The sequence below is a fragment of the Camellia sinensis genome, chromosome 1, assembly GCF_055761805.1.
Source record: "Camellia sinensis isolate YWXY chromosome 1, ASM5576180v1, whole genome shotgun sequence".
Taxonomy (NCBI): domain Eukaryota; kingdom Viridiplantae; phylum Streptophyta; class Magnoliopsida; order Ericales; family Theaceae; genus Camellia; species Camellia sinensis.
The window spans coordinates 164,338,633-164,410,721 of NC_138961.1; the positions used below are offsets into that span (position 1 = coordinate 164,338,633).

Sequence of the window (72,089 nt, forward strand, 5' to 3'; positions counted from 1 at the left end):
TGGCCACGAAAACCGAAATTGACTACGCCATTATGATTAGCATAATTTTTAGAGCCAACGGTGAAATTTAAATGAAAATTGATTCGGATCAAATTAAATAGATTAAATTGATGAGTTAGTGCTCAATTAATTAATGCTAATGGAATGTGATTAAGGGAGCTTATATAAAGGGGGCACTATACACTCACATTCATTTGTTTGAGCTCAAAATTAGATTTTACACTTTAGTGAGAGAGAGAGGCCCGCTCTAGAGAGAGAAGGGGGGAGAATTGTGTATTTTGGCTCAAGGTTTGTGAGATTGGAAAGCTAGGCTCAAGAATTAACTTCAATTGTGAGGATTGAAGCTCCTAGGTGAGTAATCAACTCTTAATTTATGAATTGAGTATGTGATTTTGTGAATTCAAGTGGTATGGTAGCTCATGGAAAAGATTGAGATGAATATGAAGCTAGAATGCACATGCATGCATGAAATTACTATGAATCACCATGAATTGCCATGAAATTGCATAAACTAGCATGAATAATGTTGAACATGGAGAATTGGGCACCAATCTTCACATGCATGCATAATTTTCATGAGTTTCATAATAATAAGTGTTATTTGTAAGATGTGAAATAGAAATGAAGTCAAAAATTGACATGCATGTTTGATTATTGAAGATATGGAGCTTATATGAGGTTTGAATGCTTGAGCCTTGATTATACAAAGAAATGTTGGTTAATTTTGAAGATTGGACCATGATTTTGAATGATTGGCCTCATGTTGCTTACATCCATATGTTATATAATGTATTTGCATGTTTTGGACCAAAATCATGAGTTTTGGACCTTTGAAGGTCGAGTTTGAGCTTCAAGAACAGTTCTGGAAAACCCAGAATTTAGCATGTCCGCTCGAACGGGGAAAGCGCCGCTCGAACGTGAAATGCAAGCTCCTAGCAGTTTTGCAGTCAGTGATGTTCGCTCGAGTGGGGGAATTCACGCTTGAGCGTAAAAATGAGGTAACTAGTACTCTTGCAGACCATGAGGGTCTGCTCGAGTATCGGAACCCCAGCTCGAGTGGGGACCCCTGTTTCAGAAATTTTGTGAAGGTGTTCTGTGTTTCATTTTCCGTTCTCTTTCATTTCTAAGCACTCTTAGGCATGCATTGAGCATCACAAATGAGTTAAAAGGATAAGAAAGAAGCCTAAGAGGGATGTATGAATTAAGAACGGATTGAATTGTTTGTGACCCATTGTGTTCATGAGATGTGTAGGGTCGAGCTCGAGGGCAAATCCGCCGGCAGAACACTGTGAGTAATATCTTAGTAAAGATATTTTGAAGTACGTTATTTGTCTAACTACTTATTCCCATATGATTCTGATAAGTTTGTTAATTTGAATTGTGGACAAATGTTTGTTATGCCATATGGTTGGGCCAAAGGCTGTTGGGTACAATTGATTGGGCCGAAGGCCGTTTGACATGCATGAATAAATGGGCTGAAGGCCATTTGATATAAAAGATCGGGCTGATGGCCGTATGACATGAATGAAAGATTGGGCCGAAGGCCGTTTGACATGAATGAATAAATGGGCCGAAGGCCGTTTGACATGAATGAAAGATTGGGCCAAAGGCTGGTTGACATGAAAGATTGGGCTAAAGGCCATTTGACATTAAAGATTGGGCCAAAGGCCGTTTGACACGAATGAATGGGCCAAATGCCGTTTGACACGAATGATTGGGCCAAAGGCCGTCGGACAGGAATGATTGGGCCAAAGGCCGTCGGGTATGAATGAATTGGGCCCGAGGCTGTTTGATGTGTTTGGAACTGCAGTCACTTGACCTATATATATATATATTAGATAGAAATATGAATTGGGCCCAAGGCTGTCTGATGTGTGTTGTTCTAAATACCGTTCGTGAATTTTCTTTATTTGATATTATTCACTGGGCTTTCGCTCACGCTCATTCATGTGTCTTTAGGTGAGCCAAGGGAGGTCCAAACCCAACCTCAGTGAAGTTTGTGTGAAACGGTCAAGGTTTTGAAGAGTTAGCCCATACGTCTCACGCACGAGACTTGTTTTTGCCTTTTTGCCATCCTGTTACATTTTGTCATGTCGGCGAGAACTTTGGATTACGGTTGTGTATAGTTTTGATTGGCTGACCATGACTTGAATGATCCTGTTGTGTAAAACTTATACGTTAACTTTCCTTGATGTGAGTTATTAATGTATGTTTGTAAAATGTTATGACGTGCCGTGTAAGCACAGCTCTATGCACAAAAGTTTGGAATTGCTTCCCTTTGGCCCCATTAACTTTGTTAAAATATATCTGATTTGGTTTAAGGCCGTAGGTAATCTTGTGATTACTGGCCGGTTATGTCCTTAACCCATGGGGGTGGGTTCGGGTCATGAAAATAATGCAATGCCAGGAATATATATCAATTCATCAAAAATATCCTTTTATATCAAAAAACAAGACAGTGGATATAAAACATTAGGAATCTCTAGATACGTGTTTGCTAATAGGCTATATAAGCACCACCGAAGTCATTTTATTGGTACTAATCGGAAGGATCGATATTTAACCATGTGGGTTTCAAAACTTTCACCAAGGACATACAGGCCAACATAATAATCACAACCACACCTATAACCATATTCACTAAGGTATACACTTTTTTTTTTTTTTCCAATAATAATACATTTTTAATATTTAAGTATGAAATAATGCTCAATGCAAGATGCATGAGTAATTACTTTCAATTCACATAATCCTCATGCAATTTCTACAACAATCAAATCTATCCTCTACCGATAGCCCAAAACATATATTTATACTCAATAGATAATTTTCTAATAACATATATAATCTCATCATTTTCAAAATGGGAGCGATATTACATATCCAACTCCACTCTCAACATCAACAGATACATTCCTCTTATCTTTTTAAAACCAAGCATTTTTTTTTTCATAAATCAAATATCAATGATTTTCAACAAAACCTCCATTAATATCAAAAACACATTTAAGTAAGGAAATTCCAACATTTCAACACAACCAAACATTTTATCCACTTCCACAACATTTCTCGAGAATTTATTTGAAAAACCCCTCTTTTATATTTCAAAATCAAACCCTAAGTTTAATCCAAAATCCCCAAATCACTAAACCTGCAAATAACTAGGCTAAGAATCATACTAAAGGTTGAAGAAATCCATACCTCAAAATTAGAAGAGGAAGAGAGCAAGGGTAAAACTTTTCAATTAGAATGAAACTTATGACGAGCTCTACTTTTTTCCCAAAGAGCTACAGTCGAGAAATCAACGGGTGAATGTGTATTTGAGGTTTTAAAGCAAGAACTAGAGAGACAGAGTGAAGAAATTAGGGTTACAGATGTTTTAGAGAGAGAGTGATGAAAAAGTGACTAAAATTTGGCTTTTCTCGACTGATATACACACAGATCGCTCAAGTGCATAGTGGCCCCTTCTAGAAGTTTTGCAGACCTATAGAAGACTGCTTGAGCGCAAGAAAGACTGCTCGACCGAAAATAACCTACTCTTAGAAGTTTAGCAGACCTGTAAAAATATTGGGAGATCTCAAATACCGCTCGAGCGACCAAAACACTACTTGAGCGAATAAGAAGAAAATTGGACAGTGACTCTTTTGAAAAACTATCTCCCAATTTGTTTCAAACACAACCAACACTCAACCCAACTGCCAATAATTATGAAAAAGGCCTATACAACAATTAAAGACACAAAATTCCAGATCTAAGAGCATGAAATAGGTCGGGTCTAAACTGGAACCGTTATAATAGCAATGCTACGCACAGAGGAGAAAACACATAAATTGTTCCACTGGACGTCCGGACAGCCCTCTAGTGGAACAATTTTTGTTTTTCTTCCTCCGTGCATAGCATTGCTGTTGCTGAAATGGTCTGAAGATGAACAAAAACTAGAAGGAGGACGGGAAACAGGTGCTTTTCTTCTTCATTGGCACAAATGGTAGCTACCAAAGCTTACGTCAAATTTGACACAAGTTTTGGCATTTGTCAAATTTGGCGACTGCCATTGCAAACCATTGGAGCACACTTTTCTTCTGTAGCTGCCAAATTATGGCAATAGAAGCTCCAATGACTTGCCATTGGAGATGCTCTAATATTGAAACAAAATATACCAAATTTGGAGAGTTGTCTTTTGAAACCCATACTGAATCGGGCTCGAGTGCTTGTAAATCATGGTTGTTGGTGTACTAAAATTCTCAAACTGTTAAGATGATTCTAAATTATCAAAATATAACATAATAACATTTTTGAATTATCTATTGGGCCTGAAGAGTCTGTCATACAGATCTCGAGTTAGTTCAAAATTGGTACACGTAAATTGAGATAACTGACCGTACAAAAAAAAAAAAAAATCAATGGAGATCTAAACTCAAGCAATAGAAATACTCTCAGAGGATTTATTATAATTATTTAAAATTAACTATGCCTTTATTAAATTATTCTTGTTATTATTTTTTTATCAAAAGGATAGACAATTTTATGAAAATGATAAAATGATTAACAAAATACTAGTTTGCTACCCTTATACTTTTAAATTATTTTAAATTTTCTTGATATAATATATAATATTTTAAAATTTTTTGAGGTATGATTGCCTTCCTCCACATCCCTTAAATCTATCCTTGATGTAGACACACTAGGCTTTTCTATTGCATGCCTTGCGAGTAGATGTGCGACCTCATTCGCATTTAGCCGCACAAAACGAAAATCATATCCCACAAATCTTTGTCGAATATATGCCTAATGTTTTCTTTAGCTGTGATGCTATGTCTTGATTCCCTTACACTATATTTGGTTGAGAGATTTGGGAAGAAATTTAAAAAACTAAAAATAAAAAAAGATAGGTAAAATGTGAATAAAATATACTTACATTTCACTTATTTTCACACATTTTTTCCCTCTCATTTTTTCCAAATCTCTGTCAAAATCTCTCAACCAAACACAGACTTAATATAATCTTATTAGTATGTACTTTCTTAATTTACATTAATAAAAAAATACTAATAAAAATAAATAAATAAATGAATTGAGCCCAACAACCACCGCTAGCATTGGCTTGAAAAATGATAAAATGGGCCCTGGAATATTTTATAAACAATTATATTAGTTTACAAAAACAAATCTCACTTGAATTTGATAGGTCTGACAAAATTTGAAAATTTAAAGCTAATAGATGGTTGATGTGATAAATTATTTAAAATTAATGGATAATTATTTTTACAAAAAAAAAAAAAAAAACTAATAGATGCTGAATTATTTGAAATAATTGAGGGTTATTATTATTATTTTTTTTCCCAAATACATGAATTATGTGTAGAATATGGTTAATTATACCAGTTATAGTTGTTTCGATCAACTATGCCACACGAAAGATTGAATGAGTTACAATTTTATCCATTGAAAATGATTTAGTTAATAAGTTGAATTATGCAAACTTGATTAACAATTTTGCAGTTAAAAATGTGATAATGGTGATATTTGTAATGCCCTGAAATTATAACCTCTAATATATATATATATATATATGTAATAAATATTAATCTGATTTCAAAATATGACAAACCATTAATTAACATATTTTAAACTTCAAAAGTAATCTCTTTCCCATTGAACTATTTAAAAGTTTACATCCCTATTCACTTACATCCACAAAATAATAGCAATAGTTCAATGCCATAATGGCGTACATCTTTTCAAGGATTCTCCTTGAATACACAGAAGTAGGACTTTATCCCAAACACAAAATAGCGTGGAGCTTCAACATTTAGCAATCAAAGAGCCTTTGTGCTCCCATAAAAAAATATCACTTTGGAGGAATTACTGCTTCATTTCCTGAAATGTTAGTTTTGGGGTGAGCTATTACCTAGTAGAAAATACCGTCAACAAGATATATAATTAATCGAGATACATATGATCATGCCATGCAATGAATGAGAGAAATTCAATTCCTTTCATTTTTCCTTTTTTCTTTTCAAATCATGATGCCAACACGTGTAACCAAGTCATGGGGTGTGAATACGCTATGACATCACAAGCACGAGTCACAAACCACGCATAAATATTGTAGACATCCCATTTTGACAAGACTTGAGACTTTGGCGCTTTCTTTTGAACACTCGATGATGAAAATTGAAATGTGCTATTTTATGAATTTCTCAGCAGAAAAATCAGATTTAAGTTTTAATTCCAACCTTACACCTATTTTGGCCAGATTATTTCAGACCAATTCAAAAAATATCTGAATTTTTTATTTTTCAAAAAATTTAGCAGTTTTGAAAAAATCAGCTCTCACACCACATGGCTAGCCAGCCATGTGTTTTGGTGTTTGAGAATCCTATAAATACCATATCATTTTGTTGTTTAAGGAGAGGAAAAAAAAAAAAAGTGGAGGACAAAATTATGAGAAAGAAAATTTTGTTTCAAAACGAGGGAGAAAAATTTGGTTAAGAGAATTTACATTTCAAAAATCTTGAATGAGAGAAATTGATTTTGAAAAACATTAAGTTATTTTGAGAGCAAGAGAACCTTCCAACCATCCAAAATTCTATTAAAGCTAGAACTTGACATATATCATTGAAATTTCAAAGCTTACAATATAACCGTGAGGGTGTAAAAGAAGAAAGTTTGTTAATAAGAAAATTCATCTTTTCCTCCAAATGTGAGTTTTCGCACATTCCTCGTTTATTTATTTATTTATTTTTATTTCTCTTGTTTTTAAATATATAATATAACATGGTAGAAATGGTTAGCTGATTTATCTAATATAGTTTTTTTATTTTCTTGTATTTCTTTTTTACTTTCTTAAATATGTAGTTTTATTTTATTTTAATAATAATGTAAATAATATAATAATATATTAATTACATTATGTTGTATATTATTATACTATAATAATATATGTTTTTCGTGCGGTGGTGGGTGAAACCACTATGCACACTTCTATTAAATACATGTATATTATTATTATTATTATTATTATTATTATATTTGTCTATGTTATATTATTATTATTACTGTATTTGGTGTAACGCCCCCCAAAAAATACAATAAAGATAACTCATATGTGGGATAAATATGAGAAACAACATACTTTCATATATTAGAGTTCACGGTTTAATAACTAGTTAAATGCCATGTAGGCTTACATCTTTCCAAGTTATTGCTTGGTTACACAAATTGAGTCTCGCTCATTACAACTTAATCCCTTGGCTTTACAAATAACAAACATACACACATAAGGCATAATTAAGAGGCTCTTGCTTCCCGAAAGTCCATCCACGCTATTGCCTTGGAGGAAATATTTCACCTGCACCTAAAAATGATATTCCCGTATAGGATGAGCCAACAGCCTAGTAGAGATAATCTAACTAAATGTATGAGGTTTAGCAAAGGTATAAATACTACGTGCATAAACAATATCGATACTAAAACATCCACAAGCCCTGTATATTCATATGCCATTAAGACCTAACCTCATTCCATTTTCCTTCAATTCATTTTAAGTTCATATATGCTACCCAATTCATGAGTTAAATTCATTATCTTTCGACAACCAAAATGAGACTACTACTCAATCGTTTTCCAATTATGAAAAATACATATAAACACTTCAAACTTGCCATTTTATGGATATTTCGTCCGAAGGAATCGACACCCATTTATATATGAAATTTCGGGCCTGTCACCCAGGACACTCTGGCCGACTTGCTTTAAAATGGAGTCCATCCCCTTTCTCCTCCCAAACAAATATATATATGCAATATATTTATAAACATAATCACATATGGAGTTGTAGACGTCCCCGAACGTCCCAGGAGGGAAATCCCCCCACGTTTTGTTCATTTGGGCTCACTATAGTTCATGACTCAATGTCACGGTCCTGTATCTAATCTCGCAGAGTGCAATGCAAGACCGATGAATCATCAAAGAGTCCAAATCCGGTAAATCGTTTTTTAAAACAGATTTTTTGAAAGAAGTGCCAAACATGGACTGCTTTGCCAGATACCGAGTCGCCACCTAAATATTTTATTTTGGAGAATTTAGGAAACCCTGACTCGTTTGCCTAAGGCCACATGTCCGTCATCACCAAAGTTGCCTCGGCTTGGGAACTTGGGTACGATTGGGGAAGGTCACTTCGTGAGCACCCCCGCTCGCCCGATCAAAGATCGGCCTCTACTAACCATGATATCGAGTTTTGAAAACATTATGTGTTCTTAACCCGATTATTAGCCTATATTTACTATGTGATGCGCACAGCATACAAATATAGACTGGATCGCCTGAATTGGAACAAAACATTTCATGTTTGTTTTTGAAAGCGGTTTGCTACTCACAAGTAGGCTAAAAATGTAGATTTTGCCACCCTCGGGTGGGCTTAGAAAAGATGATGATTTGCACTCTCAAGTGGGCTTAAAACTCATAGTCAATGCATTATTCCAGTTCAGATAATCCAACCTTCACCCACAGACATTCAGGCAGTTATATCACATAAGCACGTAGCCTCATGGTAAGCATGCTATCATGGCAGTCACTCACACACATGCAAGGATGCTAAAGCATAAACACTTACCAAGTACTCCAAGCCAAAACAGAAGCTATGTTAGAAATCCATGCATGATCCTAACTATACAGAAATGCCTAATGCAACACATGTAAAAACTACAATAGGATTGGCTATTCTAAGAATGACATATGAGATGCTACAGGTAACACGTATTCAACTTGGAATTGAAATACGATGCAGTTAGTGTGATGCGCCGAGCCCGGTGCATGCATGACAGACGAATGGATGCAAACATGTGTGCATAAGTATGCTAATTGAAACATATCCTAATCTAACCATCATAAGCCGGTAAATAAAAGGGAGAAAGACGTGGGGTTGGAAGACATGCATCACACACACGCACACTTATTACAAAATTGCCCTCGCTCGGAGGGTCCGAATAAATAATTAAAGTCCGAACAAATAATCAAATATTACGAAACCCTAATTAATTAACAAATTAACTAGGAAAACAAATAAATTAGCATACAAATTCATGGACTGCCTCAGCTCTGTTCCGAATGATGAAAGATGCATGCTCGAGTTGCATTGCGCAGAAATCCATTGCGATGCCCCGATTCGCCTCTGTTTGCAATTAATCCCGGAATACTGTGCAAGGCTTTAGAAAGTTGCTGATTTCTGATTTGCTGCAATAGAGAGCAAGAAAGGGGCATGGCAAAGTATTTTCACATATGTATGCACACCTCGATCCTCGTGCCACCAATCACGCATCTCGATGCACGATGGCCAAGGAGTCGAATTGCACGACTCGATGTGAAATGAATGCACATATAAACACAACAAGGCCTAGACTCTATCATGGTTAATCCGGAGTGTCGGCGACCGGGATTTGAGACACGTTCCGTCACTTGGAGTACGAAACGTCCCTCGTTTTCTGTGCTCGGGCTAACTCCTACCCCAAACACAATGCAAATGAGATGGCATACACAATGCGACTAACATGTAACCTAGCATACGCAATGCTATGGACTAAAATGGCATACACGATGCACGTGATGTAACATGGCATACACAATGCTCTAACATGCAACCTAGCATACACAATGCTATTGATTAAAATGGCATACACGATGTATGATGGACTTACACCAACATGAGTGGACCTCAGCCACATTCACATCAGTGGCCATATGATGAAAATGAGACAACTGAAATACATGCAAACATGCACGAATGCAGAGGACCGATCCTAAGGCAAAACATGCAACTCTAACTAAGCATGGCAGATGATGAAACATGGCATAAAATGACACATGATACAGCTCTAAAATGACACAAAAGATGGTCCTGAAACATGTAAATATGGCACACAATGTAAGCTAGGGGGCTCGGGTACTGAAACTAGTGAAATGTGTTACTCTAGAGGTAACCAAAGCAATGCACCAATGGAAAAACCAACCCCAAACAGACCCTAGGCAGGTTTGAAACAGTGGGGAAATGGCCTAAAATGATGGCTCGGAATGCAAAGAAATGGAGCTCATTCAATGGCCCGAAAACAAGGCATTCATGGACAACTCTCAAGTACACTTAAGGATTATAAAACATGGCAATATGGCATTGATACAAGCTCTGAAATATGATGTATAATAGACCCAAAACATGAACACACCTCAGTATATGCATGTAATGAGCCTCAAAACTCAAAGTTAAGCATGGGTATTGAACTACAAGCATGCAAAACAAACATCATTCGACCACAAGACCCAAAAACAGAGCTAGGGCAGTCCAAAATATGCACAAAATCAGTTTAAGGCAAGGCCAAAAAGAGCTAAAATCAAGGGTCAACAATGCATGCGAAATAAGCTAGTGAACCATGATTTACACTACAAGTATGTGAAGCACATGAGGGCTCACCGAACCAGTAAAAAATAGAAGTATGCCATGCCAAAATATGCCCAAATAACCACTGAAACTCAGTCAATGCATGCAAGAATGAAGTGTTCCTTTGGAAGGCCATGAGGTGGATTACTCTACACATACAAAATGGACATACAAAGTGGCAAAACTACCTCTGGAAAGAGGTTATGACAGCCCTGAAACTCACTGAAAAGGGCCTGAAATAGGTCAATGAAGCATGCAATGAAAGGTCCCTTTGAAAGGCCTTGAGGAGGATTGCTCTACACATGCATGAGGGACACAAAATATGGCCAAAAGGGCTCTGGACAGAGTCAAGGAAGACCTTAAAACTCACCAAATAGGGGCTAAAATATGACTTCACAACATGCAAGTAGGAGCCCCTTTGGAAGGCCAACAAAGCTAGTAAAGAGAACAAGGGGTGAGAGGGTCACCTCTCTCTGATTTTAGGGCTAAAAAACACATCTAAAAGGCCAAACCAAGGCCAACACAAATGCTCTAATGCATAGCCCTAATCATGAGGAAATGAAGCCTGCAAAGGGGAAGGTGACCCCAAACAGAAAAGTGACCTTAATCAAACTTAAAGAGGAGCTCAAAAGAAATTTTTTTTCAGTTTATGTCGAAACCCAAAAATGCTCGCAAGTAGGGCTAAGATATGAATCAAAATAATGAAAAAAAAAGGGAAAATAGAGGCTTACCCTTGTAGAGCCGACCCTCAGCAACTTCTGGACCAAGGTAATGAGCCTTTAACCTTTGCAAATCAGTTCCAAGGTGCTTGGATGGATGGTAGAGGTGTTGTGCTAGGAGGTGTAGTGTAATGGGTGCAAGAATAATGGGGTTTGGAGCTTGAAGAAGAGGGCTATGGAGGGAGAAGTTTATAAGCTTCAGCCAAATTTTTCTAACCCTTGCAAATGGTGAGGAAAGCTTCTCTTATAGAAGACAAAGGGGCAAGGCGTCTCTAAGAAGCTTCAATAAAGGGTCAAAGCTTCTAAAAGAAGCTTAACCAAAAGGGTCAAGCTTCTCCTAGAAGCTAAGCAAATGGACCAAAGCTTCCTTAAGAAGACAACCAAGAGGGTGAAATCTCGGAGAGTAGGTCAAATGCTACACAACTGGCACAGCTATATGCAACTTAGGAAGGCCAAAAAGCAGAAGGTAGGCCGACCAGTTCAAGTGGTCAGCCGACCACTTGCCCTGGTCAGCCGACCAGGGTTCAAAAAGGTCAAAGTGAAATGCTGGTCGGCCATACCAGAAAGGTGGCCTCCCAGATGAGTACAACACAACTGTATGGTAGGAGACCAGAAATTGTTGCCTAGGAGAGAGGAAAACTAGCTTTCTAGCAAGGTTCAAAAGGGTTAGGAAGAAAACTTGGTCGGCCTACCCATATTGATGGCCTCCCAGATGAATACAACACATTGGTGGTATGGGAGACCAGAAATTATGGCCCAAAAGTGAGGAAAACCAGATTTCTATCAAGAAAAACGGCTGGAGGAGAGAGAAAATTGTCTCCAAAAGAATTGTTGGTCTCCCACTATAGTACCACCTTTCAAACAAAGAAAATAGGGTTCATACCAAAAATGAACCCTAACCGATGCAAAACGAGGGTTCGGGGGCCAAAACACGCGGCCTGGGGCCCCGAAAACAGTCTATTAGGCACCGGAGGGGGCGCGCGACCACGAAGGTGACCTCTCAAGCCACAATGTCCCTCAAAAGAGAGGAAACAAGGTGTGTGCCAAAAACCGGAGCAAACGGAGGTAGTTAAGCGGTCCCGAACCGAGGCACACGGTTGACGGCTCTGAAAACCAGAAACTTGTCTCCAAACGGGAAAAATGGCCTACGACCACAAAACGTAGCCTACGGCCACTGAGAGATGGTCTACGAGACCTCTCCCTCCCTTCGGGAAGAGAAAACAGAGAAAACAAGACCTGGTTCGCAAACTGAGGGAAAGCACAAAAGAGCCCCGAAGTCCGGAGGCAAGGCTCGCAGCCGAGACTCTGAAACCTCAGAACGAGCACAATATGCATCATCACCGAGTGCTCAATCGGTGACGTCTGAGTCTTAAGGTTGGTCAAAAATAGGGTGTCTACAGGAGTACATCCCCTTTCTCCTCCCAATAAACATACATATACAACGTATTTATAACATAGTCATATTTAATGATACCAATAATGGATTAGCATTAAATCGTCTAATCCTCATGCAATTTCTACAACAATCATAGCTATCTTCCACCGATAGCCCAGTACAATTATTTCTAAAGAGATGTTCAATCTCAAAATAAATATTTTATTCAAAACTTACATAGGTGAGATAATACATATCCAATATCACTAATTATAACCACAACCTTCCAATTTCACATTTTCAATGTTAATCCCAATTATCTACACAAAATAATAATTTAATCAAAATTAGGGCAAAATCTCCCTCTTTACAAATATCAACCCAAACACCAAAACCAAAATCAACTATTTTGGCACAACACAACCTTGTATCCAAACCTCAAACCCACTTATGCCAATTTCATCAAAAACCCTTCTTTTCATTTCACACCCAAATCCTAGATTTGTCCAAACCACAACTAAATCTCATCATATACACACAATAGCAAATAACTAAGCTAAAAATCATATTAGAGTGTAGAAGTTCCCTACCTCAAGTTTAAAGAAGAAAAGAGTTGAAACCCCCAAAATCAATGACGATGAAACTCGATCTCCACCGCACACAATGAAGCCCTCGAGAAGTTACACAACTTTGACGAAGGAACTATGGCCAAAATCCCAATGGATTTGGAGAAATCAAAGAGAGAAGATGGTTTCTAGAGAGAGAGAGGCTCTAGATTTGGATCTTGGAGACTTTTAGAGAGAGAGAGGATTGCAAAAAGTGATTTGAAATGTCACTTTCGCGAGCTGATAAAGCGCAGTCCGCTCGAGCATAGAAAGCCCCGCTCGAGCATGAAACCCTGTGCTCGAGTGTGAAATACGCTCTCCCAGTATTTTTGCAGACACAGTCCCCTCTCTAGCGCCAGAATGCCCGCTCGAGCGTAGATCAAAATTTTAGAAGCTCGCTCGAGCGCAAGAATGCCCGCTCGAGCAGAAGAGCCAAATTATGGGCAACAAAAGCTTGGTAAAACAAGCAACCAACTTGTTCCCAACTAGAAATGGCAACAGGGCGGGGCGGGGCCAGGGATCACCCTCCCCGTCCCCGATCCCCGAAGGCACAAAAGTCCCTGTTCCCATCGCCGATCCCCGACGGGGAACCCATTACCCTCCCTGCCCCCGCTTCTGCCCCCGCCCCTGCTTCTGCTCCCTAACAGGGATCGGGGATCCCCGACCCTGAAAAATCTCTGTACAAAAGCAGCATCCACAACAAACAACCCCAACCCCAACAGATTAACAATCACAACATTACAACAACAAAAAAAAATGGACAGATCTAATACACACTCACACATACACACACAGACACACACATACATGTATACATATACAACAAATAAACCAAAAACAAAAATGGATACTGATACACACTCACACACACACACACACACACACACACATACATGTATACATATACGCAGATCTGTGTGGATCGCACACGGATCCATGTCGATCGACTCAGATTTACGCCGAAACATGGCTGAAACTGCGGTGTTACGGTGAGAGAGAAGCGAGAGAGGAGGTGCTACTGTGACGGAGGACGGCGAAGTGGCGATTTTGGAGAATGCTGACCTTGGCGAAGGTAGAGACGCACTGGATCTGGTCTGGATCCACATGGGTTTGAGAGAGTTGACAGAGAGAGAAGAACAAGAGAGTGAGAGAGAGATGAGAGTCAGTTGAGAGTTGAGAGAGTGAGTTGAGATGAGAGTCAGAGAGAGATGTATATGAGAGAGAGAGATATATATGAGTCAGTAATACAACTAAACAAATATATAAATATAATACAACTAAAGTAATACAACTAAACAAATATATAACTATAATACATATAAACATATAAGTAGTATATGCGCGGGGATCCTTCGGGGAAATGTCAGGCCAGGGCCAGGGCCGAGAAATTTATCCCTGTCCCTAGCCCAAAAATTAACGGGGATGTATTTTTTAATACCAGCCCGGCCCTATGGGGAATAATTTTTGGGGAAAAACCTACTTATCGAGACGGGGCGGTCTGAGTCCCCGTCGGGCCGGGTTCATATTGCCATCCCTATTCCTAACACACAACTACAACCCATAACCAACATTAAGGGGAAGACAAGGGAAGCAAGACATGAACCACCATCCAAACCATACAAACCCGAGTCCGGAACACCACAAGAGACGGGTCAAAACCAGGATCGCTATAGTTGGTTTGTTAATAATTTCCAAACCCCACATCTTTTATTCAGTATTGTAAATATCGGTGTTATAATAATTTCTCACCTCCGCTTTTTTCTATCCATTTCATTTACTTGCCATATTTGTCAAAAACATCATGCTTTTATTTTTCATCATATCCATGCTTTGCATTCATGGTTCATGTATCTTGATTCGGCTAAGTCTGCATCTGTGAGTTTAATCAGTTTCTATGTGAGTTTATGCGCTACCCCACGTCTTGAGATGATTTTCATGTCATGTATTAGTAGTTGAATTTTTAGTTGCATTTTTGTGTATGTATTGCATTGGAATCTTGTATATAAGATCATGCATGCTTTACTAATTTTATTCTGTAGTTGTTCGCGAGACATTAGTAAATATGTAAATTTTTATGTTTTAGCATCCTGCTTGTATATATTTTCCTTACTATGTTTAGCATCCTACCATGTGGCTACTTGTTTACTTGATATAACTATATGAATGTCGATGGATGGAAGTTGTGTCACTTAATTTGGAATGATGTTTATTTTCATGTTTGTAAACTCAATTTCTTTGAGTTGTACATCTTCAAAACTCTTTCAAATACATCAAATCAGATTGTTCCAAAATAAATGACATAGTCTATACTTGTTTGCTTCACACAGTAAATTTTAGGATTTATGAAATAATCGGAATATGGACATATATAGTTAATAAAACTCATATTATGGTTTAATAGTGGCAGACATTTGATCGGGTGAGCGGGGATGCTCAATTAATGACCTTCCTCTCTCATACCTAAGGTTCCGAACCAAGCATTTTTTGTTACGATGAACAATGGTCTTGGCATGAGTCATGGGTTTGCTAATTTTTCCAAAATATTAGGTAGCGACTTTAAGATCTGGTGATGCAGTCTATTTCTGTCAATGGTTTTGCAATAAAATGGATTTTCTATGAAAATTTCCAAAGTTGGAATCTCATCTATGTTTCACATTGCACTCGTGAGACTAGCTCAAAGAAATCGAGAGTCCGAACTGTTTAGTGCGCACGGGTATCCCCGGGCGATGCTAAAAATATATATAATTTTATATAGAATATAATCCAACATTTGTGGACTCTAGCAAAGGTGGGTTGTTGGACACCCAGAACCCTTCATTCCATATTTGCTTGCTCCTAAAACGATAGATCTGTGGACACCAAAAAACCTTGTTTTTCTACATTTGCCAACTCTAAAAGGGCAGACTCGTGGACACCCCAAAACTTTTTCCCACATTCGTCCAACGATATGCTCAAGATTGGGCAATTGGGCACAATGACTCTCTGCGCAGGTAGCAATACAACATATAACCCATTACTCAAAATTTGACTTAACTATCTGGACTCACATGCTATTTATCCTTTTTTTATCCTTTTCCAAATCTCCACAAAATTGAAAAATTACATGAGAGAAAATTATAATGTACATGATGCATAAGTTTTCTAAATTTGAATTTCCCAAAGGTTTATTCAATATACAACAAAACATAACATGAGAAATAATGCTTTCAATTCCACCATTTCCACAATCTCACATTTTTCCATTAATACATACATATGTCAAAGACAGTTCTAAAATCTCATACCCAACATTATTATTAAGATTATTCATCAAATTTTATGGTTCAAGAGTCAATTTGGTCAAAACCCCTCATCAAATCAATTTTGAAAAACTAGGGTTTTGGAAAAAAAAATTGGGGCTTTCCCCTCCTTTGCACATACAGAGTCAATATTCATCACTACCAATAATATTCAACAAGGATATTCATTAACTTTTCCAAAACATGGAGTATAACCCCTTTTTATTCCTCAAATCCACTTATGTAACAAAATCTTCTCATATATCTATATAACTAAGAAAATACTACATATGTATCCCAAATCGTAGATATATCAAGTTAAAAGTACCCCTACCTCAAGATTGAAGATAAGGGATGAATACCCAACTCTAAACTCCAAGAAGTCGCGAAACAATCGGTAGAAATTTAGAACCAAGCTTGTTCTCCAACCTCTTAGGAAGATTTATGGTGGATCTAGGGTAAAATCAAGAGAAATCAAGTGTTTTTGGGCTAGAGTTTTGGATATAGGTGTTAGAGAGGGAAAGGATGTGAAAAAGTGAAATAAAAATGGATTTAGATTGACTTTTAAATCTGTTTATTGTCCTAAACAGACCGCTCGAGCGAACTTTCCATTGCTCGAGTGGTAAGTGCAAGATCTCAAAAGTTTTGCAGATCTATAGTGGAAGACCACTTGACTGCTTGAGCGGTCTCACCTTATAACCAGTTTTGCAGGCGAGATGCTGGGAGTCCCGAATCACTGCTCATATAACCACTTTACCGCTCGAGCGGTCTCCTTGAACAAAGTGTTACAATATTCAAGTGATATTTTGTTATTGTTTGCTCACTTCTTATTTAGTATTTGAGCTCATATTATTTTGATCATTTTTATTATTATAAACTCTATTACATATTTCACTACAACAAATTGCACTTTTGGCGACTACTTTTGGCGACAACGTCAAATTTTCGTAGCCAAAAGTATATTTTTGGCGACACAATGATCAATTTCGTTGGGAAAAGTAGACCTTTACCAACGCAATTTACTATCGTCGCTAAAAAAGCATAACATTGACTAGGTGCCAAAAATATTGGTTGGTTGGCGCCAAAATTTCATAAATTTTAGCTACGAGCTTATTTTTAGCAACACAATAAGCGTCGCTATTAATGTGCTTACTTTTGGCAATGACAAGTTGGCGTGGGCAAAGAGTTAAACATTTAGCGACGATAATACTATTCGTCGGTAAAAGTTTTGGTAGTGAAATGAGGTGATTTAGTTATTTGTATTTTTATTGTAACTTTTCAAAAAAAATTGAATATTCTAATTATTGAATTGTAAAATTAAAGTGATCATCGAATTAGATCACAAAATGAACCCATCAAGCTCAAACACACTCTTAAGTTCAAATGGCTAATTTGAGATAATCTAAACTTTTTCAAAGAATGTGGTTAAATTATCAATTTCAATATGTTTAGTTTAATTTTCAGAAACTTATTTTAGAATTTTTTTTTTCTAAAAAACTAAAAAACAAATTGGTGAAAAAATAAAAAAAATCCTTATTATTTTTGTATAATGTTATCTTTTAGGAGGTCATAAATAATTTAAAAAATTTTAAAAATATATTTTTGATTTTTATTGTTTAAATTAGTTTAATTTTTTTTATTTATTTATAACATTCATTCCAATTTTAATAGCCTTTTAAAAATGCTGTAAAAGATCAGCTAAGTTTTCAAATGTCATTTTATTATTGTTATAATTGAAAAGATAAAGCTACAGAAAAGTTTAAAACCAAAATCCCTAAAATTTTGGCGCGAACATTCCCCGCTGGTTTGGGTTCCTTATTCTCCTCTGATAGTGGAGGGGTTCCCTTATTCCCCGCTGGTGTGGGTTTCCTTATTCACTACTAGAAATATAGCTTTTTGCGTCTTCTTTGTTTGCAACGGATTGTTTAACCGTTGCAAAAATTCATTTTTACATCAAAATCTAATTTTATTTAAACTCAAAATGTGTTTCACCGTTATTTCCCAAATTTGTCTCCATTTCGCGCTCTCTTCGACTGAAGAAGAGACCTTCAACGGTATGTCTCTCTCTCTCCTCAAAATCTCACTCTCCACTCTCTCTTGCTCAACTCTCTTTCGATTCTCCACTCTCAATTTTATTGTTCATTTGAAGATTTCGATCAATTGTTGATGAAGATATGAAGATTTTGATTGATTTTTGATGAAGATTTTGATCTATTCATAATCGGTAAGCCTAATTTCTCTGAATGAATCCAACTCTCTCTCTCTCTCTCTCTCCCCTCTGTTGTGCCTCTTCTCCGTCACGGACGCTTCTCTTTCTCTTTCTTGCCAGAGCCGACTACGGAGACCTCCAATTTTTCAATTCTAGGGTTTAATAGAGTATTTATTTTCAAATTCTTGAGATTTCTATCATTCTCATCTCTCTCTGTTGCTTGGGTTTAACCATTGATTGAATTCTGGGGTTTTCAATTGATGATTTCAAATTGCTCGTGAGAAAAGGGCGAATCAAGTAGTATTATTAGTAATAGCAGACGCAAATGCTAATGAAGCTCACTTACTCACTCACTCTCTCTCTCTCTTTCTCTCTCTCTCTCTCTCTCTCTCTATATATATATATATATATGCCATTTAGTTCGCTTCTGATGAAGCTCTGGTGCATTGCATTTTGAATTTTGTTTTGAGTTGTATGAAGTTCAATGTGACTCATGTAACTTTGTTTCCTGAATTGATTCAAACATTCTAAAGTGCTATATTTTCTGTTAAAGAGGCTTCGTGATTGATAGTTTGATTTGAATTTCTGATGCGTTGAGTTTGTTTTTGTATTACTGTTTGTTATCTGCTTCATTAGTCGTAGTTGATTTCTATATTGCTCTGTTTAATTCTGATTTCAAGCTCAGTATTGCTGTGCATTGCTTCTCTACGCTCTCTACCAACAGGTTTGATTTCATGCTCTGTTTTTATTTTCTCCTGATTATTTGAGATGTGCACCACAAATTCAGGAAAATTGAAGAGTTTTGGCTAGTACAAGAAGTACCTCACCCACTTTTGGATGGGATCTACAATTCGCCAAACTATCTAAAAATTTTGCTAAGAAAATAATAATTGATTTCAATTATAGATTAGAAAAGAATTTCTGTTAGTTACTGAGAAACTGTCAATTTTTACCTTTGCACCTTTGAAAGTTCTAGAGTTATTTTAGACATTGTATGAGCAATAAACATTTGAATAGGACTCTATATATCAGAAGCTGAAACATATGATAAAATGTCTACTTATGCATCTGTTTTATGTAGTTATAGAATGAAATCAATATCCGTTTGCATGCAAGAGAGGTTCATATGCATCATTTTGGCCATTTCCTATTCAGCTTTTGGGGGCAATTGGTTAACATGGTATTACTACTTCAGTTCTAAAAGGTCCATAGTTTGTCTCCTTGTATGTTTTTGTGCGTCATTATATATGTTACTCTGCACTTTAGTTCGCATGTTAGGATGGCTTTTTACATGTAAGAGGAGATTACATTAGTGAAAGAGTGTGAGAGAACTTAATACGTATTGTTGGGCCCTTCACATATCAAGTTCTTTCATATATCAAATGCATATACACAAAAATAGATACATGCATGTGTGTACTTGTGGAATATATGGTTAGTAGAGACTAGAGGGATCATATACGGTTATGCAGGATAATCAACCCATACAACCAATGTTGCCGATTCATCTTCGAACTTGGAAGGCTTCCTTAGTTGTATAAACTGCAGTCTTCTCTCAGTTTGTTACCATCGTGAACTATTGAGTTCTGACTCTTCCATGTACCCTGTTAAGTGTTTGTTATTCAGGGGTTTATATAGTAACTTCTTAAACTGAGTTATAAACAGATCTGTGTCATTTTGTTTTGCAGGTGGCAGAACGGATTCTGTGTCGCCACCTATTTAATGAATCAAAGAGAGCATATGTGGTGCCACAGTGTGTTGAGGAGCTTCTGAAGTGTTTTCGGCTAGGGAACCCAGGTGAGAGTTTGGGCATATTGAACTTAGATCTTCTAACTACTAAATGCATAATTTTGTGCTCTTATTATAATCATTATATTTCTAGTAGCAGAAACAATGTGTTATGTGAGTTGGATGTGTCAGATTTTCCTCATTTCCTTATAATTCTCTTTTACCTCTCCAAATGTTTTCCCAAATCCAAGATCCAAACACAGCCCATCTTATTTATTAACATGGCCATTTTTTTGATCTTTTATTCATTTACTTAACCATCTTATTTTACACGTCTTCACATCTCTAAAGTTAAATGTTTGTCGGGTCATTTTTGCATGTTCTTCTATGCAGACTTATGCTTGATTAGTGTTTGAAAAGAGAAGTTTTCTTGTGGCAAAAAAAAAAAAAAAAGAAGAAGAAAATGGCCATGGAAAAGCAATGAAAAATAAGTTTTTGAAATGTACTTATATTCAATAAGATTTTGTATATCTATTCTCTAGATATATTACTGGTGTGGAACACTTTACAAAGCATCAAGTGGCTTGGGTTTCATACCTAAAGTACTTGCTTTTTCATTTCCAGAACTCCATTAAAAAAATTAGGAGCCACTTGATTTTTTATTTTTGTTACCAAAAATAGTAAAGAATTGTATATCATATCAGATACTTTGTAAAATTAATTTATTGACAAATTGTGCCAAAAATATATTCTTGTCACTGACTTAAGTTATCTAATTAAAAAAGGAATATATTGAGGAAGGGCCTAAGGAGGTAAATGTTCCAATCCAGATGATATAAAATATCAGGAGGGAAGTGGGTTTTCAAGGGTGGGCTGTTCCTTAGTGAAAATAAGATTTTAATGTAACACGGTCTTCATAAATTGTGACCTTGGTTGTGAAGTTGGCAATGGACATCTATGGCATATTCCTCTTCTCAATGTCAAATAACTTATTTTTACTTGTTTGTGTTTTTCCTTTCTCACAGGAATGGTAATTTGCCTCTCTCATTTATCCAGAAGTACCTCGTGAAGAAACGTGATCTTACAAGTGAAGCTGAGGTGAGTCTATTCAGCGTTCTTTTCCACAATAAATAGGCTAGTAGTTTTGTTAAGAAATTAAGATGCACATTTTCTTTTCTTTTTTTTTCTTTCTTCTTTCTTTCATTTTGTAATATATTTACTTCATTTCATATATCTCAAACTACCAGGTTCAAAATTCACATATCTCAAACATTGAAGCTGATCTATTAGCTAAACGAGGAATCTCTCTCTCTCTCTCTCTCTCTCTCTCTCTCTCTCTCTCTCTCTCTCTCTCCATGGGGAAGGAGCTAGTATCATGGCAATCCATGTTTTTCACATTTTCCCCTTTTGCTATATTTTGCAGGTAATCTTTATTTACTTCGTTTTATCCAGATTTATGCACAATCGTTGTCATTTATTATCAAGAATAATTAACAGGGTGCAAATATCACAGTATTGGGTGGTTCTTCTAAAGCTTTTTATCGGTTAGGCTTCAACTCATAACTTTTTTCTGGTTTGTCTAAGGAAAAAATTAAGGGAAAGTAATAAGGATGAGACATGTAAACAGTTGTTTATTTGTAAGGACTATAAAGGCCATTCCTCTTGGGTTATGTTATGGATCACATTGAAGTCGTGGTCCTTCACTGCATTGTGCTTGGACCTTTGGTAAATGTTTCTCATTCTGTTTCTCCCTTTCATATTTGATTTGATTTGATTTTGACAAATTCAGTTTACCTCTAGTGATTAAATGATCTATTTTTATTTTTTATTTTTTTGGATCTGCCAATAAGAGAACTAAGCAAAGAGGAAAAGAGAAAGGAACAGAGAATAAAAAAGACCCAAACAGAACAAAGCAAGACTAACACTAAAAAACAAAGGGGACAACACCATGGCTTCAAAATTGATTCAAACAAAAAGCTACGAAGTTGAGTATCGAATTGAAGCCTCTCTAAGAGAAGCTTTTTAGCTAATTGAACTAAGAATTCCATTCCTTTTGAATACTTTAATATTAATTGGGCAATTGTTTATGGAATTTTATGTGAACCCCCATTTGGTTGAAGTTCATATTAATCACTTACGTGGCAAAATAACAGATGATGGTTATAGTTTTTTCATGAATACCCTTATCATGGTGGTTAACGATTTGTACCTAAAACTCTTTGGTTTTGTGAACGGTGCAATCGATTTGGGTTAAACACTTGCTTCAGGGTTGTCATTCACAAAAGTAAGTGTTTCCAAAGAATTGCAGCCGACGCACACGGTGCATTTCTTGAATACACCAAAAGAATCCAGTGTGGAAACTCAAACACCACTACAGGGAGAACCAAGGATATCCACATGCATGAGCAATGATGGATTGGTCACCTAGGTAATATGCTCCTATTTCAGATGAACCAATCAAATGCTTTCACACTATTTCACCAGTATGCTTCACAACTTTGTGTTGTTCTTGAAGGATTACATTGATGCGAAGCTGCCTCACTTTGAAATGCCCCCAGGAATGTGAAATAATGAAGCTGGCCTAGAGGTTGCAGATGTACCAAGCTCATTTGAGATGCATGAATCAGATTCATCTGATACCGAAAACCCTCCAAGCAGTGAAGATGAAGAAAGCACACCCAATTTAGAGCATGTATTGAATTATTTGAATTCATTTGACATGGGTAATGGATTACATTCTAGGACGGTCCTTGCGACGAAAAAGCGTGAAAATGCATCTCATAAACAGCATAGGAAGCCTCAGAGGAAAAAATACCGGTCATGGAGGGTCGGGGGTGAGGATGGTGATGGAATGCCAGTAGTAAGAGTATTTCAGAAGCCAGCGAATACGGGTCCTCTTAAAGTTGGATGGGTCCTCTTAAAGTTGGATAGGTCCTCTTGTAGCTCATTGTGGGTGCCACTTTTTACTTGCTGATCACCAGTATGGTTTCCTCTTACCTATAGTTTTTAAGTTTATGTTTCTTAGTGAATGCAATCATTTTACTTGTTTTCTTCTTGTTGCCAAATTATTGAATGATGTGAACTTTATAATGATTAGGAGTTTTTAATTGTAATATCATCATATTGTTGTCTGACTATAGAGAATCTGAAACCTCTGTACATATCGTAGAGATAATGCATATGCCTTCCATATCAGAAATCATTGAAATGGACGTTATCTGAATATTAGTAGAGAATCTGAAATTAGTTTACCTTGTGTAAATTATTGCCATTGTTGCAAGTGAATGATTTGTAACTTGGACAACATTTTTTTCACTGGAGTGTAGAATGCATTGGATCTACTGCTACTGATTGTTTTAGTATAGTTGGAAATCGAAGGTTTTTATTTTATTTTATTTTTTACCAGTTGATGGTAAAAGCTTTATGTTTTGGCCAGTACTTGCGCTTGCATATCTATTAACTCTCTCTCTCTCTCTCACACACACACACACACACAAACAAAGACTGCTACCAGATCAATAAAAAAGCTAATGGACTTTGTTTTAAACTTGTCATTGATCAATACAGACTGCTACTAGATCCTCCTTTTTGCTGGTGGCTGATGGCTGTTGCTTGTTGGTTTGCTCCAGCTGTTGGTCTGCTACTGCCGCTGGTTTGCTGCTGCTGCCGCCCTCGTGGCTGATGCTTGCTGGGCTGCTACTGTTGCAATGTTGCTGTGAGGCGGTTGCTATTAGATGTTGGTCTGCTGGATAAGTCTGTCGGTGATTTTCATGCAATTTTGCCTGTCTTTGTTAGTTTCATGTTTTCATTTTGTTATCTGTTGTTTCTAATGTGGGTTCACAATTTGGATGTATTTGGGTATTTTAGTGACTTTACCCTTTTAGGTTTTATACATTGCTTCTAAAAGTAGTATCAGTAGTGTTTTTTTTGCTTGCACATCAACTTTAGGTGATTTCATATCAATGTTATTAGTTTGTAATAGTGATGCCTAAGGGATGCCTCTTGTAAATCTGTAAATCTTATAAAAATATATAAATTATTTTCAATTATTTTTGTTAGTAAATGTGTCGCCAAAAGTTTATTTTTGCCCACTCATATTGTGTTGCTAGAATTGTATTTTTTGCCAATGCCAATTTGTCATTGCCAAAAGTAAACCTTTATCGACAAACAAATCGTTGGCAAATGGCAATATTTACGGACGTAAATGTGTTGCCAAAAGTTTACTTTTGCCCACTCATATTGTGTTGTTAAAAGTGTATTTTTTGCCAATGCTAATTTGTCATTGCGGAAAGTGAAGTTTTATCGACAAACAAATCGTAGGCAAATGACAACATTTACTGACGTAAATGTGTTGCCAAAAGTTTACTTTTGCCGATGCATATTTTGTTGCTAAAAGTATATTTTTTGCCCATGCAAATTTGTGTCGCGAAAAGTGCCACACAATCATCATATTTGAATGACTTTTATCGACGCAAGGTAAATTGCCGACGATGGATGAAGACTTTTATCGACTACTATGTTTGTCGCTATAGGCATTATTTTTACCAACGCAATGATAATTTCGTCGGCAAAAACTTTTGCCGACTCACTTTTGCCTACGGGTTGCCAATGTAGCTTTGTGTGTTGGCAAAACTCTTTGCCGACGAATTTTCCCTTTTAGCAACATATTTTGTTGCGTTGCAAAAGATGCAATTTCTTGTAGTGTTTAAGTAGATTTTAGTAGTTATGTATAAAAGCAACATTTTTGTAAAAATGGTATAGTCTAGGAAAAAAAGAAGTTAGATACATAATAGTTTCATCACATATATATATATATATATATATATATTGTATGAAAGGCCCCATATCAAAAGCCCGCTTTGGGCTCGAAAATGTAACAACCAGCCTTCACTACAAGAAAAAGGGCATACAGCGACGTTTTTTTTATGACGTTTTTCCAAAGCGTCGTCAAATCTGTCCAGATTTTTCAAATTCTAAAAGACCATTTTGTGCGCCAGTTATTTCTTTTAAATAGTGGCTCAACTCAAGGCTATGGCATTCTTTTATCCTAATTGAACAGAGGCGTGATTTTTGGTAGAGAGAGAAATCGAGGCGTTGGATCTTCGATCTCCATCAATTCTTCGACTGTTTGATCCGAAAAATCTTGTTCCACTCTTGATTTGAGGGTATATCTTCCTGATTGTTCGAATCCTATGATCTAAATCGATCTAGGGCTCAAGGTTAGGGTTTTCTGGAGCGTATATCTTCCAGATTGTTTGAATCCCTATGATCTAAATCGATCTAGGGCTCAAGGTTAGGGTTTTCTGATATAGATTTGCTGCATTCACACAAGATCTATAAAATTTCATGGCTAAAACTAACGATTTGGAATTATTTTCTCTTGATTTAGTTGATTTCCAGGTTTTTTTGCTTTTGTTTTGTGTTTTCTCCTTTTGTTTTTGTTCCTTTATTCTTTCTAGCCCTTGTGTGGTAAACTCTTATCTTTCATCAGATTGAGCAGCAGCAATGGTGAATCGATTTATCTAGGGCTTCGAGTACGGTGTTAGTGTATTTGATCATGTACGGGACAAGCGGCGCTGGATGTAGATCGTTGGAAACAGTGAGTAGAAGCTCAACGATGAAGAGATGCAGATCTACTCTCTCTTCGATTAGATCTGTTCTCTCTCTCTCTCTCCGACCTGCTAACATGGTAATATCAGATCTGCTTTGTCTCTCTCTAGTCCATTATTTTGCCTTTTTGTGGAATCTCATTTTGGCATTTCTTGCCTGGAAGAGAGTGTTCATCACACTTCTCCAACATCAATAATCTATTTTTATATGTTGAAAATGTCTTCCAATTCTTGATCTATCCTGTCTCTCTTCTTGCTAAAAGGGTAGGATGAGAGGTCTCTTTGGTCAAAATGCCTGCATAGTGCACAAAATCTAGACCAAGTTGTGGTGCTAGAGTCCCATATTCTTTTATGAAGATATATGTTTCCATTTATGTACTTGACTATGTATACAATAAGGAATAGAACTGTGACACATCCAGTAATAAGGAAAAACCTGCAAATATAAATGCAAAGAAGGTGATTTATATCATGAATGAGCAATATTACTACGGGTGATAAGCTATACGAACAAAAAAATACATTTTTTTGGGTACAGTATGACATGTTTGAACTGAGCAATTCGTTTTAAATTAAAACATCCATAAGAAGGAACTTAATTTCAAAAATTTCATCATCATAACAGTCTATATACACTTTTTGCATAAATTTTATGTAAGAATAGACTTTCCCTATTTATGTAAGAATAGAATTTCCCTATTATTGCTATCTTTTTGCATAAATTTCATGAAAAAGTTTACAGTTCTGTTGTCCTGCAAGGGATGAGTAAGAAAGAACAGAAGAAGAAACATGTGATTAATACCCATGTAACATATTAAAATAGAAGAGACGGAAAAGAAGTACTAAACATAGAGGTTAAAAGGAAGGGGGAAGGGGAATCAACCTTGCTTGATGTAATAGACAATAGACATAACACTTCTTTTGGCTTTGCTTGTTTCAGCTAAGTGTATCCTTGTTGAGGAGTGTCTTTGTGAGCCTAAGCCTTTTCAGTGTATTCCTAGTGGCTTGGGCTGTAAATTTTAGGTAGAAACCTAACACAACTTATGTGGCTGCCCTTAGACTCTAACTGGTTCTGACTTCTCATACTTAACAGCTCTAGTTTTTCCTACACTAGCAACGGCCCATAGGAGACTAATTACACTATATATATATTTGTTTGGCACCATACTTGTCCTTGCTATTGATATTTTTGGTCAGGCACATTTTTGCTATAATGTCTGTTTTCTCCCCAATGCAGTATGCAGGGACATCCTGGGATGAACTAAAACACGTAAGACAGGCTGTCGGATTCTTGGTATGTCCTCTTGGTTCTTTATCATGGTGCAATTCAGATGGTATGCCTTAGATACTTTTAATTTGCTCACTATTAATGGTTTCACTATTCTGGAACTAGTGGATACTGTTTGAGCCAAATTAATGTCTTTTTCTTAGTTTTCTCCTTTGAAATTAAGTTTTACTTTTCTAAACTTCTTAGATTGGTTAACCTCTTATTTTCTCTTTATTTAACAATAATCACATATATAAATTTTATAAGTATCCCTCAACAATGGTACCAAATATATATGATTCAAGGATACTGCAGAATTGTAGCTTTATAGAGTATGCACGCTTTACTGTGATGACAATTATAACACTCCAAGTGTATCCCCAGATGTGAGCTGAAAGAAATGACAATATAATCTTCTTCTTTAGAGCTTAAATTAAACTTCTTGTCTTGTAATTTGTTTTTTATGCTTGTTACCGTGCTGAGCTTTTTCTAAGAATTCTAATAGAAATTTTTCATATTTTTACAATTATACACTTGACCCATGTGGTCCTATTTACATAACAGTTGGAGATGGCGGAAACATAGAAACAACTGATGTTGATCATGTAGATGACAAATGTCCACACAGAATACTTACCAGAAATTGTAGTGGCATGTAGTGCTGGCAACTCAGGTCCAACTCCTTCAACTGTCACTAATGTGGCTCCATGGATCATCATTGTTGCTGCAAGTAGCATTGATAGAGTTTTTCCTTCACCCCTTGTGCTAGGAAATCAAATGAAAATTCAGGTAAAACTCTAATTTTACACACAATATATATATATATATATATATGACATTAGATCCTCTGTTCCTAGATCATTACATTGCCTTATCTCAAAGCACTTTCAACCATTATATCTATATGTGAAAATCTCAAGATTATGTAATCCTCAAGGCATAATCAAACGATTGGGATTGCATTGGGAAAGGAAAATGAGATTTGGGAATCCTCTAAGAGAAAAGATCCTTGACTGTATATTGGGCCATACATATATACAGACACACACATACATATGGCACTATTATTTTTTACCTAGGCCAAGCCTTCATTTACTAAATGACAAATTAAACCAATACCCTTGAAAAAACGTGTTTTGTTGCTTTAGTCTGCAATCTTAAATATATGATTGGATCTTCTAGACAGTGTCTACTTGGTACCTTTCATGCAAGCAATTGGAAGGAAACAATATTGTTTTGTTTTCTAAAAGAATAGAGTTTCCCCAAAACTCGCAGGGAGGATATAATTTGCAGAGTTTCAGTAAATACCAAGAAAAAGAAAATATTAAAATCTAATTATTGATGATTATCTGACATCCTTCACCAAAATGATATTATTTTGTTGCCAAATTTGTGAAGCTTTTCTTCTTGTTTAAGAAAACACTGAGAATTATAGTACAAATTACAGAGTTTGTTAAAAAAGCTAGGAATAATAATTTATTGCCAAATTTTTGAAAATGTTGAAGAAAAAAACTTTAGAAATAATCTTTCTTTATTGGAGTGACCATTCTCATTTTTGTGTTCACTTTCTTTGTTTTGGGGGTATACATACTAATGGCTTGATATCAAATATTTGATTGAATTTTTCAGAAATTGCCTCCCCGGTACCCTTTCACCAAAGCTTGTAAAAGGAAAGATTGTTGTCTGTTTGGGATTCAATGTCCAGAGTGCTATGGAGGTGAAAAGAGTAGGAGGTGTAGGTATCGTCCTAGTAAACATCTACGGGAGTGACAGTGGTATGCCCCTTGGAGCTCAATTACTTACAGGAACAACAGTAAGACTGAATGACATAGCTACAATTGTCAATTACACAAGGACTAATGTGAATCCAACGGCAACATTAATCCCAGGAACTATTATTTTGGGTAGTAAACCAGCACCATTCATGGCTCCCTTTACCTCATTGGGTCCAAATGGCCTTGAACCTAATATTATTAAGGTACCTAAGCTGTTATATTTGATTATTAATTTAATGTCACAAAGTCAAGCCTAACCTCCATAATTTGCCTCTTCTACCTGTGGGCGCTATGTATTTTTTGAGTCTAAGGCCCATTTCCCATACAAACATTGGACTAACTTGCTTAGATAACAAAGAGTCGTCACTTAATTTTTAAAGAGGAATTAAGAAACCTTTAAAGATAAAAACTAAGTTAAGAGTCTTTGCTTAGACAACAAAGACTCTTTTCACGCCCTCTGTCTCTCTGTTTTATAATTGTTTGACAATTTACATTTCTACACTTCCATATGATGTTTTTGTTGTTTACTCTTGTAAGTGGCAAACCTTGGTTAATGTTATGAACTCTTATGGACGCATCTTCATTTTATACCGATTACTGACAGGTGCGATTCTCGCTCATGAGTTAATGCGTGGGTGGTTACGCCTTAAAGGTACTACATGAGTTCCTTCTGTTACTTTTCCTTTTTTCTTTGATTGAGGGTCATAGAAGACATGTTGATGCATGACAAGAACATTAGAGCAACTTCATTGATGTAGTATTTAGGTGTAGCAGTACTAAAGAAGCACAACACAACGTAAAACACTCCGACAATGTAGAATATGGTCTGCTAAAATAGCACATATTTTATACTACACCAGTGGAGCAATTTACAAAGAGACGTCTCACCTACCACCTTGCCCTCTCTACAGATTTGAAGAATTAATATTGTGACTGCTAAAGAAAATCTTTTAACTGAATGCCATCAATAGCTCATATTGAATGCTAGTGACAGTGATTGACTGATTTTATTTTATCTTTCCTTCTCGACACTTGTTTGAATGAAATAAACCATTCTATGATTTTACTTCATAGGTTGATATTCATTCTTGGTAAAAACTATCAATTATGTACCCGCAGACTGAATGTTCCTTTCTTCTTGTTTGTTTGAGGTTCATTTAAAATTTAGGTCTATAGTGCTCTATTCTGACCAGTGATTTGTAAATTGATTAGTAGGATCGACATTTGAGAAAATGATATTTTTTCTTCTGTCTCTCCAAAAGTCATATTCTAGGTAATTGTTGCTTCTGGAGCTGTGAAGCATGAGGACCTTGTTGAGCAAGTGAAGAAGTTGTTTACCAAATTGTCATCAGATCCAACCACAACTTCTGAATTAGTTGCCAAAGGGCCAGCAATTTTTTCAGGATTTTTTGTGTTAAAATCCTTTGATTTTTTATTTCTCTTATTTTTTCTTTTTTTCCTTGGATCTGACAGTGGGTGTTTTGGTTCACTTCTTATTTTTTGTATTAAATGGGGGAGTGGTGAGAGAGAGAGGAGGGTAATGTTATTTTGTGGCTTTGTATATAAGGTTGTAATTTTTTGATTGAGAATTGTGAATTCAATTTTTGGATATGTTATTTTGTGGGAAAATTAATGCTGTATTTGTTATTTTGGGGGAAAAGTAATGCTATATTAAATTGAATGAGAAAGTGAATTAATGCTATATTTGTTATTTGAATGGGAGTGTTATTATTTCATATTAGTGTTATTTAGTTTTATTATTAATGTTCTTTTAGTTCAATCACATAAAATTAGCACAATTTCAAAACCAAAAAAAAAAAGAAAAAAGAAAGAAAGATAAGACGGCGTTTTTAAAATGCCACTATAACGGTTGGAATTTTTAAAATTAAAAAATCCTATGAAGGCGTTTTAAAAACGTCGCTAAAATCATGGCGACGTGACAGTATTGTTAGGGCAGGACATTTGGCGGCGTTTTTAAAAACGCCGCCTATACTAATACAACGACGTTTTCCAAACGCCATAAACTTATAGCGACGGCCGCGTCGTCGGCGTTTGGTAGTAAACGTCACAAAAAAAATTAGCGACGTTTTTGGTACTTATAGCGGCGTTTTTTAAACGCCGCTAAAAGCTTAATTTCCAGCAGTGCTTACCAATGGCTCTATAACTCTATACCTAAATAGAAATCCTTTCGGTTTGTACCATATGCATCTTATTATGTATTTTTACGATAAATATTAAGTAATTTTTATCATTTGAGAAACACACAATATATGTATCTCACTTCTAGTATAAAATACGCGAGGGGCATGCAAAAGGCATTGTTGTCTCACTGAATATGTTGTTTTTGCGGCCTTAAAAAGTCTGAACTAATTTTCCCCAAAGTTTGAAACTTTAATTCCTCATCGAACTGCCCATGTTAATAAACCTAGGGAGCAATTATAAAAGGAAAATAAAATATTAAAATATAAAACTAATTTTACCTTATTTCGGTTTTTTTTTTTTTTCGTTAAAAGTTGGTTATTAGTTGTTAGGTTAGTACTTCAGGCGAGCGACTAGATTTTTGGCTTGACAATAATCATAAATAAGGGGAATTCTTTGGGTACACACCCTATGCATCTTATTATTCTTTTGTTTAGTACATGTTACATATTTTTGTGACAAATATTACGTACTTTTAGTATATTTATGATAATTTGTGATTCAGAAATAAAATTACACATTTTTATTTTAAAGTTATACATTTTGTGGTTAAAAATTACTCAATAAATAAAAGTAGCATTAGTACAAAAAGCGTAACATAAAATATGTAACTTCATCTTTGAATTACAAATTATCCTAATCCTACCAAAAGAATAGATAATGTTTGTCATAGAAATACGTAACATGTACTGAAAAGATATGCACTACGGTGCATATATATGGTACACACGGTTGTGTATAGAAGAAATTTACTAAATGGGGAAACAAAAATTAGTAACCAAAAACAATAGAAGTGTCTAAAAACATATCAATAAAGTTCGTATTTATCCCTACCTAAAATAAAATAAAATAAAATAAAATAAAATAAGTTCATATAGAAGAAATTTACTAAATGGGAAAAAAAATAAGTAACCAAAAAAAAATAGAAAGTGTCTAAAAACATATCAATAAAGTTCGTATTTATCCCTATCTAAAAAATTAAAAAGAAAGGTTCATATAGAAGAAGTTTACTAAATGGGGAAACAAAAATAAATAACCAAAAATAATAGAAAGTGTCTAAAAATATATCAATAAAGTTCATATATCTAAAAAAAAAAAAAAAAAAAAAGTTCATTTTTATCAATTTAAAAAGACGTAGCTACATCATGATGAGACGGTCTTGTCTACCATATCTGCAAGGGAGCTAATTAATGTCAGATATGTGTAGGTTTAAAATTTGTTCAATTTCCCCACCCACTGACTTATTTATGATTTATGATAGTCACATACACATTTGTGTCCAAGGTGGCTTGCTTGGGTTAGTTCTACTTTTGGGAGGTGACCAAACTATTGCTTATCCCAACCACTTCTCATCAAACTCATGACATTGGTCTTTCCATATGACATATCAGTTTGATTTTCTTTCAATTTGTTTGTTCTCTATAAATATTCATCAATGCATGTTGTTCTCTTCAAACTGATCACAAAGAACTCCAAGCACAACTTCACTCAACTCCTACCTTTGCCCTAAAATTTTACTCCGGTCCGGTCCCAAATGGCTGCTTTTCATACTAGTTTTGTTCCATCTCTGATTTTGTTGCTATCATTTTCAAGCATCCAGATGAGCTGGGCAGCTCGCAATCTACTGCAAACAATGCCTACAATTCCGTCTCTGCCAACAATCCCAACCTTGCCAATGCCCACAATGCCAACAATCCCAACCTTGCCAACAATGCCCACATTGCCAACCATGCCCACTGTTCCTCAGCTGACTCTCCCACCTCTGCCGGCAACTTCACTGCCCACCATCCCAAGTACGATTCCTTCAATTCCAACCATCCCAACAACAATGCCTACTGTTCCTGTCTTCTCACCTCCTCCATCAAACTAGATCCCCCAAAGTACTGCCATTTTATTCACCTTTCTACTACGTATAGTATAGTATAGAATAAAGGTGCTATTATGTTATTTGGCAGTTTGAGAGGGTCTTCCTCATGTGTGTGTGTGTTGTCTTTATTTTTGGGGATTTGTGATATCATTTTGCTATGAGCATTCTGTATTCTTGTTTGTCATGAAATTTGGTGAGTTCTTTTTGCCTTGTTTTATTGATTTTATCTCTTTAGCGTTCTTCAGCATTGATTTCAAGATTTTCATTGTCTTGAATTAATACTATCCATTTCCATTAAAGAAATTACACCAAGAGAAAAAAGGGGAAAAAGTTTATGCCTAAAAACTATCTTCCAAGTAAAAAACAATTACGGTGAATGGAGGAGGTTCAGTTGTGAATGAACACACAAAATTCATTGATTACGAGCATAACCTGATTTTGCACCATACTTTACAGCCATCAAAGGAGAAAATTATGCAATGCTATTAGGCATTGTTCCACATAAATCATCATTTGTAATTCTTATTTTATTTCTTAAAATTCCAGCACAAAATTTACAAAGTCTTATTATATGAACCAATAGCATTCACATTAAGATACCACATAACGATACTCCAAAATTACTAAACTCCATCGAAATAGCAACCATTGAAGCAGACATTATAGAATTTTGCCAACAATTAACCTCTGGCTGAAGCAGGACACATTCATCATAGAATTTTGCAGACAATTAACATCTTATAAATGCATGCAAGTGTTGAATTAGAATTGCCTGGATTGTTGATGTGGAAAAGTTTTTATGTCTCCATATTTACCTATGTGTGGTATTATTCTATATCAGTTATCAATTGTTATTACTATTAGAGTTGCTGGATAAAATACCAACACAAAAATAATAAGCTTTATTATATAAATCGATCACATTAAATAAGAGTAAATTATATCGTTGGTCAAAGTTTAACTTTAGTTCACGTAGTTTCAATATCATCAAGTTAAACCTGACATTTCCAATGTTGTTTTAATGTAGTCCCTCTGGTAGTTACCATTATCAATATTTTACTAGAAAATGACACTTGTGACTCACGTGAGAATTTAAAAATTTTCATACAAAAAATAAATTAACAAATTACATCAATGGTTCTTATAACTTTTCCAAATTTTACTTGGGTCTTTCTAGTTTCGCATATGTTTTTCAGTACAAAAATGCTAACGTCAATTAATGAAATATGATCACATTGAAATGCAATTAAACATGTAGAGTTTAAATTGATGAAATTCAAACTAAGGGACGAAAGAAAAATTTCAATAAAACTATAGGGATCTACAAACTCTCCCCAATTGATCTCCACATTTTTTAACACAACTCGGTCACAGGATAACCATACAGTCCATACCACATCAAAAAACAAAGACTCCCACAAATCCTTTTTAAGTGCTTTGAACTTAAATAGCTACACCACCAAGCTTAAAGTCTCACCAAATTTGCAGGACTTACTCCACCAACAAATGACAGTGCACCTGATTTTCCAAACTCTGTCAGTGTCACATAACAGAAGTAGATTATCTGAAGACTCCAATACACTATTACAGAAAGCACAACAGGTCACTGCATCCGGAGAAACAACACCTCTTCTGAGTAATACCTCTCTAGTTAAAGCACACAACGAAGGGATTTCAGTGAGTTTTATTGATTTGATGTGTAATGTTGAAGGGGTTTTGATGCAGCGCGAAACGTGAAATAGTAACAATCTTAAAATTCGTTGATTCAAACAAGAATACCGAAAGTAAGATTCCTCTCTAGACTCGTTGATTCGCAAAGAATACCGATAATAAAGGCTCAACAATAGTTAATTCAAAAGAATACCCAAAGTTGGACAAAAGAGTATAAAACTCAAAATATATTAATTATCAAAACTAAAGAGCCCTAAGGCTTACACCCATTATTTATAAGCAAAATATAGACCTGACTTAACTAGGAAACAACACCTAACTTAACTAGGAAACAAACAGATTTGGAAAGATAAGGAAAGTACCAAAAATATATGGAAATATAAGGCAATTACCAAAACTGAAAATATGGCAATAAAAGAAGGAAACTACTATTTTATCATGGGCTGCATGCTACATCATCCTCCCTTGGATGGAGAGAATTTGCCATCGAATTCACAGCCTTGTCGTTGGAGTTGTCACCTTGATAAGGAATGAGGTATCTAACGTTGAACACATCGGAAGTACGAATGTGACTAGGCAACTTCAAACGGTAGGCATTGGAATTGATCTTCTCCAAAATTGCAAGGGGCCCAATTTTTCGTGTGGCTAACTTGTTATAGTCACCTACTGAAAACCTGTCTTTTGTAAGAACTGCCGATACAAAATTGCCAACTTCAAATTCTACCAATCGACATTTCTTGTCGGCAGTTCGCTTATACTTGGCTACTGATTGTTGTAGATTGTACTGGGTTAATTTGTGCACCTCCTAGAGGTTGTGAATCAGATCTTCTACTTTCCGATTAATGCGCTTTAAATCTGGCACAGGTACTAAATCCAGTGGGGCCTGTGGTTGGTAGCCATAATTGACATAAAAAGGGCTGAAACTAGAACTTCGATTTACAGAGCGATTGTAAGCAAACTTTGCTTGGTGCAATTTGTGATCCCATTATTTCAAATGATCCGTTATTAAACACTATAACAGGTTGCCCAAAGAACAATTGACAACTTCTGTTTGGCCATCAGTTTGAGGGTGATAGGCGCTATTAAAATCAAGCTTTGTATTAGCCAAGCGCTACAGACATCTCCAAAAATGACTAACAAATTGGGTGTCTCTATCTGATACAATGGACTGAGGGAGCCCATGTAAACGATAGATTTCTCAAAAATACAATTGGGCCACATTTACAACATCCGTCGTCTTTTTGCAAGCAATGAAATGGGCCATTTTTGAAAACCTGTCCACGACTACGTAGATGGAATCACAACCTCGCTGAGTATGTGGGAGTCCCAAAACAAAGTCCATACTAACATCAGTCCATGGTTGACTGGGCACGGGTAACAGCATGTATAATCCTGCATTTGTTGCCGATCCCTTGGATACTTGGCAAATGCGACACCCATCCACAAGCTTGGAAATTTCTTTCCTCATAGAAGGCCAAAAGTAAGAACCTGTCACAAGCTGCAGAGTCTTGTCGTGCCCAACATGGCCTTCTTCATGCAACTCCTTGATAATTCTCAATCGAAGGCTTGATGCAGGCACAAACAATTAATTGCCTTTCAAGAGGAATCCGTCATGGAGAAGAAAGTCCGACCTTTGACCTAATTTAACTTCCGCAGCAATACAAGAGAAATAGGGATCAGTAGACAATAGTTCTTGAAAGGAGTCGAATCCAAGTACCGTATTTCTCATAGTAGTAGGTAGAAGGGCACGACGGTTGAGTGCATCAGCCACTTTGTTTAAGGTCCCTGATTTGTGTTTGATAACAAAGGTGAATTGCTGCAAATATGCTGCCTAATTGGTGTGCTTCGATGAAAGCTTGTCTTGGCTGTTGATGTGCTTCAAAGCATCATGGTCAGAAAATAAAATGAATTCACTTTGGGATAGATAAGAATAGCAATGCTTCAGGGCTTGGACAATGGAGTAAAACTCCACATCATAAGTGCTGTAGTTGCCTTTGGAACTGCTAAGCTTCTCACTAAAGTATGTAATCTGTCGACCCCCTTGGCTCAAAACAGCCCTAATGCCCACTTTTGATGCGTCACAGTGTAGCTCAAAGGGTTTAGAAAAATCTAGTAATATGAGGACCGGTGCTGAAGTCAATTTCTGTTTGATTTGTTGGAGTGCCTCTGTCGTTGTTTCTGTCCAACAGAATTGGCCAGCCTTTATGCAGTCCGTAATTGGGGCCATGATGCTATTGAAATGGAGAATGAACCTCTGATAGAATGATGCCAACCCATGAAAGCTTCGTATGTCGTGAATGTTTTTTGGTATTGGCCAGTCACGAACTGCATTTACTTTGTTTTCATCAACTGAGATGTCGTCTTTAGATACGACATAACCAAGGAACAAAACAGTATCTGTTAAGAATGAACACTTGTTGGTACCAACATAAAATTTTGCTTCTTGTAGCACTGATAGAACCTGATGTAAGTGTTGGAGGTGCAATTCATTATTAGCGCTACAAACGAAAATATCATCAAAATAAACAACAACAAACTTCCCTATAAAAGGTCAAAATAGTTGGTTCATCACACGCATAAAAGTACTTGGAGCGTTTGATAAACCAAACAGCATGACTAGCCACTCGTAAAGCCCCTCTCAAGTTTTGAAGGCTGTCTTCCATTCATCACCTTTCCGAATCTGAATTTGGTGGTAACCACTTTTCAAATCCAACTTGCTAAACACGGTTGCTCCACTCAACTGATCTAATAAGTCATCCAACCGAGATATGGGGAACCTATATTGGATAGTGATCTTATTAATTGCCCTACTATCGACACACATGCGCCACAAACCATCTTTCTTGGAGTAGTGCAGGCACGTCACATGGACTGAGGCTTTCTCGGATGTGTCCCTTGGCTAGTAATTCCTCCACTTGTCGGTGAAGTTCTTCATGCTCTTTTGGACTCATGAGGTAGTGAGGTCTATTTGGCAAATTCGATCCTGGAACCAAATCAATTTGATGTTGTATGTCTCTCAAGGGTGGTAACATTGGGGGTAACTCCTTGGGAATACATCATGGAACTCTACAATTAGAGTCTTCACAGGCTCAGGGATTTTACTCTCTACAGCACTGTCTTTTCCTACTGGCACGAACATCATTCTTGTTTCAGCTACTTCCTCCAAAAACCGGTGCATAGACAATAAGTTAGGACTTTTCTCAATGGCTAGCTTTGGTGCTTCTTCTCTATGAGGTTCAAGAACAATACGAATCTTGTTAAATACAAAGGAGTAAGTGTTCCTTTGTCCATCGTGTAACATCGCGGTCAAATTGCCAAGGCCTTCCTAAGAAAATATGACAAGCATCCATCTGAACCACGTCACACCACACCTTGTCCCTGTAGGTAGAACCAATAGATAGACGAAACAACGTTTGGCGACTGTTACCTCTTTGCCTTTTTGAAGCCATGACAGTTTGTATGGGTTGCGACTGTTACCTCTTTCCCAATTTTGCGACAGCGTCCTCCGCTATGACATTCTTGTAACTTCCGGGGTCAATTACGAACTTGCACACCTTCCCACTAATGGTACACATGGATTGGAAGATGTTGTTTCGTAACCACCCATTCCCTTCAACCTCTCGAGGTGTAAAGTAAGCCCTGCGCACAACCAATAGAGGACCATCATTGCCAGCAACTCGTTCTTTCTTGTCATAAATACTAGCCTCGGGATGGTTGGTAGGATCTTGCAGACTTTCTTCAGTCCCATCTTCGACAATCTCTTCGCTATCTATAAATAGGCCCTTGCCAACCCGATCACTTTTCTTGCAATTTGTCGCGCGATGACCAACTTCCCCGCACTTGAAGTAACGCATACCACCACTAGTAACAGGGTTCTTGTTTGACTATCCTCCTAGTGTTTTACCATCCGTATCAGATTGTGTGGTGCCCCACCTTGCCCCTGGTAGATTCATACTCGTATTTCGGTTTATTGGGGGCAGATTACGGTTGCCACTAGTGTTTCCACTTGACCATCCAGTATCTCCTGAGCGACGCTTAGACCTTTTCTCTAATTGTTTAGCCCTCTGGTGTGCTTCAGAAATAGAATAGGGATCAAATAAATTCACGGTATCTTGATATTGTTCGTGCAATCCCCCAATGTACCTGGAAACAAGTTGGTCTTCATTTTCAGCAAGGTCATTGCGTGACACCAATTGATAGAACTCAGTGGTATACTCATCTATCGTCTTCATCCCTTGTTGTAAATTCTGCAATTGTTGGTACATCATGCGTGTATAGTTATGAGGAAGGAATGCCATACGCATATGTTTCTTCATCTTCTCCCAAGAAGCAATTTTACTCTTTCCTTGTTTGGTTCGAGTTAACTTTATTTGTTGCCACCAAGCCGTTGCTTTTCCCCTGAAGCGTGTGGCTACCAAGCAGACTCGTTTGTTTTGGGGAACCTCCTTGAAGTCAAGAACCTCTTCGACAGCAAAAAGCCAGTCCAAGAATTCTTCGAGTTGAACACTGCCTTGAAATTCAGGGATGCCAATTTTTAGACCTGCTTCCCACCAACGTGAACCTGCTTCCATGCCTTGTTGAACCCTTTCCCTACGGAAATTTCCAGCAAAAGGGTTGTCGTCTGCCTCCCCCATACTTTCTTCATCGTCCATAAATCGTGGGTTTGGATGTGGTTGGCGCTGCTGCTGTTGTTGCAACGCCGCAAGTTGCTTGGTCAGGGCATCAATTTGTTGTTGCATCCTCGTGGTGTCAGCTTCATAAATGTCGTCCATGGGCCACCTCCTTGGTGCCATCGTAACTTGGCTCTGATATTAACTGATACAGCGCGAAACGTGAAATAGTAACAATTTTAAAATCTGTTGATTCAAACAAGAATACCAGAAGTAAGATTCCTCTCTAGACTCATTGATTCGCAAAGAATATCGAGAATAAAGGCTCAACAATAGTTAATTCAAAAGAATACCCAAAGTTGGACAAAAGAGTATAAAACTCAAAATATATTAATTATCAAAAACTAAGAGCCCTAAGGCTTACACCCATTATTTATAAGCAAAATATAGACCTGACTTAACTAGGAAACAACAACTAACTTAACTAGGAAACAACCAGATTTCCAAAGATAAGGAAAGTACCAAAAATATAAGGAAATATAAGGCAATTACCAAAACTGAAAATATGGAAATAAAAGAAGGAAACTACTATTGTATCACGGGCTACATGCTACATCAGGTTTGTTGTTCCTGAAATCTGTTTTGCACTGATCCATTGGATTCAACACTGATTTTTGGGATGCTTTTATTTATTTATTTATTTTTTTTTTGTGTTTCCGTTTGTGTTGGATCTTGCTAAGAATGTGTAGTTGTTTGTCCTTTGTCAAATTTGAGTTTGTGTTGAATAGCTCCAAATTTTTAACACTTGCTATAGTTCTTACTTTAGAAGGGTTAACTGAACCTTCATTTTAATTTTGAATTGAAAGATAGTGTCCAGAGGTAATCTTTTTATTTTTTTTTATTTTTTTATTTTTTCCTTTTCTCTGGTTGTATATTCTATAAAGGACAAGACAATGAAGCTGTTCAAAAAAAAAAAGAAAAAAAAACCGACAAGACAATGAAAATCTTGAAATCAATTAATGATGAAGACACTAATTCAATAAGCGAGACAAAAAGAAGTAATCAATTTTCATAATGAAAAACCATGCAGAACAATCTCAATATAGCAAAATGATACAAAATGACTTCACAAATCCTCAAAAACAAAGACAAAGACAGAGACAAAGGCAAAGACAACACGCACATGAGGAGGACCCTCTCAAACTGCCAATGACCATAGCACCTTTGTTCTCTAAACTCTATAAAGGAGAAACACGAATGCAAACGTAGCATTTTGGGGTCCTAGTCAGACGGAGGAGGTGAGAAGAAAGGAATAATTGACATTGTTGTTGGTATGGTTGGGATTGATAGAATTGTAGTTGGATGGTTGGCAGTGAAGTTGCCGGCAATAGGCGTAGAGTTAGCTGAGGAACCGCGGGTGTGAGAACCGAATTTACAAATCAAATAAATAATTAAGTAATAATTATTTTACAATCTTAAATATTTTACTTGTGAATCTTTAAGTGCAAATTAAATATTATTGGAGGGTCTTTTAATTAATTTTAAAACCTAAAATAAATTTATGGTGAAAGTCCTTAATTTAGAGGTAAGATTTATTATTTAAAAAAAAAATAATTAAGGGGCAAGTTAGTAACTATATTTTGATATAATAATAGTTATATTTCATTTAAATTAATGGAGATAGAAAATAAAATAATATAAAAAGATAATAATTTAAAACCTTTTGTTTAGATATATAAAAAAACAACCCTAGTGTTCCTAGCAGCAGCCGCAGCAGCAACCACGGGAGAGAGAGAGAGATTGGGGGAAAAGAAAAAAAAAAAAAGGGGTTGCAACAAAGAAAGGATTGGGTGTGTTGTGCTGTGTGTGATCATTAATGGCTAGCTCTTCTAGGTTTTCTTCTTTCTTTCTTCTTTATCCTTATTCTATTATTATTTAGATCACTGATGGAGAGGTTTTAGGCTTATGTATTTTGTATATATATACACTTTTAAGAAACCTGAGGAAATATGTATTTTGTACATTTTTGTTTTTTGAAATGCAAATAATGCATGTTGTCTGGAATGCGTGACAACGCAAGTTGCTTGAAATGCATGGCAATGCATGTGAGAAAGATACATAACAACGCATGTAAGGTGCGTATAGCAACGCGTGACGAGGATCATGCATGACAATGCAGACGCCAAAGGTTTCGCACCTTCGAAGGATTAAGGTCTCCTAGACCGAGAGTGCACAAGACAGTGCGAGCGATACAAAAACACAGTGTGCACAAGACAATGTGATGCACAAAACAATGCTAAGAAGATGCACAAAACAGTGCGATACAGGTTGGAATGCACAAGATAGTGCGAGCAAGATGCACAAAGCAGTGCAATGCAAGAGTGAATGCACAAAACAGTGCTATACAGGTGCTCAAGAGAGTGCTATACAGGTGCACAAGATAGGGCGATGTAGCTAAAGGTGTACAAAACAGTATGAGCAGGGTGAATACACAAAGCAGTGTGATATAGGTGAGGTGCGCAAGATAGCGCGATGCAATGCACTAACAAGTACAGGTAAGGTACGCAAGATAGCGCGATAAAATGCATGCACAATGCAAGTAAGGTGCACAAAATAGTGTGATGCACAAAATTTCGCGAATGAAATGGAATGCACTAACAAGTGCAGGTGGGATGCGCAAGATAGCGTGAATGATACAATGTAATGCACAAAACAGTGCGATGCGCAAGAAAGCGCGAAAGTAAATTGCACAAAACAGTGCGATGCGCAAGAAAGCGCGAGTGATCACAAATGCGAAAGTGCACAAGACAGTGCGATGCGTAAAATAGCGTGAACCTGAACCTGCACAAAACAGTGTGATGCGCAAAACAGCGCGAATGATTTGAAATGTACTAAACAGTGCAATACGCTAAATAGCGCGAGTGATTTGAAATGCACTAAATAGTGCGATACGCTAAACAGCGCGAGTGATTTCAAATGCACAAGATAGTGCGATAAAATGCACCTTCTATGCAAGTATGGAGGCATTTTCCATGCGAAAGATACGAGCATTTTCTATGCAATATTGAAAGCAAGCATATTCTATGCAGAATCGAAAGCAAGCATATTCCATGCAGGAATCATAACGATACGCGGCACGCATGCAACAAAAGCATATATGAAAGTTCATATTCTATGCAATAGAGAAGCATCAAATATGTACTCTGGTGCCCCTGGTTTACCTCTTAGAGGACTTTGCAACACACTCAGCTCGAAGAGGGGACACCCTATTCATATTAGCAAGAGGTAACATCTGCATGTGAAACCCTTGGGTGCTACTTGGACTGCCATTCTGACTTAAAGCAGGCTTACACTCGGGGTCGAGATACACTCATACTCCAGAGAAATGACGAGGCCTGAGAAGGTGCACCTGGAATGCAGTCTCGGAATTTGCTGAAGTTGAAACACACTAAGATGCTCCAAATTTTCCTCCATTTTTTCTTTTGCTTTGCAGTCCGGAACCTATATAGCTTCAAATAGGTCCTTGTTCTACTGTTCTCACATGACCTGGGTTGAACCCTGCGGTTTATGAAAGAAAGAATCTTGTTTTGCATAAATGTGGAGAATGGCACAGCACTCTGAGCACACAACAATTTTATTTTTGAATTTGAAATTAAGAAACGAGTTCTTAACCGGGTATTGAGCCGACAATTGGCCACAGCCAAAGTGACTCGACAAAGGAAAAACGAAGGTAAAACAACCTAAGCACATCCATTGATACTCAAAATGACTCAAAACAAGAATCGAGACAAATAAAGACACAAACACATCACTCGGATGTGTATCACCAATGGCAAGAGACCTCTCAGTTCGCGAGGAGCCAGTTTCTTCGGGTATTGTTTCCTACCCTTTCTCATTTGTGATTCTCACATCACTCTGGCACTCAATCTCTATTTTTTTGAAAAAGCCCTTTTCTCACTTTTTCTCTCATCGCACATCTCTCTATTCTTCAATCTCTCATTTTTCATCCCTCCCCTGGGTGGTTGATGGATAAACAGAAAGTTATGGGCTCTTGCCCCTAGCATTCTGCTAGATTCTCTTTCTTCTACTCTCAGCAATGAACTTTCTCACAGTGGGGTTGCACTACAACTGGGTTTGTAGCAAATCTGCGGCTAACATCAGTTGATGATGCTCTACTGGGGAGTTTGGACGTGATCAGATCTGTCCAGATGAGGCAGTGGAATATCTTGATCCATTCCAGTTCGTGCCTCACACTTGGCTCGATACCTCGCTGCTCAAAGGATGAGAGAGCTTTCAGCCCTTTTCTGTTAGCTTCCGCTGTGCCCTTTCTGGCAGGTAGAGTGCCCTTCTTGGCAAGCATGTTGACAATAGGGAAAAGACAGGACACCTGACTCAACTGTACCCCTAGTTCATCATTTTTGACCATTTTTTGTTTTGGTTTTAAAACAATTTTGACCAACATGAAAGTTACATTAACATGCTTGTTCAATTTTCTGATTTAAAATCATGCAAGTCCGGCTATGAGCACTGAAAATTTTCTTTTTTTGGGTTCAAGAAATGGCCCAGTTTTGAAAAATGGAATACTTTTCGAGAAAATCAGTCAACCTCTGTAAAAATTCTTAAAAACTATTTTTGCAAACGGCCAATGCTCAACAAGCACGGAGCCTACTCTTGAGATGTGCGACCTCGGATCCATAAACAATGGAAAATTGCCCCTTGTTCGAAGGGAGCTGCATAGCAACGGAAAGTTACCCCTTGTTTGAATGGCACCGCAGCGCATTGAATGGCAACGGAAAGTTGCCCCTTGTTTGGATAGCGCCATAGCACACTGCAATCAGTCCTTAGAGTGACGATCACAACCGAACTCTCGGATACAGAGAAGGCAAAGACGATCAAAAACCATTACATGGACAAAATCAATTGTAGAAGTGTTTGCGGCTGGACTTCAGAATGAAGTTGCCTACGTATCCCAAACATGGGAATTAAGCCTTACGTAGTTCGGGTTAAGGTACACTCGGGCATTAACCTTCACTTTTTAGGCTCTAACTTTTGCCAAGGTGCCCGTTGCGGGTTTTCGACCTTGCGAGCTTTGTTCTTCTTTCCTTTTTCAATTCTTTTCTTTCCTCTTTTTTTTTTCTCTCTTTTTTTTTTATTTTTCATTTCTTTTGCATTTTTTGTATTTTTTTCTTTTCTTTTTTTTTTTTTTGTATTTTCTCTTGCTCTAACTTTCGCCTGGGTCGCCCTTCCAAATGGTAAAAGTCTAACAAGTCCCTGCCAAATGGTTTTGAGATCCTGAAGTCATCTGTATCCAGGAAAATGACTGTTGTATTGATTTGCTGAAGGACCCATCTTCGGCTTTTCGAGCACATTGGACGTTTTTGCCCCTAGTTAGGGGGGTGCTTCTGTTCTAGCTTCACAAGCTTCTTCCGGCGAGATCTGATCTTCTTGATCTGACTTTGGTGCCTCTTGTTCGAGGGCTACTTCCGATCTGGCCACGCAGGCCTCTCTTGATGGTCGATCATTGAACACTCCGAATTGTGGTTCAAGGTTTTAAAGCGAGGGCTCAAGTCTTGAGGCTGAGAGCGATCCTAAGCTGCACAATCTCAAGAGCGATTCCACATAGGTCTTCGCAGGACTACACAAAACATTTTGTTTTTGAAAGTTTTTAAAGAAGCGACAAATTGCTCGCGCTAAAGATAGTGTGGAACTAGTCCGGATCAAGCCAGGGTCCTTCTCAGTACTCACGCCGACAAGCATGATTTCAATCATTAAGGGCTTAGCATGCCTCTCTTTCTCTTAATTTGATCAAAGTTTTGCCAATCCTGGGGAATTCCATCCCCTTTGTTTTCGCCGTAGTGTTCAAAAAGGTTTTGAAAAACTTAGGTCAATGCAATGATTTTCAGGGCACAAGAGAGCTTGTGGAATGTACTGCTATTCCATTCAAATCCTCTGGCACAACTAGCTCAAAATAGCGGTAAGCAAGGAAACATGATAGCCGTAGCTGTTTCATTCAGATTCCCTGGTTGCAACTGGCTCCACGGCAGAGACAGACATAAAAGAAAGCAAAAGGGTAAATTACAAAATAAAAGGGTGTTCAAGGCAACAACCCCGAAATCACCCGACATTCTATACAATGGGACTGACTCGACGCGATAAGACAGACCCTTAAGCAAAAAAACTGACTCAAAACAAAGAGACAGACTCAAAACAAGACCACCGAATTGACTCAACACCTAAGTCAGAAACCACAAAAATTGGCATTCGCAGATGCTCAAAAGTGCGTGCCAGACGCCACATCCGAAATGCACCGAGCGCCGCCCGCAGGTGGTCCAACCCCTGATCACAAACTTGCAGTATCCTCGAAGTCCAATAGCTCAGTAGTGACAGACTTTGCTGAGGTAGGTGGGAGGATGACCTCATTGTCGATCAAATCTTGCACTTCATAGCGAAGGCGGAAACAACTGTCGGTGCTGTGACTGGTTTGCTAGTGGTAGGCGCAGTACAAGGCAGCATCATGGGAGAGTGGGAGATTCTTCGGGAGAGACCGAGGCTCGAGGGGTTTAAGATGCCCCTTTTTAGGCAAAATTTGAAATGCCCTAGAAAAAGGCATGTAGAGGGCGTGAAAGACTCTACGCCCTCGAGGCAGGTACTTCGAAGTCTGAGGGTTCTTGCTAGACGCACTAGCGAAAGGGTCGGCAGGCACTGCCTTGGCTTTCTGATCTTTTCCTGGTGCGGGGTTGGGAATGAAAGGAACTGTCTTGGCATGACGGGGCCTATCCGGAATTTTCGCCTGGCTTGAACTGCCTTCGGTTAGAGTGCGGAAAGCATCATCCACAGCTTTAGTCATGACGGCGAACACTTGCTGCTTATTCATTCCCCCGGCTTTCAAAGCCTTGACTGCCCACAGCAGTTGTCCAACGGGATCAGCATCTGTTCCCACTTTGTTCTTACCTCTAGCCTCAGTCTGATCGAGGGTTTGGGTTACTATATCAGAGCGAAACCTGGTTGTTGTTGACACGTCGTTACCATAGCTGGAGGCAACCTCTGGTTAGCTGAGCTCGATCACAATCCGCCCTAGTAATGGGGGCTCCTGTGGTACAAAATTCTTGGCATATGATGTGGCTGGTGGCGAAGCCGACATTCCATAGGCCAGATCGGCCACGGATCTCTGGAGGTCGCCGATCATTCCCATTAATTCAAACGTAGTGGGCTTACGAGCCTGATACAACTGGGGGGTCCAGATCGGGTGTGCAGCAGACGACCTGGGTGGATGCGGTACATCAACATTGGTCTCATCCTGCGAGATGATCCCTTGGTCTAACGCGGCTGCCATAACCACAATTTCCTCTGAGCTTTGGGTTGTCATAAGTCCGTTGAACCAAACGGAGACAATGCAGTCGGTGATCGATGGATCTGATATCTGTCTTGCCTCAGCGAGAAAGAACACCAAATCTCTGAACCCAAATCTCTGAACTGAAAGGGAAAGCAAACAGTATTTCAGCCCAACTAAACAGACATAAGCGTAGCCGAATAACTGTACTCTACTACTGATCACGGTTTCACAAAATCACTGCCCCGAAACACTGAATCTGATATCTGCGGATATAACCGATTCTCAAATTCTGATACTGATGCCCTTAGGCCTGATGCCCCAGACTTGCAAACACGTATGTACGTTCTTGTAGAGATACACTCTAAAAGCACATAGCAAGTAAGAGAGAGCCAAAACATGCCTATGTTGGGGTAGGGTTCCCCTGTCCTATTTTGTCAGTAGCTAGGGTTTCGCTACGCACACAGCGGTTTCAAACAACCTAACATCGGGTAAGAAACCTGTCCTAGCTTGGAATGGTCACGACAGATTTTGATATGCACTAGGTCGAATGGTCAAAAGGGTGCCCTGGTAAAATCGGGGTTTGTGTTCCCATACTGTCAGAGCCCATAACCGGTCAGCCTTATGGTCATGCCTTGACAAGACAAGCCTCCGGAAAATCGTTCAGGAATGGCAGATGGCAAACACTGTGTCCTAGGTGCACCAATGCACATGCAATGCAAAGAAACACATAAGTGAAATCAAAACAGGATATCACGAGTTCAAGTCAAGCTCTCTAACTCCCTAGCGGAGTCGCCATAAACTGTGGACGCGCCCTCGGGCATTATGCCACCACAGTTCGGACTCCCTTTTGTGTCACGGTTCTTAGTCTGAACCAAAGAGTCCAAATTTGGCAAATCGTTTTGAGAAAACAGGTTTTTAGAAAAGAAGTGCCAAACATGCACTGCTTTGCCAAATATAGAGTCGCCACCTAAATATTTTTTAATGGGGGAATTTAGGAAACCCTGACTCGTTTGCCTAAGGCCACGTGTCCGTCATTACCAAAGTTGTCTTGGCTCGGGAACTTGGGTACGATTGGGGAAGGTCAGCTATGAGCACCCCCTCTTGCTCGATCCGAAGATCGGCCTCTACTAACCATGATATCCAATTTTGAAAACGTTATGTGTTCTTATTCCGGTTAATTAGCTAGAATTACTATGTGATGCGCACAGCAAACAAGTATAGACTAGATCGCCTAATTTGGAACAAAGCATCGCATATCCATTTGTTTGGAAAATGTTTTGAAATTTGCTACTCGCGAGTAGGCTAAAACACGGATTTTGATGAGTTGTTCCAACTCAAGCAATCCAACCTTCATCCACAGGCATTCAGGCAATTCATATCACATAAGCATCTAGCCACATGGTAAGCATGCTGTCATGTTAACATTCACACTCATGCGAGATGCTAAAGCACAAAATACTTACAGTGTACTCCAAGCCAAAACAAAGAACTCATTAGCAATCAATGTATGATCCAAGTCCATGTTAAGTGCCTAATGCAGCGCATACAGAATGCAATTTAGGATAGGCTCGGCTAATCCTAGGATGGCATGTGAAATGCAGCCATTTGATACACATATTCAAGTTTAGATTTGAAATACTATGCAGTTAGTATGATGCGCCGAGCCCGATGCATGCAATACTGACGAATAATGCACACATGCATGGCATAAGGATGCTAAATTAAATATGTCCTAATACTAACCATCAAAGTAGGTAAGTAAAAGGGAGAAAGAAGTGGGGGGTTGGAAGACATGCACACACGCACCCACACTTATTACAAATTTGCCCTTGCTCGAAGGGACCGAAAGAATAATACAATTTAACTAACTATCAAGCTAATTAAATATTACAGACAATTAACTAGTTAAGCAAATTAACTAAGCTAATTAAGCATTAAAAGCAGCCTCAGGAAGAGGGCCCAATGCATGCGCGCTCGGTTCCGCTCGGAAGTCCACTGCCATGCACAAGTTGCCTCTGTTTCCCCTGCTCTGCTCCTCTAAAAATTGCACAAATCCCAAGGTATGCTCCATGGACACTGTGGATCACCACCGACCAAGTGAAAACCCAACTGACCATGTCCGGATGGTCATCGACCATTTGTTGAGCTCTCAGCCATCAATAATTGGTCGGTCGGTAGTATAGATGGCCGGCCGACCAAAGCTTCTTGCAACAACCTGTTTTGACAGCAGCAGAGGGAAAAACATGGCATAGTAATGTATTTCAGGCAATGTTTGCACCAACCACACTCCTTATCATGTTTATGACTCAAAGAAGGATGGTCCTCGATTCTCGGACCATCAATTGCGCATTTCAATGCGTGATGGCCCAAGAAACCAAGTGTGCCATTTCAATGTCGAATGAAATGCACTTAAACAAACAAATGGCCCAACCCCTATCATACTTAATTCAAGAGGCAAAGCATGCATGCCAATGCCATGCAACTTAGGCATGTGAGCTAGTATGCAACATGAGCATGCAAATGAAGATGCAAGGATGCAACTAACAAGCATGCAAAGTTTAATGTCAACATGCACACATGCAAGGCATATAACATGTTAGACAACTTAGCAAGAAATGCATGCAATGCAACACCATTCAAGCATGCAACAAAATGTCTTGAACCAAGTATCTGAACATACAATCATGCATGCAAACATGGTTCATCACTTAGGCATAAAGAAGCAACTTCTAAGCACACTTAAAAGAGGCTAAACATGGGCATATGACAAACAATATAAGCTCTAAAAATCATGAAAAAGAGGTGCCAAACCAACTAATCAAAACAAGCAAAGCATGCATAAAAGCTTGGAATTAGCCCAATGACTTAAACCATGATCATGTGACACATGAAACAAAAGATCAAAGTGAATCAAAACAGTCTCAAATCATGCAAAAGTAGGCCCCAAAAACCACTTACATGGCATCTAAATGATCTAATCCTAGAGGCATAAACAATAACAAAAACATGGAGCATGAAACACCAAACCTCTAACACATTAAAAGGGCATCAAATGCAAGCATACAAGCACACCACAAGGACTGAAATGGCATGGCAAGTGGTTCCAAACCACTGAAATGATGCGAGGATGGCATGCTAGAAGGGTCAATGCTTAAGGCATACAAGAGAGGTTACATGGTAGCTATACAAAGCAAGGCATGGACAACCCAAATGACCAAAAACAAACCTTTAGCATGCTAAAACAAGCATAAAAGCTTCACAAAGCTAAGCCAAAAACATGCTAGAAACAAGGCTCAAAGCACAAGGCATGTTAAGGCAATTCATGGCATTACAAGACATGTATGCTAAGCAAGCATGGTGTGTCTAAACCATGTAAAAACAGAGCTAAAGCATGGCAAAATACTACCAAATACCTACTGAAACATGGCCAACATGAGTTCAAAAATGGTGCTCACACATGAGGCTTAAATGGCACATTTTGAAGACAACAAGGAGAGGGGGTGGCCCTCTCCTTCTTAGGACCTTAAACCACCATCCTCACCACTGAAATCCCTCAAGATTTCAGTGGCGAGGAGGCCCAAACAAAGTAGTCCCAGAGCTCACCAAAATAGCACAAAAATGGGGCCAAACAAGCCCTAAGAGGGGTCAAACATCCCCAAACAACAAAGTGACCTTAAACAACTATTTAAACCACTCAAAAACAAGAATTTTATTAGTTATATACAAAGTCTAAAAATAGTTACAAGATAGTTTAAAAAGCTATGCAAAAATGGGGAATAAAGGGTGAAGTTCTTACCCTTGTGGACCTCCTTCACAAACAATGCTCCAGCTGGTTCTTTGAGCTCAAAACCAGTCAAGAACTTCAAGAGCAGCTCCCTAGCACCTCAGTAGCCAAGATAAGGTGTAATGGTGGGTGTTTGTGTGCAATAATAAGACCAAACACACACTTATACACAAAAGAGAGAGAGATATAGAGATGGGGGATATGCAAAACCTAACCCTAATATCAGAGCCCTCTGGAAAAATGTTGTAACCCTAATGGACGGAGAAGAGGCTCCCTTTTATAGAGAATCCCTCTTGTAAAGCTTTCTAAACAAGCTAGTAAAGAGGGAGATCCCTCCATACACGTGTATGGAGGGGAGCAAAGTGTATGCCAACTAGCACAGCTGGCACAAAAATATCTGCAAAAGCAGATGAACAGTGGTCGGCCAGCCAAAAATGCAATTTGACCAAAATAGATGGCCGGTCGACCATCCAAAGTGCCAGTCGGCCAAACATTTGGCCGATGGCAACAAAACACAGCTGGTGGCCTCCAGCCATGGCCGGTGGAGTGTAGGGATGGCCAACAAGCCATTCCCTGCCCTCTAAAGGAAAAACACAAGTGTTTGGTGCAAAACCAAACACAAAACAGTCGAGTCGAGAGATCTTGAGGCAAGGCGCATAGCCGAGACCTCTGGGAACTCAAGACGAACACAAACAAGGATGATCACCGAGTGTTCAAATGGTGACGTCCAAGTCTTGAGAATGGTCAAAAATGGGGTGTCTACAGTAGGCGATCTGAAAAGTTAATTGAAAGTTCCTTTCAATTCAAGCTCGATGTTAGTACTTCTAATTTCCAAGGAAAAGGAAGAGGAAGAAATGCAAATGGAAGAGGAAGATATGCAAGAGGAAGAGGAAGGTCTAATTTTTCAAAGAAAGGAAAATGAAGAGTCCACTCAACAAAAGTGTGGAATTTTCAACCAAAACAGTCATGTTAATGAAGATTGTTGGTTTTGAGGAAAGCCAAAATGTTACAATTGCAACAAATTTGGGCATGTCAAGAAGGATTGCCAAGGCAAGAGCACTTAACAAGCTAATTTTTCTGAGGAACAAGAAAGTAAAGGGCACATGTTTTATGCTTATCACAAGGCATTGGATCAAAGCAAGGATGTATGGTTTCTCGATAGTGGATGTAGCAATCACATGACAAGAGCTGAGGGCATTTTTGTGAAAGTGGATGCTTTCTCCAATTCTCTAGTAAAAATGGGGAATGGTGCCTTATTCCAAACAAAAGGAAAATGTATTATTGCTATAGAAACCAAGATGGGTACAATATTCATTTATGATGTTCTCCTAGTTCCAGATTTGGAGCAAAATTTGCTAAGTGTTGGATAACTTATGGAGCATGGATACCTTGTTCACTTTGAAGAAGATTTTTGCAAAATTTTTGACAAAGGGGGAAGAAGCCAAGTTGTAGCAAAAATCAAGATGAAGAAGAATAAAAGTTTCCTCTCATTTTCTGGTATAGCAAAAATGTGGCTTTGAAGATGGATGTGATTGATAATTCATGGCTTTGGCGAAGAAGATTTGGGCACTTGAATTTTCAAAGCTTAAAGCATCTACAAAAAAATAATATGGTTTTTGGGTTGCTGACCATTCATGAAGTGCAACATATTTGCGAAGGTTGTGCACTTGGAAAGCATCACCGAGAGTCATTTCCAAAGGAGAAAACATTGAGAACTAAAGTAGCATTGGAGCTTGTCCATACTGATGTGCATGGACCTATGGATACTCCAACTCATGGAGGTAACAAGTACTTCATTATTTTTATTGATGCTTTTACTAGAATGACTTGGGTGTATTTCATGAAACAAAAGAATAAAGTTTTCTCTGTCTTTAAGAAATTTCAAAATCTTATTGACAGACAAAGTGGTTGTTAGATGAACGTATTGAGAAGTGATAAAGGTGGAGATTACAACTCAAATGAGTTTATGAAATTTTGTGAAGATATTGGTATGGAAAGGCAATTGATTGTTGGGTATACTCCACAACAAACTGGTGTGGCAGAAAGGAGGAATAGAACCATGGAGGAGATGTCCAAGTCTATGTTACATAAGAAGGGGCTACCTAAAACTTTTTGGGGTGAAGCCGTGTATACAGCAGTTTACTTGATGAATAGATGTCCTAGCTCTTAAGGATAAAACTCCATTTGAAGCTTGGAGTGGAGCGGAAGGTAACCATCGGTACATCACTTAAAGGTGCTTGGTTGCATTTGTTATGCTCATGTTTCAAAAGAAGTAAGGCACAAGCTTGATGAAAATAATAAGAAATGCATCTTTGTGGGTTATAGCTCGAAATGCAAAGGCTATAGACTCTTCAGTTTGGATCAAAAGAAGGTGATTATTTATAGAGATGTTCTCATTGATGAAAAGGAATCTTTTGATTGGAAGGAGAAGAAAGTCTAAGATTAAAGCATTGCTTTCAATGAAGAATTAGAAAGTCCACAAGTTAAAGATGTTGTAATGCCTAGATCTCCACAAAGATTGTCACCAGTTACTAGTTCACAATCTTCTCCAAGTTCAAGTCCAAGTTCAAGTTCAAGTTCAAGTTCTTCATCTCCAAGTTCAACTCCAAGAAATATAAGGAGTCTTAGTGATGTGTATGCAAGGTGCAATTTATGCATTGTTGAACCTGAAAATTTTGAAGATGCAATTAAAGATGAAGCATGGAAGAAAAAAGCAATAGAAGATGAAATTCATGTGATTGAGAAGAACAAGACTTGGGAGCTAATCGAGAAACCTACAGGAAAATAAATAATTGGTGTGAAGTGGATTTTCAAAACAAAGTTCAATCTGGATGGATTTATTCAAAAGAACAAAGCAAGACTTGTGGTGAAAAGGTATTCATAACAACCTAGAATTAATTTCCAAGAAATTTTTGTTCTTGTGGCTCGACTTGATACAATTAGAGCTATCATTGCTTTGCGGGTCAAAAGGGTTGGTTCTTGCACCAACTTGATGTAAAATCAGCATTTTTGAATGGAAAATTAGAAGAAGAGGTGTATGTTGATCAACCTCAAGGCTTTGTTGTCAAAGGCAAAGAAGATAAAGTGTACAAGTTGAAGAAGGCTTTATATGGCCTAAAGCAAGCACCCTGGGCATGGTATAGTGAAATTGATGCTTACTTCAATGAAAAGGGTTTTCAAAGAAGCAAAAGTGAGCCAACTTTGTACATCAAGAGGCAAGGTACAACCAGTATTCTTATTGTTTCACTTTATGATGATGATTTGGTTTTTACCGGTAGTGATGAAAAGATGATTGAAGATTTTAAAAGGGAAATGACGAAGAAATATGAAATGAGTGATTTGGGGCTATTGCATCATTTTTTAGGCATTGAAATGTACCAAAACATTGGTGCTGTTTTTATTTGCCAAAAGAAGTATGCTCAAACACTTCTTGAGAAATTCAAAATGAAGAATTACAAATTAGTTGCTACTCCCTTGATTGTGAATGAAAAGTTGTCAAAGAAAGATGGAAGCAAAGAAGCTGAAGCACCTTGTTATAGAAGTTTGGTTACAAGTTTGTTGTACTTGACTGCTACAAGACTGAACATCATGTATGCAAGAAGTTTATTGTCTCGATTTATGCATAGTCCAAGCCAAATTCATTTTGGGGTTGCAAAAAGAGTGTTGAGATACATTCAAGGTACACTTGATTATGAAAATTTTTATGAGAAATTTGTTGATGCAAAGTAGGTTAGATTTTGTGATAATGATTGGGCTGGATGTGTTGATGATTAGAGAAGCCCTTCTGGGTATGCATTTTCTCTTCGATTAGGCATAATTTCAAGGTTATCCAAGAAACAACAAACTGTGGCACAATCATCCATTGAGGCCAAATTTATTTCAGTATCATTGGCAACTACACAAGCAATTTGGCTAAGAAGAATTTTGGATGATTTTGGTGAGAAGCAAGGTGAAGCTACTCCAATTATGTGTGATAACAAGTTTGCTATTGTTATGACAAAGAATCCCGTCTATCATTCTCATACCAAACACATTTCTATCAAACATCATTTCATTAGAGAAGTTGTGGAAGATGACGAGATTCAAATCAATTACAAGACTGAAGATCAAGTTGTAGACATCTTCACCAAAGCTCTACCAAGAGACAAGTTTGAAGTTTTTAAAGAAATACTAGGTGTCACACAATATGGCATTAAGGGGGAGTGTTGAAATTAATGCCATATTTACATTGCATACATTAGACACATTGGATATATTGGGTTCATGTATTCTTTGTATTCATGTATTTTTATATTAATGTGTTTTATATTTATTACGTTCATTGTCTAGATTATATTCATGTACCTAGTTAGTTGTAAAGTTGTTCATTGAACTTATGTGTAACCTTCTCTATATAAAAGGATGTAAGCCTATGGGCGAAGAGAAGAATAAGAGAAAAAAATTCAAGATTCATACAAGTCAATACAAAATAATAGTTCATTCTAGAGAGAGTTTTATTAAAAGCTAACAAAGCAACCATTGTTTTAAGGATCCTAGAAGGTTGGCTTATGGAGCTTGATAATATTGTACTGTAGTTAAAGAAATGTTGTTTTAGATTAAAGAGAACAACCTGAATTAGTGGGTAGAGAAGAAATGCTAAAAGAGTCAACATGGTGGAAAGCACAATATGAGTTTGATGAGATGTGGTTGGAACAAGTTCCTACAATAAATGCAAATGCAAATTCAAAAGTTAATTAAAAAAGAGGGACTAACTCGAATGCAATTAAGTAGTTATGACAAATAGGGAAATCATTTAGCAAATATATATATTTAAGAAGGAAAAAAAAAAAACAGGCTTAAAATGTTTTGCCACATGCTTAAGGGGCGAACCTCCTCAAGTGCCCCGATTGCCCACACTGATAACAGGTAGGCAGCTGCCCTTTCCCCTAACTCTGGCTCTGAGGATGAGCCAAAGACAGTGCAGACTATCACCCCCTCCTCTTTGTGGGCAAATTGAAGACTTGTGGCCCAACTGACCACACTTGAAGCAAGAGAACCCATCATGATTGCCTCTCCCTGAACCCGAACTCGGTACAGGAAAGGTGGATCTAAACTGTGTAACTTGGAACTGCTATGGGGTAGAACCCTTTTGCCATTTGTTGTCCCTTGCGTCTTCCTAAACATCTTGGGACCTCTGCCTAGAGCTTCTCTGCTTGGATCATAGTCTCTAACTGGGTCACCGCCTCCATAAAGTGATCCTAACCCCTAATCATAGACCCAACCATTTTGAAAAGGAGCCCGATCCACAATTCTTCTCAAACTTAATGCAACAGTGTTCCTCTGTTACCACAAGTTACGGTGCAAATCTCCATAGGCTAGTAAAAACATCCTCAATCTCGGCTATTGGTGTGTTTAGCTGCTTGAGCGTCAGGAGCTGGTCTCTCAACTTCTCCTTAGTAGTGGGTGGCAAACACTTTTCCTAGAAGGCATTGACAAAGGCCTCCCAAATCACCCCAATTTGCCTTCGCACATACTTCCACCATTGACCCGCATCTCCCTTAAGTTGGAAGAATGCCAAGGTCACTCTAACCCGTCGTCGTCGATGCCAAGCATCTCAAATGTCTTCATCATCTATTCTAACCACTCATTAGCCTTCAGTGGCTCTTTTTGATCCCCTAAAAACTCTTCTAGATTCGACTGGAAAAACGCCCTCTTCAGAAAAGATGGCCCTAAGCTTGACTCTCAGCCCTGAGAATGTCCATGGATTCCTCAAAGCTCCGGCCATTTCGCTAGCTAAAGGGCCCATGGCTTGATGACTTTCTGGCTCGTCCACGTTGGGCTGACCGACTCTCTTCTCTTGTATCGGAATTTTATCCGGTATTGGCACCTCCTGCCGCCTAGGCCTGCCACGTTTACCACCACCACATCCACGTCCTAACATCCTTATAAAGGTAACATGACAGATTAACACATTTACAAATGTGCCAAAACTAATTCACTCACGTCCTAATGCGGTGGACAACAAGTAATTTACTCCATATAAGCACTAAATCACATAATCATAAACAAATTTCCTTTTTAGATAATGACCATCCCGCGACATTGCCAGAGTTGCAGTTAGAAATAGCAGTGATCAAGTGATCTTCTAACAGGACTTCTAGAAACTCGTATATCCAATCAATATCTTAGAAATCAAATCCCATACCCATTTATTTACATAAACATGTTATCACATAGTATACGAGGTCTACTTTTAATATCATCTAGCGAGCTAAACCCATTGTGATAAAAATCACATCCCATGATCTCAAAGTATTCAAACCTGGTTGCTTTAATACCAAGTTATAACGCCCCGAAATGATAAAAATAGCCCACACCATAATATCCAATAGAGGACTTAAACATGCAAAATGTTAACCTTTCATTTATATTCTTTTACCGTACAAAAGATGACATATGCGAATATATATTCATAAATCTTAGATCTTGAATCTATAGGATATGACATGTGTACGAGCAAGAAATAATGTTCTCGTATAACCCTGTTGATCAAGTCTGCCCTCCTCTAAACGTCGTCGCTTTATTCCCTGAAAACACAAATGTGAGCTAGCCGGCGGGTGTGTGCCGGATACCTCTCCCATGCCTAAGTCAGCAAAATAGACAAATAGACAAAAGCTCTGTGTATTCGGGAATCAAAGTTGTGTTACCTCGTCCATAGGTTCTGTTATGAGCTTTTATAGGTTCCGTGTGGCACAATCCTAGTAGGACTCTTATTCCTCCATGTAGAGTCCTCCTAGGAATCATACTCCTGAAAGATAATGCTTATCCTTCAACACCCCCCTCACTGCTTAAACCAAGTGAGATGGTTTTACCTCGGTTAGATGACAGTATGACCGAACTAACCTTTATCATACTTAATCCAGCACCTTCACTGTAACACATAGCTTTGTACCTCGGTTTTGTCTTTTGATACTGCGCTAACAACAACAAGTCTTAACCGAGCTAACAAGGACAAACTCTACCACCAGAAGCCCACATCTCGGCTCCAAATACTATGACTGAGCTAATAATCACCATTCCGACCGCAATGACTGCAATCAACTGGACCAGGCTAACCACAGCCGAGCTAACCCCTCTAACGTAATGGTCTACTTCACTAGGCCCTTTTTACCTCGGCCCACAAAACGGCCCATCATTACGCCTGGGCCTAGCTCGGCCCTAATGCACTTAAAAGCTCCCTCTCAATTGCCCCTTAATTCCATCTGCCAAGCATGATCTGGGATTACCTTTCTATCAGCCGAGCTAAAAATTGGCCTTCAACCGAGCTAAATGTACACCGAGTTACTAGTTTGTCCGGTCAAAGTGCCTTTTCAGTCGCTGTAACTGAATCGCTTTCTATTCCATGGACACGTGGCTAGCTCTTATTCGCCCAGCGTAGTTGTCATCGCCGACTTCGTATCTCGCGAATTTTGAACAGTCCCACCATTTTCACTCTCTTTACATAAAAACCACACGTTTTGAACCTACCATTTCTACTATTCATCTTCTCTCCCTCTTTCCTTCTGAATCTCCATTTTTGTAACCTCAGTACCTGCGAAGCTTGCGTTCTCATCACCATCTTTGTGGTTTCAGATCTGTATCCTTCCGTCTTCAATTCGTAAGTAGCTCAATCCTCTATTTCTTTCCGTTCATTTCGCATTGTACTGTAATACATAGGATAATATATATGTTTTGAAGAAACACTTTCTTGTAGTTTCTATGGGAAATAAGCACTTTGCTTCAAAATCCATGTGATAAACCCACTGAATTCACGACTAGTCTGAGAAATGACGTTTTTGATCCAAAATATTATGCTAACCAAACTAGCAACCTGTTTGTAATTAATGTGTGTACCTAGCCAAACTAGATTAAGTTTCAATTCACAAAGAACGTTATGTTTTACTTTAGCCGAGCTAGGGAACTGTATTAGGTGTGCACACTTACCGAACTAGAAAACCTTAACCAAAGACCGGGCTACCACTTGGGCCCAAACCAGCTCTCTCACTTAATAAAAACTGATCCAAGAATGCCGCATCCTAAGCTTCAACCGGGCTACGAACCTCGCGCTCCACTGAACCGAGCTAATGTCCTTTGCTCCAACCGAGCTAAGGACGGATAGTATCCCACGTAGCCAAGCTAGAACTCCATTTATTTTGCCTTCGTTTCTTGTAGCACAGTCCAACGATCTGTGCTTAATACTTTTCCTTTTCACTTTATAGACTGACTTAGGTTGGCCAGGCATCCCTTTACACGCTGAACCGAGATACTGAAGGTCATCTCAACATCGAGCTAAATTATACATAATTTAAGTCCACATGGGGAAGTATAGATTTTTAGTAAACTTTCCATGGGCTATCGCCGAATTCCGCAAGGACTACAACATCCTCGATGATGTCCACCTTAGTTTAGCCGAACTAGACACCATTCCCTGGGGAAAACCGGGCTTTGTCCCTTTCAACGTCATATCCATTGTAGAAGCTGGACTTTGATTCCCCGTCCAACCACTGCTTTGTGAATTCCTTAAGCAAACAAGACTTTGCCCTATCCAGCTTTCCACCAATTCTTACCGAATAATAAATGGCATCGTCGAGCTAAATTGCCGGCTTGGCCTCAACCTCGGTTTAGCCGAGCTATTTCACCAGTACTTTCTAGGCCAGAACGAAGATGGCCTCAACCTCGGTTTAGCCGAGTTATTTAAGAATAAGACGCTGCAGAGAAAAGATAAAAAATAACACCCCAGACAAAGATGTAAATGACGACGATTTTTTCCTGGGTTTCCAGTAACTTTGAGGACCAAGAAGCCCAAATACTAGGAGACCGCATCAATTGGAATAAAGGAGTAACTGGTATAATTAGTTCGGCTTAGTCTTGTGCATTCTTTACTCCGTTTGTAAGTTTTGAACCGCACTAACCGTTGTCTTTTTTTCTTTATGCAGATTTGAACCATCTGAAGTCGCTGTATAGTTACCCCAACCTAGATGCCCTTTGCGCCACGCTGCAGTACCGTAAACGAGGTTGGGCCCAGCTACTCAATTTCGAACCGACATACCGATACGGCAGCAGGAGGAAGACCAAAGTGACAGACTTCCTATTGGAACCCTCACCAGAGCCAGATCTAACACTACCTCAAATCAATTTGATCCCACTAACTGCCTAACAAGAAATGGCAAAAAAGAGAGCAGTAAGGGCCCTCATCACTGAAACAAATCAGGCCGAGGTACCACAAGCCGGCCAAACACAAAAGGCCGTGGTAGCCCTCCCAACCGTTCAGCCTTCATCATCTCGGCCAAGCAAGCGTGCTCGGACTTCCACAACCGAGCCATGCCGTGTTGACGAGGATGAAACCGTACTTCCCCATACTGCACCACCGAGCCCACAACTTGAGTGCTTAGATTGAGCTAGCTCCTTTGAGTGGGTACCAAAGATCACCTTCAAGAACCGAGCTATCACTAGCACTGACTCGGTGGTCGCAGAAAAAGACCATTCACTGGCTTTTAACCTTGCCAAGAGCGTATGTCTGCCAGTCGATATAGAACATCACGACCACCTTACCAAGCTAAAAGCCATCCACTCGGCCACCAAATCAATGGTGTTGGTGAGTTCTCCCTTTTCTTGTCCTAATTTGTACATTTGTTTGCTCGATTTTGCTCAAAATTGTTTCTCTCCTTTTGCAGGCCTTACAGAAGAACCACGTCGCTCACAAGCGCGTGTTGGAACTGCGCAAAACAATAAGGCAAGCCGTGGCAGAGGCCAATGCTAAATCCGGCAAGCTAGAAGAGTCCAAGAAGCAAATAGTCGAGCTACATACTGAGATGGCCCGCCTGACCGGTCTTGTCAGCTCGGCTGAAACAGATAAGAAAAAGGCTATGACCGTGCTAAAAGACAAATATCTGTGCGAGCTGGCCAAGCTCAAGAGAAAGATGGACACTGAGATCGCCCAGTTGGAGACGAGCATGGAAGACGCCGAAGACTGGGGTTACAAGGAGGGAGAGGCCACTTACATCCAACAATGCGAAGCTGCCAAAGATATATTCTTCAAATGTGGATGGAAGGCGGCGGTGGCCAAGCTCGATCATGGCCAACAGACCGAGGTCTTCCAAAACCCTCCGCCACATTACATACCGAGCTACATGGTGGAATATACTACTGCCATTTCGTAAAAATTTCTTCAAGAAGGGGTGGACGAGGATCCTGCTCCTGAAGACAATGCCCAGCCCGGTCGCTAGTCTACCTCTCCCGCTCTAGTGGTCTCCATCCCACCTTCACCTATTGCGACTGTCGTGGTGCCTTCGGCCGAGCTCAACTAAGGTGTGCTTGCCACAACCGAGCTACCTCTGGGTGAAGACCGGGTTGTTTTGGATGCCGACTTGGACGACCTTTTCTCCTGATTTTTCTTTTCCTTGTTTAACAAAAGAGTTTGTAACCGGGCTGAGGCCCCACCTTTTGTACTTCTGATTTGGATTTTGAATGAAATTCTCTTTTCTTTATGTTCGGTCTGTTCTATACCTGCACTTATTTTGTATTCAGTGTAACATTTTCTGGCCGAGATACCTATCTCGGTCTTAACCTTGTAGTTTATTTGGTCATACCTACCATCCTTTTCAGCCTAGGTTTTTATCTCGGCTGAAGAGTACTAGAAATTGGTTATTCCAGCCAACCACTCTTCAGCCTAGATCCTTATCTCGGCTGAAGAGTACTAAAAGTTGGTTATCCAGCCAACCACTCGCCAGCCTAGATCCTTATCTCGGCTAAAGAGTACTAAAAGTTGGTTATTCTAGCCAACCACTCTTTAGCCTAGATCCTTATCTTGGCTGATAAGTACTAAAAGTTGGTTATTCTAGCCAACCACTTTTTAGCCTAGATCCTTATCGCGGCTGAAGAGTACTAAGTGTTGATTTTTCCAGCCAACCACTTCAGCCTTGATCCTTATCTCAGCTAAAGAGAGCTCAAAGTTGGTTATTCTTGCCAACTTAGAGCTAAGTGTTTGGTTATTCCTGCCAAACTTCCTGCAGCCCAGATCCTTATCTCGGCTTAGGAGAAATAAGTGTTGGTTTTTCCAGCCAACCTCTTTAGCCTAGATCCTGATCTTGGCTGAAGAGAGCTCAAAGTTGGTTATTCCTACCAACTTAGAGTAAAGTGTTTGTTTATTCCGACCAAACTTCCTGCAGCCCAGATCCTTATCTCGGCTTAGGAGAAGTAAGTGTTGGTTTTTCCAGCCAACCTCTTCAGTCTAGATCATGATCTTGGCTGAAGAGAGCTCAAAGTTGGTTATTCCTGCCAACTTAGAGTCAAGTGTTGGTTATTCCGGCCAACACTGCTTTTATTGCCCCTAGCTCACTAAAACAACTTTTACAGAAGAAAACCATTATGCTGAAAAGGAAACTACTTGCTTTATTGAAAAAAGAAAAATTACAAGTACTTTAAAGAAAAGATAAAAATAAAATAGTTTGAGATTGACAGTGTTCCATGGCCAGGGAATGGCCTTGTTGTCTCCATCTTCCAAGTGGTATGCCCTTTTTCCTGCTAATCCAACCACTTTGTAAGGGGTCCTAACTTGCCATCGCCGGGTACCAAAGTGTTGCCCATTACTTTGTGCAGTACCCAATCTCGAATCTTGAATTGCCTTGGATGTACTGTCTTGTTATATTTTTTGGATAACTCCTGCTGGTATGAGGCAATGTGAACCGGTGCTCTTTCTCTTCTTTCTTCCGCAAGGTCGAGCTCCAATGCTATGGCTTCTCCATTTAAGTCTGGATCAAAATTTTCACTTGTAATTGTGGAGAGGCCGACTTCCAGTGGGATTACTGCTTCCATGCCATAGGCCAAGGAAAAAGGTGTTTCTCCAGTAGACCGCCGAGGTGTGGTACGGTAAGCCCATAAAACATGAGAGAGCTCCTCCGCCCACTTTCCTTTTGCTTGCTCCAGCATTTTCTTCAATTCATCTAAGACGACTTTGTTTGATGCTTCCACTTGGCCATTTGCTTGGGGGTATGCCGGTGTGGAGTTATAGAATTCTATCTTGTATTCTTCACAAAAGCCTCTAAAAATTTTTCCATCGAACTGAGTGCCGTTGTCAGATATTAGAGCTTTTGGTATGCCGAACCGAGTGATGATATTCTGCCTGACGAACTTCTTCACATCCTTCTCCTTTATTGATGCGAGTGCTTCTGCCTCCACCCACTTTGTTAAGTAGTCTGTTGCTGCAAGAAAGAACTTTCTGTTGCGGGGTGCCGTTGGAAGTGGTCCTACTATGTCCAAGCCCCACATTGCGAAGGGCCATGGGCTAGTTAATGGTAGAAGCTCTTTGGCTGGTTGATGTATTTGGTGTACGAACTTCTGACATTTCTCGCACTTCTTGACATACTTCTCTGAATCTGCTTGCATGTAAGGCCACCAATATCCTTGTGAAATTGCTCTGTAGGCTAAAGATCTTCCTCCTTGGTGGCTTCCACATACGCCTTCGTGTATCTCGAACAAGAATGCTTCGATCTTGCTGGGATGAACACATTTTTGGTAAGGTCCTGTGAAGGATTTTTTGTACAAGGCCATTGATGGGGAGAGCGAAAATCATTGTGACTTTGCGCTGATCTTGTTGGCTTCTTTCTTCTCTTCAGGTAAGACGCCGTCTTTTATGAATGCTATAATGGGATCCATCCATGAAGGGCCTAGTTCGGCGCAACATACCTCAGTTACTTCGGGTTCTTCAAAGCTTGGTCTTGGTAGGAAGTCGATCAGTAGTGGATGTGGGATGGATCTATCTGCTATCGAGGCTAAGCCTGTGAGTTCGTCTGCTTTGCTATTTTCTTCCAGGCCGATCTGCTCTATTCACACCACTTCAAATTTCATGATTTCCCTTCTGACTAACTCTTGGTACTTAGCCATCCTCTCATCGTTTGCTTCGTAGTCGCCTGAAATCTGGTTTACTACCAGCTGGGAGTCACTGTAAACCATTAGCTCGGTGGCCTTCATGACGAGTGCTGTTTTTAGGCCTGCTAAAAGTGCTTCATACTCCGCTTCGTTGTTTGATGCTGGGAAGCCAAGGTTGACTGCTTGTTCAACTATTAGGCCATCTGGTGAGATGAGGACTATGCCAAGTCCTGCACCGTGCCTGTTGGACGCTCCATCCACAAAGAGCTTCCACATCTCTCCAACGAATAGCTTCCAGCAAGTGGAAGGGTCGGATGAAGTCTTGGGGTCATGCGTGTTGCTAATGTTTTCTTCTAAGTCGATGCCTGCTGTAGGTATTACATCTTCTCTATCAGACTGCCTCAAACCTTTGCTTTTTGATGAGTCCTCATTGGGAATGGCTTGGTTTGCCTCTTCCTCCATTTCTTCAATCCGATATACCTTGGGATATGGCTGGGCATCTTGTCTTGGGGGTTGCGCAGTTCCTGCGGCACTCTCCATCCCCTTTTCTGTTGTGCCAGTCAAGTCCACTGGGCAAATGTGATGACTTCCTGGTGTGAACTCTGCCACAAAGTCTGCCAAAGCTTGGGCTTTTATTGCGGTTCTGTGTTGAAACTTGATATCGAACTGTCCCAATTCCACTGCCCATTTCAAGATTCACCCAGAAAAGTTAGCCCTCTCAAAGAAGGCTTTTAAGAGAAAAGCAGTTAGGACGATTATGGTGTGGGCGTGGAAATACTGCGACAGCTTCCTTGAGGCCATCATCAAGGCTAAGGCCAGTTTTTCCAATGGTAAGTACCTGGTTTCTGCGCCCAGCAAGGTCTTGCTAACATAAAAGATGGGTAGGTGTTGGATTCCTTCCACTCTAACCAACACCTCGCTGACTGCGTGCTGTGAAACTGCCAAGTACAAAAAGAGCTCTTCTCCAGATATTGGGGTTACTAGCAATGGTGGAGAAGGCATGTATTCTTTCAGTTCTTCTAGGGCACGATCTCATTCTTCATCCCACTCAAACTTGGCCTTTAATGCTTGGAAAAATGGTCGACATCTGTCTGACGACTGACTTATGGACCGGTTGAGCGCAGCTGCCAGGCCAGTGAGATGCTGCACTTCTTTTACTATGTTGGGCCTCTCTAGATCCTGGATTGCTTTGATCTGAGAGGGGTCTACCTCTATACCTCGATTGGTCACCAGGAAGCCTAGGAATTTGCCCGATCCTACGCCGAATGCACACTTGGATGCATTTAGACGCAACTTGTTCTTCTTCAGAATCTGGAACATTTCATCTAGGTCCCTGAGATAGTCGTTATCATTCTTGCTTTTGACCTCCATGTCGTCTATGTAAGCCTCCATTGTTCTGCCTAACAATGGCTCAAACATCTTGGTGACCAGCCGTTGGAATGTTGCCCCTGCATTCTTTAGGCCAAAGGGCATGACCTTGTAACAATACAATCCTCTTGGTGTTGTAAACGATGTGACCTCCTAGACTGGTTCATACATAGCAATCTGATGGTAACCTCTGTACACATCGAGGAAGCTAAGTCGATTGTGTCCTGCTGCCAGGTCTACCAGTTGGACTATCCGTGGTAGGGGAATGCTGTCCTTTGGGCATGCCTTGTTGACTGCTTTGTAGTCCACGCAGACACGCCATTTTCCATTCTTCTTTGGCACTACTACGGTATTGGAGATCTACCTAGGGTAGTGCACTTCTCTGATAGCTCTTACCTCCAGTAAGTTTCCCACTTCTTCCACCACTATTTCAGTATGGTGGAGTGCTGATCTGTGGGTGCACTGTATAATTGGTCTGGCAGTTGGGTGGACGTTCAGTTGGTGACATATGAAGTTTGGGTCAATGCCAGGCATGTCATACGATGTCCAGGCAAACACTTCGATGTTAGAGGTTAAGAATTCCATGACCTCTATCCTCTCGGTGCTGGACAAAGACGAGCCAAGCAAAAAGAACTTTTCTTGGTCTTTTTCATCTATCCTTACCTGTACCAAGTCTTCCACCGCCTTCTGTTCAGCTGCCTTGCCAACATTCGAAAACAATTCATTGCTCTCAGGTTATTCCACCATCTGTACATATCCTTTTGCAGTGCAGCTGCCATTTACTATAATAAAGCACTGTTTTGACATAACCTGGTCTCCAAAGACCTCTTTAATTACCCCAGCTTCATTGGGAAACCACAATACTTGATGGTAGGTTGACGCTACCGATCGCATGGTGTGCAACCATGTCCTTCCCAAGATTATGTTGCACGTGGAAGGGACTTTCAATACCCAGAATTCCACTTGTTTCGTCATGCTTCCTGCTCTGACTGGGAGGATTATCTTGCCCACTGGCCACTCTGGCATTGAGTTGAATCCGATTAGGGGAGATGGTGCAGGTGCCATGTCTTTGTCCTCCAGTTTCAGTTGTTTGAATATTTCGTAATACATTGTCTCACATGAGCTTCCTTGGTCAATCAGAATACGCTTGATGTCGAAATTCTTGACGCGTAGGGTAACAACCAATGCATCATTGTGGGGGCAGTATATCCTTGCTAAATCTTTGTCTGAAAAAGATATGACATTTGTGGCCTCTGTTCTCCCCGTTTTGAAGGCAGGTTGTGTACTTAATACCTCCCTCAAGTGCTCAGCCTTTTTGATCATTCCACTGAGCTCACATACCCGCTCCGGTTTGAATACCCCATGTATTACATTAATTATGCCTTGAGGTGGAGCATCGACCGGCATCCCATTTGGGTTGTTGTGGTTTTGGGGGGCTGGCTGCGTCCCTCCTTCTATGTACTGGCCCAGGTGCCTAGCTGCCACTAACTCCTCCAAATGCTACCTCAATGGCGTGTAATTTTCAGTGCGGTGCCCCTTTTCATCATGAAAGGTGCACCGGGACCTCTCGTCATAGTCCTTTTGTGCTTCTCCCAACTTAGCTGGCCATCGGACGAAAGGTTCATCGCGTATCTCACTGAGAATTCGATAGATTGGTTTTTTGAACACTGTGGTAATGGCAGTGTGAACTCTTAACTTCATTTTGTCTGGGTCTTCTCTATTAGCCCTTCTGCCTCACCCATTCCTACTTGGTTGTTCTACCGTGTTGACTTTTGCTAAAGTCTTTTTATCTGGTATTGCTGTTGTGCCAGATTTCGCTTTAGCACGGGCGCCATCCTCCTCCACGCGAATATGTTGGTGCACTCTCTCCATTAAGGCCTCCATTGTGAGGGGTGGTGTCATAGTAATTGAGTCCCTCAATTTGTTGCCGACTGGCGGGCCCCATTTGTATTGCGTAATGGCGAGGTTTGTAGGGCAATCCCCAATCTGGTTGAAAGTTTCCCAGTAGCGACTATTGTAGAATCTCAACATCTCCTTGTCGCCCATGTCAATGGAGAGTAGCTGATCGATCTCCACTGGTGTCTTGGTGTTCGTTCTGAACCTAGTCATGAACACCTCTGCCAATTGTGCCCAGGAGGCGATGCTGCCTTCTGGTAGCCTTTCGAACCAGGTTAAACCTAGGTCGCCAAGGCTGGATGGGAATAGGATGCACATTAAAGCCTCGTTCTTCCGGTATACTGCCATAACCTGGCGAAAGTGGCTTAGGTACATGTAGGGGTCTGTCTTTCCTTCATAAGTAGTGAATTTGGGCTGGTGAAAGCCCGAAGGTAGTGGTGCGTTCTCAATTGCCGGAACGAACAACGAGCTCTGTAACCTTGCTAATGCCTTGTCTGTTGGTTCGTAAGCAAGGCGCGGTATTAGTATTCCTACCTCGACGCTCCCATGCGTCTAAGGAGCCAACCGCTGAAGGGCTAAAACTTTGCGCGGGTCGCGTGCCCTGATATCCTCCTTCCATCGGGCTCTTTCTTCAAGCACAGTCTGTAAGTCAGATGATCTAGGCAACTCCGTGTGCCTGGATGACATCTGATGCGTGTGCGAGGGCCGATAGGTGCTTCCCTCAGTGTATGACCTCTCAGTTCTCGTTCTCTCAGACCTGGAGTAGCGAGTCCAGGAAGTCCTTGATTGAGTGTTGCTTGTTTTGAGGCTCCTACTCTCTGCCTGTGATGGTATGGTACGCCTATTGCGATCCTCCGAGTAGCGAGGGGGCGTGTTGCCTTTGCGCCCCTCTCCTGTAGCCACCCCTTTTCTTTTTATCTGGCGCTTCATTAACTCCATGTCTGCTGCCATCTTCCTTATTAACTCGTCCTGTTCCTTCACGTGATCCTCCAGAACTTGAGGGTCCATCCTCCGTCTCTGTCTTTCAGGGCTTTGAGAGCGACGGGGGCTGTTAGTCTGCCTCCCCCTTGCATCCCTCCGAGGGTTCTGTCACTGGGGTTCTAAATCCGCCATAGGAGGGATAGAAGGAAAACCTTTGCGCCTCCCACCTCCCTCTGGGGTTTGTCTGTCGATAGCGGATTGCGGCAAATCTTCATTGTGCGCCATTGCTTCCAATTAGAGAGGTAAAACTTGATCAAGAGGTTTTGTTCTTTCTGGAATTCCCACAGACAACACCAATTGTACGAGCAAGAAATAATGTTCTCGTATAATCCTGTTGATCAAGTCTGCACTCCTCCAAATGTCGTCGCTTTATTCCCTGAAAACACAAATGTGAGCTAGCCGGCGGGTGTGTGCCAGATACCTCTCCGATGCCTAAGCTAGCAAAATAGACAAATAGACAAGAGCTCTGTGTATTCGGGAATCAAAGTTGTGTTACGTACCTCTTCCATAGGTTCTGTTATGAGCTTTTATATGTTCCGTGTGGCACAATCCTAGTAGGAATCTTATTCCTCCATGTAGAGTCCTCCTAAAAATCACACTCTTGAAAGATAATGCTTATCCTTCAACACCCCCCTCACTGCTTAAACCAAGTGAGATGGTTTTACCTCGTTAGATGACAATATGACCGAACTAATCTTTGTCATACTTAATCCAGTGCCTTCACTGTAACACATAGCTTTGTACCTCAGTTTTGTCTGTTGAGACCACGCTAACAACAGCAAGTCTTAATCGAGCTAACAAAGACAAACTCTACCACCAAAAGCCCAAATCTCGGCTCCAAATACTATGACCGAGCTAATAATCACCATTTCGACCGCAGTGACTGCAATCACCTGGACCGGGCTAACCACAGCTGAGCTAACCCCTCTAACGCAATGGTCTACTTCACTAGGCCCTTTTTACCTCGGTCCACAAAACGGCCCATCACTATGCCTGGGCCTAGCTCAGCCCTAATGCACTTAAAAGCTCCCTCTCAACATGTATATATGAATGGAAATGAAAGGAAAATTACATAAGTTTATGCCTTAATGGCTACATCTTTCCAAGACATTACTTGGTTACAATAAAATGGATCAAGTCCAAAACAATTAAAAAGTTCAAGGCTTGTGCAAAATGTAATTACAACAAAAGAAACAAAATGGGCCTTCAGCTCCATGGTCCTCCCAAGCTAAGTCCTTGGTGGAGGCATATCATTAGCACCTGAAAGTTGTTTTTTACGTAATGTGAGCTAAAGCCCAGTAGAGATACTTTAACACAATATATAAATCTTAACAAAGTCATAAGATGAATGCATATGTATGTCATTTTTCAAACGTTTTACATTTCCATCTCAAAATAATGCAATGCAAGAATTATATATCAATTCATGAAAAATATCCTTTTATATAAGAAAACAGGCAGTGGATACAAAACACTAGGAATCTCTAGATACGTGTCTGCTAGTAGGCTATATAAGCACTACCAAAGTCATTTTGTCGGTACTAATCGAAAGGATCGACACCTAACCATGCGTGTTTCTAGACTTTCACCAAGGACACACAGGTCAACATAATAACCACAACCACACCTATAACCAGATTTACTAAGGTATACACAATTTTTTTCAAAAACAATATATTTTCAATATTTAAGTATGAAATAATGCTCAATGCAAGATGTATGAATAATTACTTTCAATTCACATAATCCTTATGCAATTTCTACAACAATCAAAGATATTCTCCACCGATAACCCAAAACATATGTTTCTACTCAATAGATAATTTTCCAATAACAGATATAATCTCATCATTTTCAAAATGGGAGCGATACTACATATCCAACTCCGCTCTCATCATTAATAGATACATTCCTCTTATCTTTTTAGAGCCTAGCATCTTTTTTTTCTTTTCATAAATCAAATATCAATGATTTTCAACAAAACCTCCATTACTATCAAAATCACATTTAAGTAAAGAAATTCTAACTTTTCAACACAACCAAACATTTTATACACTTCCACAACCTTTCTGAAGAATTTATTTGAAAAACCCCTTTTTTATATTTCAAAATCAAACCCTAGGTTTGATCTAAAATCCTCAAACCACTAAACCTGCAAATAACTGGGCTAAGAATCATACCAAAGGTTGAAGAAATCCATACCTCAAGAGTAGAAGAGGAAGAGACCAAGGGTAAAACTTTTCGATTAGAATGAAACTTATGGTGAGCTCTACTTTTTTTTTCTCCAAAGAGTTATGGTTGAGAAATCAATGAGTGAATGTGTATTTGAGGTTTTAAAGTAAGAATTAGAGAGACAGAGTGAAGAAATTAGGGTTAGAGATGTTTTATAGAGATAGGGATGAAAAAGTGACTAAAATTTTTCTTTTCCCGATTTGATATACACACAGATCGCTCAAGAAACCAAAATACTGCTTGAGTGTCAGACACAATAAGTGACACCGCTCGAGCGCACAGTGGCCCCTTCCGAGAAGTTTTGTAGACATGCAGAAGACCGCTTGAGCACAGGAAAGACCAATCGAGCGAAGATACCCTACTCTTAGAAGTTTAGTAGACTTGCAAAAATATTGGGAGATCTCAAATACCGCTCGAGCGACCAAAACACTGCTCGAGCGAATAAGAAGAAAATTGGATAGTAACTCTTTTGAAAAACTAACTCCCAACCTGTTTTAAAAACAACTAATACTTAACCCAATTGCTAACAATTATGAAAAACGCCTAGACAACAATTAAAGACACAGAATCCCAGATCTAAGAGCATGAAATAGGTTGGATCTAAACTGGAACTGTTATAACAGTAATGTTACATACAGAGGAGGAAACACACAAATTGTTCCATCGGACGTCCGGATAGTCCTTTGGTGGAACAATTTTTATTTTTCTTTCTCTGTGTGTAGCATTGCTGTTGTTGAAATGGTCTGAAGATGAACAAAAACTAGAAGGAGGAAGGGAAACAGTTGCTTTTCTTTTTCATCGGCACAAATGGTAACTACCAAAGCTTGTGTCAAATTTGAAGTTTTGGCATTTGTTAAATTTGGCAGCTTTCATTTCAAACCATTGGGGCACACCTTTTTTCTGTAGCTACCAAATTATGGCAATAGCAGCTCTAATGACTTGCCATTAGAGATGCTCTAACATTGAAACAACATATACTAAATTTGGAGAGTCGTCTCTTGAAACCCATACTGAATCGGGCTTGAGTGCTTGTAAATCATGGTTGTTGGTGTACTAAAATTCTCAAACAATTAAGATGATTCTAAATTATCAAAATATAATATAATAACACTGTAAAATTATCTATTGGGCCTGAAGAGTCTGTCTTATAGATCTCGAGTCAGTTCAAAATTGCTACACGTAAATTGAGACAACTGATCGCACAAAAAAAAAATTAATCAATGGAGATCTAAACTCAAGCAATAGAAATACTCTCGGAGGATTTATTATAATTATTTAAAATTAATTATGCCTTTATTAAATTATTCTTCTTATTATTTTTTATCAAAAGGGTAGACAATTTTATTAAAATGGTAAAATGATTAACAAAACACTAGTTAGCTACCCTTATACTTTTAAATTATTTTGATATAATATATAATATTTTTAAATTTTTTGGGGAATGATTGCCTCCCTCCACAACCCCAAAATCTATCCTTGATGTAGACACACTAGGCCTTTCTATTGCACGCCTTGCGAGTAGATGTGCGACCTCATTCGCATTTCGCCGCACAAAATGAAAATCATATCGCACAAATCATTGTCGAATATGCCTAATGTTTTCTTTAGTTGTGATGCTATGTCTTGATTCCCTTACCCTGTATTTGGTTGAGAGATTTGAGAAGAAATTTGAAAAACTAAAAATAAAAAAGATAGGTAAAATGTGAATAAAATATACTCACATTTCACTTATTTTCACACACTTTTTCCCTTTCCTTTTTTTCCAAATCTATCCCAAAATCTCCCAACCAAACACAGGCTTAAAATAATCTTGTTAGTAACTTGTACTTTCTTAATTTACATTAATAAAAAAAATACTAATAAAAATAAATAAATGAATGAATTGAGCTTAACAACCACTACTAGCATTGGCCCGAAAAATGATAAAATGGGCCCTGGAATACTTTTTAAACTATTATACAAGTTTACAAAAACAAATCTCACCTGAATTTGATAGGTTTGCCAATAGATCCTGCCATATTAGTTAATGATGAGATTTTTGGTAGCCATTGTGACTGAAGAGTTTAGAACTTGCATCTTACTTTTTGTCTTCAAATTATTTTGTTCTTATATGTTTTTGGTTGATCATGTCTTGAATAGGGTTTACATATTTTAGTATGTTGCTTCCATTGTTTGATGATGCCATATCACTGAACCTGTGCATGCATACAAAAAAAAAAAAAAAAAAAGAAATTTTTTTTTGGACATAGTTCACCCATAAATAACATCC

At 38.8% G+C, this 72,089-nt stretch overlaps 1 protein-coding gene across 3 annotated transcripts; it reads left to right on the forward strand.

The window, feature by feature from the left end:
* The first annotated feature begins 25,231 nt into the window (after positions 1-25,231).
* On the forward strand, positions 25,232-30,711 carry LOC114311666 (uncharacterized). Of its 3 annotated transcripts, XR_014340915.1 has the most exons (6): positions 25,232-25,635; positions 25,835-26,032; positions 27,190-27,246; positions 27,829-28,008; positions 28,849-29,646; positions 30,257-30,711. XR_014340915.1 is itself a non-coding variant. In XM_082888506.1 (5 exons), the coding sequence occupies exons 2-5, from the start codon at positions 25,901-25,903 to the stop codon at positions 28,987-28,989; spliced, it is 510 nt and encodes a 169-aa protein (XP_082744632.1). In that variant the 5' UTR covers positions 25,232-25,635; positions 25,835-25,900; the 3' UTR covers positions 28,990-30,701. The 3 variants fall into 3 exon arrangements, 1 of the variants encoding a protein (XP_082744632.1); XR_014340916.1 differs by having other exon boundaries at positions 27,784-28,008; positions 28,849-30,702; XM_082888506.1 differs by having other exon boundaries at positions 28,849-30,701.
* The last annotated feature ends 41,378 nt before the right edge of the window (positions 30,712-72,089 follow it).

Excerpts from the sequence above, each read along its gene's own strand:
- LOC114311666 (XM_082888506.1), top strand. The coding sequence starts at position 25,901 with ATGTACGGGACAAGCGGCGCTGGATGTAGATCGTTGGAAACAGTGAGT. Across the intron at positions 26,033-27,189 it reads CTCTCCGACCTGCTAACATG|TATGCAGGGACATCCTGGGA; the intron begins GTAATATCAGAT and ends TCCCCAATGCAG. Across the intron at positions 28,009-28,848 it reads GAAATCAAATGAAAATTCAG|AAATTGCCTCCCCGGTACCC; the intron begins GTAAAACTCTAA and ends TGAATTTTTCAG.